The 72,089-nt window shown below is 42.1% G+C and overlaps 1 protein-coding gene across 1 annotated transcript; it reads right to left on the reverse strand.

Annotated features, from left to right (window-relative positions):
- Positions 1–5,338: 5,338 nt before the first annotated feature.
- LOC124796097 (leucine-rich repeat extensin-like protein 2) lies at positions 5,339–46,551 on the reverse strand. The gene is made up of 2 exons (XM_047260183.1): positions 46,473–46,551; positions 5,339–6,576 (listed from the first exon to the last, which is right to left on the reverse strand). The coding sequence occupies exons 1-2, from the start codon at positions 46,549–46,551 to the stop codon at positions 5,339–5,341; spliced, it is 1,317 nt and encodes a 438-aa protein (XP_047116139.1).
- Positions 46,552–72,089: the final 25,538 nt, after the last annotated feature.

Below are 72,089 nucleotides of genomic sequence, written 5' to 3' on the forward strand. Positions count from 1 at the left end.
GGTAATATCCGACTAAATTGTACTTACGTTTAGCGAAACGTCTTTAATAAGCAGTACTAGTACTGATCAGTAAAAAGTGTTTATTTCAAACTCGCTTAAATACTATGAGTGCAACAACATACTGATATGCAAATTCATTCAGGAAGTTAGTAAGCTCGGATCATCACGATGCAGTTAAGAGTTAAGTCGGAAAAAAACTATTGTGGAAAACTTTATCTAAGTTCACGAACTAATGCAGAACTCGCTAGACCTGTCGCACGAAGAACACTGCCTGACAAAAAAAGCGAAGCACATAGAATGGGTGTTAGCAGGGGGAACGAAGAGAACCTCCAGAGATTGAGAAGGTACTTGAAGCTATTTCTTGTCTGTTTCACAGAGACACGTGCAATATGTGCATTGTCCTGTTGAAAAGTGGCATCACGATACTGTCGCATTAGAGGCAAAACTTGAGGACGCAGGTTGTCTGTGTGGTACCGTCAGTGTTCTTTCAGTAACTATCAACCGTGAGCTGAAGTCGCACGCAATGTCTCCACATACGATGACGCCACGAGTAAAACCGCTGCGTCTCTCCAAAACATTAGACCCCCGGGTCGTAGCTGTACTAGCTGACGGTGATCATCCAGATGCTAGTTAAAAGATAATGCACGCTCTACGAGGACGGGGCGTGAGTCGTGCTTGGGTAGCTCAGATGGTAGAGCACTTGCCCGCGAAAGGTAAAGGTCGCGAGTTCGAGTCTCCATCCGGCTCACAGTTTTAATCTGCCAGGAAGTTTCACCCTCTACGAGTTTACAAGAGGACGCTTTCGTAAACAACACGAAAAACATAAATCGCTTATCTGTACCGGATGTTATTAGCGTGTTTATACTAACAAGATTCCAAATGAGAAACAGCGAAAACGTTGGGTGCGATGTGTAATTTATCATATTAGAATGCATCCAGAAGGAAAAGTTACATCCTAATAACACAGCCAGCAATCATAAACGAGCGATGGAACATTTTTCTGATAGTTTAATGCTCTAGGTACTCATGCTGTACAGAGAAGCCCTTCTGTTGATTCTGAACAAGTGCTAGTCAATACCCAATGTCACTTTTATTTTATTTATTTATTTATTTTTTAAGTCATCAGTCTTCTGACTGGTCTGTTGTAGCCCGCCAATAATTTCTTTCCTGTGTCAACCTTTTCATGTCATTGTAGCACAGCCTACGTCCTCAATTATTTGCTAGATGCATTCTAATCCCTGTCTTACTCTACAGATTTTTCTCTCTACACCTCGATCTAGCACCATGGAAGTTATTCCCTGATGTCTTAACAGATGTCCTACCATCCTGTCCCTTCTTCTTGTCAGCGTTTTCCATACATCCCTTTTCTCGCCGCTTCTGTGGAGAAACTCGTCGTTACTCACCCTGTGCTCCAAACATACCTTCTCAGAAATCTCTTCCTCAAAGTACGGTCTATATTTGACGCTAGTAGACGTCTGTTAGCCAGGAATGCATTTTTGCCTGTGCTAGTCTGCCTTTTATGTCCTCCTTGATCCATCCGTCTTGGCTAATTTTTCTGTCTAGGTAGCGGAATTCCTTAGCTTCATCTGCTACGTTATCACCAATCCTGATGTTAAGTTTCTCGCTGTTCTCATTATTGTCACTTCTCATTTGTTTCATCTTTCTTCGATTAACTCTTAATCTGTATTTTGTACTAATTAGACCGTTTGTTCCATGCAATACATCCTGTAATTCTTTTTCACTTTCACTCAAGATAGCAATGTTATCAGCAAATCTTATCATTGACATCCTTCCACATTTAACTTTAATTCCACTCCTCAACCTTTCTTTCATCTGCGCCATTCCTGCATCGATGTATAGATCGAACAGTAGGGGCGAAAGACTACTGTACATCCTTGTCTTACACCTTTGAAACTTCCCCCTAGAAAAATTTATGAATTAATATGCTTGGAGTTCATGACATCCATTCTTACAAATTTACTGTCTCTGATGGACACACGTCCAGATCACCCGCTCTCAAAACTCCGCCATCTCTCTCCCCACATCCACCACTGCTGGCGGCTCACCTCCAACTGCGCAAGGCTACGCGCTGTTCACATCCAACTGCCCAACACTACAATAGCGAATATTCCAACAATGCCAACCAGCCACAGACTGCACACAGCACAGCCAGAGATTTTCATACAGAGCGCTATGTGGCGTTACCAACATAAAAACCTAAACAGCCTACTTACACCTTCTTAATCCGAGCACTTCGTTCTTGGGCTTCCACTCTTAAATTATCCCCTCTTGGATCTCGTACATATTGTACATACCCGTCCTTCGTTATAACTTACCTCCTGCTTTTCATATGCATAACAATATTGAAGCTGATGATGATGATAATGAAGATGGTATTATCCAGCAGTGAATGTCAAGTTCCCTATGATGAAAGTTTTGAAAATTCATTGCTTGTTGCTTGCATGGATAAGTATTAACAACAGTTCCAAGGACCATGGGCGAAATAAATCAACGGTTAAATGAAATAAATCAACGGTTAAACCTATGATCAATATCACCTCTGACAATACATTTCTTTTATTTCTGTCTATGATACAAAACTGTTAAGAAAGACTGCCGGTTTCGGTCAGCGATGATCATCTTCAGTTCTGCAGCAAAATATGATAAAAAACAAATACAACTAGTGGACTGTCTACATCTTAAAACTACAGAACAGGCCGCAATGAAAAATATTACCCACACACGTGGTGAAAATGTGCGCTTAAAGTATAACACGCATACCAATTTTTAAAAAGTCCTAATATAGTAAAGTCGCAGCGGCATTGTCAAAATATACATACAAAATCAGCACAGCATAGGACACCTATTTAAAATATGGTATACACTAGGCCACTTTGTCAGTGAAATCATCTTGTTAACAGTGCTACACTGCTTTCTAACAATCTGAATGTAACTTTAGATGTATTTTTCATAGCTTGTACATCTGATAAGCCCACTATAGACTTTACCTGTTGTATTTTTCTTGTTATTGCATTTTGCACAATTTTATAACTGACGAATATGTGTAGCCTTACAGTAGCGAAATCTAACGAGCTTACGACACAAACATTTTGTAGCCACTGTACTGCGTTTTGTCGTGAACAGTAGCGCTGTTAACAAGATTATTCCGCAGAAACTGTGGTCTAGTACAGGAGTATCCCATATTTTAAATACGCGACGATGCTGTGTTGATTTTGTGTGTATCTTTTGATGATGACGCTATGGTTTCATTATATTACGGCATGTTTTAAAAGAGGTATGCGTCATCATATTTTAAGCGCTTGTTTTACCCCATGTATGTCAGCAATGCTTTTCATTCAGACCTTTCTTATTGTTTTAAGATGTAGACGGTCCACTAGTTGTATTTGTTTTTTCCTGTGTTTTTCTGCAGATCTGAAGATGGTCATCGCTGACCGAAACCGGTAGTCTAATGGTTGAACAATTTTGTAAACACTGACGGAAATAAATTTATTCTACACTTTCTGGATCTCTGCTCTATTTGCGACCATGTCGCAGCTTGTGAAACCTCTTACAATTTTTGGAGTATATGAAAGAATTCCCGTTTTGGTGGGATAAGCAGTTCCGAGGTCGAAGGAAGGCATTGCTATACATTCTTCAGTGTGACCATGCCTAGGCAATGGTATACGTTCTTCAGTGTGACCATGCCTCATGAAGCACTGTACTGAATATGCAGATTCAGTTATTGCGGAAATAACACCTTAACTATTGAAACGACATATAACTTACACCGGAAATACAGTTTCTGAATGGTCTGACGTCTCTATGTCCATAATTAAAAAAAAAGTCTTGTACGACAATCTGTCTTTGATGGATGAGTACCAGAATCGATTTATAGGGATACGCTTTGTATATTCGTGAGAATACTGTGCAATACGAAAGTCCAATACGCTATCACCAATAAAAAGTTCGACGGTTGCAGTTTAAGATTGCCGTTTAATCTGCTACAAACGCGTAAATATCGGTGTACTATGGATCATAGGCGAATGAGTATGACAAGAAATATTTCACAGGTATCACTAGGTTTCACTTTAATTATCAATTGTGTCGCAAAGTATGCGTCTGGTCTGTGACATAACAATACTTATCCTTCAGTAATTTATTTCTGTCACTATTAGTCAAGTGAGGCTCTTATGTAACTCCCTTTTTTCTTCTTCATTCTCTCAAATCTGTTGGTTTGTCATTTTAAGAATATTTTATTTCGATTCCAGTCTCGGTCCCTAGTGTCATTTGTGTAATTATTTCTCCATATGTATACCACTACATACTATTCACCAGTGTGTAATATCGTTAGCTCTTTTCTCCTACCAGAGCTCATTTCATAGTCAGTGTCCTATTTCTAGCAAACTATTTGTCTTTCGTCTCTCACAATGCATGTTCTTCATGGACCTTGAGATCCACACTATTGAAACAATGTATCACTTACACAATAACTCATACTTGTCATGGTCTCAGGTCTGTAAGTCCATTATTAAAAAAAAATCTTGTACGGCAATGTGTCTTCTGCGGACGAGTAGTAGAATCGATTTATGGGGACACGCTTTGTATGTTCGTGAGAATATTGTGCAATACGAAAGTGCAATACGCCGCAATCTTCACGTCACCACAACCTTTTTTTCACCATATTTTGTCAGCTCATGTCACCTCTCTCAAGCACATTAGGCAGTTACTACACAGCCACCACCTCCAAAACCAAGACTGAGAGGTGGCAACATGTTCTACCTCACTTCCTGTCATACCAACAGAAATACATCGCAGGGCTACATGAGTACTCAACACAGTCGTCGACTTGGGAAAGATATCCATTTTTTTTCTATACATTTTTCGAGAGAGAGAGTAAAATAGATACAAAAAAAATGTAGTAGAATCATACAAAAATTATTGTCTGTGTATTTAAATAATACATCTATATACTTCACTACATGAATGATATATAAGTCGTTTTGTTGTGCAGTGCTTCATTACTTCTTAGAAATGGTAAGACCTGGAAAAAATAAAAAAAATTCTTGAGCTAAGCGATAAAGTGACATAATAGCATAGCAGCAGCCTCAGTGACTCTTCTGAACGTCATCCACCGTCAGCGGCGGTAATCTTCCCATACCGTTCTGTTTTAGATTCGATTATATTGCCACGATTTCTTAGGCGAACGGATTGGCCTATTCCCTCTGCAGACGGCAAAGAAGTAGTGTACTAAATTTTTTAAAGGTAGAGACTTACTAAAGGTGAAAATTAAAATGTATTTCGCACTCGGAGACAGTCATTTGCCTGAGAGAAGTACCACTTACGCGTACTGCCGTCCTCCCCACCCATAGAATGGAGCCTGTCTTTTCTGGGACTGCACTACTGATGGCTGCTGTGGTCCCACACTGTACGGATACTGGGACTGCTGAGAACCCGGCCACTGCTGCCACTGATTCCACTGTGGCCACTGATTCTGCTCGTAGTATCCGGGCCAATATGAACTCGGTGGCGCTGGCTGGTAAGGATTGTTTCTCAGAATGTGGTTCTCCTTCCCAACAGTATCAACCATGCCATAAGCATTATTTCCTGGGGCAATGTTAGGTTGCTCTGCCTTTTCCTCCACAATGAAAGGCTTTTCTACCTTCACATTGCTCCCCTCTCTCGTGCTCGTTGGGGTGGCAAGTGAATCCACTTTGGCAGTGTAGCTGGGCAGGAGACTGACGTATGTTGGGGAAGGTTCCTCAACCTTCTGGTCCACTGGCGCGTCCTTTAGTGCAGGTGTCAACTCTTCGCGGTCACGTTTTGGCTCTGAGGTGCATCCACCTTGGATGGCTGGTGCAGCTGAGCCATCTGCACCTACCATCATCCCCTGAACCTGAGGCTGCCACCATGGGTATGGCGAGTAGTCAATTGGATAGCTCTGTAGAGAGGGCATAGGTGCAAAGGGGTATGAGCGATAAGGCCGCAGGTAGGATGGTTCGATCGCTGGCCACTGATAGCTGGGATACCCTCCGAATGCGTAGGGGTCATACGGGGAGGGATATCGCGCCAGCGGCGGTGGCGGTGGAGGAGAATAGTATGGAACTGGAGGTGCGTACGACATTGGAGGTGGATACATGCTGCCGTATGGTTGTTCGTACATGGAGCGGTAAGCACGGCTAGCATCGGCATAGGAGTCAGGCTCGACGATAACTATGGGTGACATTTCGGGTGGAGGGACCGCTGGGAGTTGAGGCTGGACAGAAGCAAAGAGTTGGGGATCCGTTTGGACAACGACTTGTGGGACGGAAGGCGGGGGCGCTTCGGTGGTGGTAGTCGTGTCAATGGTGTAGTCCTTTGTTGTCGGTTGCGGAGTTGTGGATGTGTGGAGGCGATGATGCTTCTTAGAGTTGCTCCTGGGGCGAGACCGAGGACGAGGCGTTGACTCTGGGGTGGGCGGTGTGGAAGTCGTCGTGCTTGGTGCGCCCGTCGTTAAAGTTGAACTTTTGGACGGCGTAGCCTCGGTTGTTGTTGTCTTGTTCTTCAGCAGACCCACTTCCCAAGGCCATGCTCCGGACACTTAAAAAAAAAAAGAAAATATGCATTGTACGTAAGAAGTAGAAAATGATATATATATATATATATATATATATATATATATATATATATATATATCTTAGTTAAAACACCTAAAAACACGCTGGATCCGATAAGCTGAAAATGATTTATGAATACACAACATAAAAGCAGAAGAAACAAAATAGAGACGTCTTTTGAGAAGGAAAGCGGTAAATTTAGAAAAATTCCAAGACAGAAGTAGATATAGACGATCTGTGAAGTGGTCTGAAGGCAGAAAATAGGGACACGTTTACAACATGAAAGAATATTGGAGTAATAGAATGCAGAAGGAAATGAAATTTTCACTGTATCAACAGCTTTCTACAAGGTAGGCAAAAATATCTTGTCAGTACCAACGCTAACTTTTAAGTAATTCATGTCAACACAACCCCTGAAACGTCTTACTGCATCCAATTCTAACAATATAAACCGAACGGCTGATACTGTATGTATTGCATTAACAGGTGTGACACGATTGCTGACCTTCTTCCAAGTGCTGATGTCTTTTATTGAAGTAAATAACTAACCCCAAAACAAGTTACAAAATACCAACTACATACTAATCTATAGCTACCACATTGCGTTAAGTAATAATGGGAGCGATTGGTAACTTGAAAAAGTAACAAATAGCATGCGCTATGGTTCTCCTTTATTATGGTTATCCTTTATTTTTTGAAACGGATATGAAGAACCATCAACCACACCGGCCAGAAAAGAATCAATACATTCGGAAGGAAACTTACACGACGAAAGTCAGTGGCAAGGCAAGCCTAAGTGCATTGTCAGCTGTTCAAAGGGAAACTGCAGGTATTACATTGTTCATTGTTCAGAAATCCACAGAAGGACATCCTGACCAGTGAGTGCCAAGACTCTAGTGTGACTAGTGGCACACGACGACTGCTGTGATTACCCCAGATTATGACTCTACAATGAGCAACATGCTCGGTTCAAGACTGGCACAAGACATTCTCCGTTCGTACATCTCTCGTTACAGTGCTGCAGTTCTGTCTCCTGATCTCTCGTGACTAACTCTTCTCTCCATTTCACCATCTACAGACCCGATCTCTAGAACTAAGCAATGTCCCACTGCCATACCGGATCTAACAGTGATTCAATCCAGATGTTAAACTTCATCACTCCGTCGTTTTCCTTGACAGTGGCTTTGCAGAGGATTCTAGGGATTTTTGTGACGTTCCATTGCTCCTGGTTTGCCATAAAATGCTTATATGAAACCATAACTACGCCCGAACACGCCATGAAGGCTCAACGGTACCTACAGGCCGCTGTGTCATGCTCAATCCACAGGCATCACTGGATGCGGATATGAAGGGTCATGTGGTCAGCACACCGCTCTCCTGGCCGTAAGTCAGTTTACGACACCGGAACCGCTACTACTCAATCAAGTAGCTTCTCAGTTTGACTCACAATGGCTGAGTCCTTCCCGCTTGCCAACAACGCGTGGCAGTCCGGATGGTCACCCATACAAGTGCTACCCAGCAAGTGTTAACCCAGCCCGACAGCGCTTAACTTCTGTGATCTGACGGGAACCGGTGGTACCACTGGGGCAAGGTAGTTGGCCTTTATGAAGAAACAGCTTTATGAAATCGTAAATGAATGGTACAAAAAGTTATGCCTTGTTCTGGCGATCTGGCTATTCTGCATGTGCACGTTGACATGAAAGGTCGTAGCAGCAACAGGCGTTCGCGCGTTGTCCAGGGTTTTTGTAATTAAATTTTCGCTACTTGAAACGGACGGAAAACTACACTCCTGGAAATGGAAAAAAGAACACATTGACACCGGTGTGTCAGACCCACCATACTTGCTCCGGACACTGCGAGAGGGCTGTACAAGCAATGATCACACGCACGGCACAGCGGACACACCAGGAACCGCGGTGTTGGCCGTCGAATGGCGCTAGCTGCGCAGCATTTGTGCACCGCCGCCGTCAGTGTCAGCCAGTTTGCCGTGGCATACGGAGCTCCATCGCAGTCTTTAACACTGGTAGCATGCCGCGACAGCGTGGACGTGAACCGTATGTGCAGTTGACGGACTTTGAGCGAGGGCGTATAGTGGGCATCATGGTGTGGGGAGCGATCTCCTACACTGGCCGTACACCACTGGTGATCGTCGAGGGGACACTGAATAGTGCACGGTACATCCAAACCGTCATCGAACCCATCGTTCTACCCTTCCTAGACCGGCAAGGGAACTTGCTGTTCCAACAGGACAATGCACGTCCGCATGTATCCCGTGCCACCCAACGTGCTCTAGAAGGTGTAAGTCAACTACCCTGGCCATCAAGATCTCCGGATCTGTCCCCCATTGAGCGTGTTTGGGACTGGATGAAGCGTCGTCTCACGCGGTCTGCACGTCCAGCACGAACGCTGGTCCAACTGAGGCGCCAGGTGGAAATGGCATGGCAAGCCGTTCCAAAGGACTACATCCAGCATCTCTACGATCGTCTCCATGGGAGAATAGCAGCCTGCATTGCTGCGAAAGGTGGATATACACTGTACTAGTGCCGACATTGTGCATGCTCTGTTGCCTGTGTCTATGTGCCTGTGGTTCCGTCAGTGTGATCATGTGATGTATCTGACCCCAGGAATGTGTCAATAAAGTTTCCCCTTCCTGGGACAATGAATTCACGGTGTTCTTATTTCAATTTCCAGGAGTGTATTTACTGTACGGATCCTCAACATTGTATGGATGATTCTCAAACTGTGCGCTGCAAGATTTACTCTGGTAGTAGTGTCAGTAGCATGACTTGCCGTTAGGCGCCGGTAGTGGTATGGCGACGTGGGACTTTCACAAACATCAGTGGTCGTTACAGTTCCAGACAGTCAACATGGATCTGGATGAGGTAAGGCTGTTTTATCAAAACAACATCTATAATATTGCTGCTCCTCACGAGCATCGATGCGTTCAGGGAATACGCGGTCGAAGAACACGATTAGGAAATTTGAATTAATTGGCAATTTAGTAACTGCTCGTGAGAGAGGCATACAATCAGTTGCGCCACAAACAACGGAAGAAATTACTGTTGCCGAGACTGAGAATTTTGGACGCAATATGCGATCTTCAAGTAGTGCACGAGCTGGGTAACGATAGCTGAACATTGCATGGTCCATTGTTCGAAAGGTGCTGCGAACAGTTGTGAAGTGGTAGCCGTAGAAACTTCACACTGCTGGCCAACTTTTGCCAACAGACATTCCAATACACTTGGCTCTTGCGTTTCTTGCAAGATTTGAAGTTGATGACATGTGGTCTTGGAAAGTTTTGTGGAGCAATGACGCACACTGTACGCTCAGTGCATCAGTGAACACTCAAAAGGCCGGCCGGAGTGGCCGAGCGGTTCTAGGCGCTGCAGTCTGGAACCACGCGACCGCGACGGTCGCAGGTTCGAATTCTGCTTCGGGCATGGATGTGTGAGATGTCCTTAGGTTAGTTTGGTTTAAGTAGTTCTAAGGTCTAGGGGCCTGATGACCTCCGCTGTTAAGTCCCATAGTGCTCAGAGCCATTTGAACACTCAAAATTGTTGCATCTGGCGATCGTCAACGCCAACGAGCTTTCATGATGATCCCCTCCATAGCGAACGCGTGATGTGTGTTGCGGCTTCACGAGAGAGTCCATTGTTGGTCCAGTTTTCTTTGAGAAACTCGGACGCTCGAGGATAAAGGGCATGCAGCGTGAACGGCCCACGTTCCTGTGATCAGCTTCGCCAAAATCTGATCCACGGCTTTCGGGACAGAGGTCCTTTGGACTCAACTGTTTTAATGCATGATGGAGCTCCACATCGCATTGCTCATGAGGTCGGCTAGTCCGTAACACGTTTCGAGAAAACCGAATTAATTGCCGATGGTTAAAAACTTCGTGGCCACCAAGACACCAGATTTGATCCTGTGTGATTTCTGGCTGTGGGGTTACCTGAAGGAAAGGTTTATTAACGGGACACTAACCCTCGTTGGAGGCTGATGATGAGCATAGGGACTGAGGCAGCCATCATCTCAACTGAGGCGTTTCGGGCAGTAGAAGAGCAATTTCTGGCGAAGTTCCAAGCTATCGTGGATGCATATTGTTGTATCCTAGCCAGTACTGCCACCCGAGCCCGCTGCCAAAAGGTTGGCAGCATCAAAGTCCGGACGCCGTCCGCATAAGCAGCGCCAGCGAGACAGGAAATCGCCGCAAGTCTGCGCGCGCCACCGCTGGCTTCTGGCTTCTTAAGCGCTGGAGTCGCGAGCGCTAGGACAGTTCTGTATTCGCCGCTCAGTTGTATACTCGCCACCGAATTGTGTAGTTGCTAGTCAGTTGTGTGTTCATCGCAGCAGAGTTGTTGTTTGTCGTCAGCCGACGCTGACCTAGCCGCTCCGACTCGAACTAGACAGATTTCTGTAGACACGGAGTTCACTACTGTGTTGCTGTATCTTCGTTAATAAAGATAAGTACCGACTTTTATTTAATCAGAGTGTTTGGGTTTTCATCTTTCTGTTCACTGTTCCAGCGGACCTGTCGGCCCGCTATTAAAAGTGTGGCGGTGACTTCGTAAGCCGTTTCTACAGCGAATTGCTGGTCGCTACGAACGCCGCCACAAAACGTATGGTCATCAAACTAAGCAACGTTTGTAACTGGGAACGTACTGCTGTTTAAAAAAGGAAAGTAAATCCCGCGATCAGTCCCTGAAGACCACGATATAGTCGATCGACCGCCGTGCCATCCTCAATCATAGGATGCGGTATGGAGGAGCACGATGTCAGCACACCACACTCGCGGCCGTTGTTGACGTTTCGACCACGGAGACACCCCTTATCCATCAGGTAGCTCCTGAGTTTGCATCACGAGGTTGAATTCAACCCGGAAAGTCCTCTCACCAAGAATCCCTTGCAGTTTCAGGAAAGGAACCTGTCTCCCCTGCAGGAAGATTTGACGTGTTGAGCACTCGGCTAAGAAGGTGGACGTGCATCATTTCATTGAAACGGAGTCACATACGATGGCGTGCTGAAAAGTAATGTCTCCGAATTTTTTGTTCGGTTCTCAATACCCGTTGAGGCATTACATTTCATTTATATATTACTCGGTCCACTGTCCCGCAAACGAGGGCTCCGAATGGCAGCGACTAATATGGTGGTGTGTTACGTAACTGTGTCGGTGTGTGAGAAATGGCGTGCTGTAATAGACTTTCTAACCGTAGGAAACGTTTTTCCACACATGAGGCACGCTTTCCTTCAGCGCGACGATGCCAGACCACACACGAGCGGTGCGACATTTGCCGCGACCCAACGCCTTGGCTTCTCTCTCATAACTCATCTTCCATATAGTTACCAGAAAATCAAAGAACACCTTCGAAATCTTCACTTTGATAGTGGTGAAGCGATGCAAGCAGAGATGATGTCGTGGCTTCATCAACAAAGCCAAATATTCAACAGTGACGCTATCAACAAACTGGTCTCTCGGTAGGAGAAATATGTTTGTCACCAGATGAATTAATTCAGAAATAAATATGTACACATGAAGAATAATGATGTAGAATATTAATGAATTTCTTTTTATTTCAGAAGCTCTACGAATTTTCGCATAAAAAATTCGGAGGCGTTACTCTTCTGCACGATTTTTTAGCACAGGGCCAAAATCATCCTCTAATCGCTCGGGAAGTGTCCCATTAAGTGTCTACACATTTCAGCGCGGAATAGTATGTGAATCATGTATGGAACAGAGGGAGGGCTGTGGGGCCGGGCTACAAGGATGGAACATAATGATTATCGCGCCATGGAGGTCAAGACTATTAGAAACGGACAAGAAGCCTCGTTGGCAAACACCTGGAAAGAAAATTACCTGTAGAATATTTTTTTTTTTTTTATTTCACAACTGTGATCTCAAATTTGTTGCGTCCTCAGATTAACGGCTTCGGTCAACAACGGTCATCTTCAGAACTGTTTTAAAAACAGACCGAAACTGGTAATCTGAAGACCTAATAAGTATTTGATCATGTTGCTGTTGTGGCATTCAGTCCAAAGACTGGTCTGATGCAGCTCTCCATTGTTGTGGAAGCCTCTTCATCTCCGAATAACTACTCCAACCTACATCCTTCTCAATCTGCTTAGTGTATTCATCTATTAGCCTCCCTCTACGATTTTTACCCACCACACATCCCTTCAATACTAAATGGTGATCCCTTGATGCCTCAGAACGTTTCGTACCAACCGATCCCTTCTTCTAGTCAAGTTGTGCCACAAATTGTTCTTCTCCCCTATTCTACTCAGTACCTCCTCATTAACTATGTGATCTACCCATCTAATCTTCAGCATTCTTCTGTAGCACCACATTTCGAAAGCTTCTATTCTCTTCTTGTCTAAACTACACTCCTGGAAATGGAAAAAAGAACACATTGACACCGGTGTGTCAGACCCACCATACTTGCTCCGGACACTACGAGAGGGCTGTACAAGCAATGATCACACGCACGGCACAGCGGACACACCAGGAACCGCGGTGTTGGCCGTCGAATGGCGTTAGCTGCGCAGCATTTGTGCACCGCCGCCGTCAGTGTCAGCCAGTTTGCCGTGGCATACGGAGCTCCATCGCAGTCTTTAACACTGGTAGCATGCTGCGACAGCGTGGACGTGAACCGTATGTGCAGTTGACGGACTTTGAGCGAGGGCGTATAGTGGGCATGCGGGAGGGCGGGTGGACGTACCGTCGAATTGCTCAACACATGGGGCGTGAGGTCTCCACAGTACATCGATGTTGTCGCCAGTGGTCGGCGGTAGGTGCACGTGCCCGTCGACCTGGGACCGGACCGCAGCGACGAACGGATGCACGCCAAGACCGTAGGATCCTACGCAGTGCCGTAGGGGACCGCACCGCCACTTCCCAGCAAATTAGGGACACTGTTGCTCCTGGGGTATCGGCGAGGACCATTCGCAACCGTCTCCATGAAGCTGGGCTACGGTCCCGCACACCGTTAGGCCGTCTTCCGCTCACGCCCCAACATCGTGCAGCCCGCCTCCAGTGGTGTCGCGACAGGCGTGAATGGAGGGACGAATGGAGACGTGTCGTCTTCAGCGATGAGAGTCGCTTCTGCCTTGGTGCCAATGATGGTCGTATGCGTGTTTGGCGCCGTGCAGGTGAGCGCCACAATCAGGACTGCATACGACCGAGGCACACAGGGCCAACACCCGGCATCATGGTGTGGGGAGCGATCTCCTACACTGGCCGTACACCACTGGTGATCGTCGAGGGGACACTGAATAGTGCACGATACATCCAAACCGTCATCGAACCCATCGTTCTACCATTCCTAGACCGGCAAGGGAACTTGCTGTTCCAACAGGACAATGCACGTCCGCATGTATCCCGTGCCACCCAACGTGCTCTAGAAGGTGTAAGTCAACTACCCTGGCCAGCAAGATCTCCGGATCTGTCCCCCATTGAGCATGTTTGGGACTGGATGAAGCGTCGTCTCACGCGGTCTGCACGTCCAGCACGAACGCTGGTCCAACTGAGGCGCCAGGTGGAAATGGCATGGCAAGCCGTTCCAAAGGACTACATCCAGCATCTCTACGATCGTCTCCATGGGAGAATAGCAGCCTGCATTGCTGCGAAAGGTGGATATACACTGTACTAGTGCCGACATTGTGCATGCTCTGTTGCCTGTGTCTATGTGCCTGTGGTTCTGTCAGTGTGATCATGTGATGTATCTGACCCCAGGAATGTGTCAATAAAGTTTCCCCTTCCTGGGACAATGAATTCACGGTGTTCTTATTTCAATTTGCAGGAGTGTAGTTATCGTCCATGTTTTACTTCAATACAAGGCCACACTCCATACAAATACTTTCAGAAACGACTTCCTGGCACTTAATTGTATACTAGATGTTAACAAATCTCTCTTCTTCAGAAACGCTTTCCTTGCCATAGCCAGTCTACATTTTATATCCTCCCTACTTCGACAACCATCAGTTATTTCGCTTCCCAAATAGTGAAAATCATTTACTACTTTAAGTGTCTCATTTCCTAATCTAATTTCCGCAGCATAATTCCCGCAGCATCAACTGATTTAATTCGACTACATTCCATTATCTTCGTTTGCTTTCGTTGATGTTCATCTTATACCCTCCTTTCAAGAAACTGTCCAATCCGTTCAGCTGCTCTTCCAGGTCCTTTGCTGTCTCTGACAGAATTAAAATGTCGTCGGTAAACATCAAAGTATTTATTTCTTCTTCATAAAATTTTATCCCTACTTCAAATTTTTCTTTTGTTTCCTTTACTGCTTGCTCAATATACAGATCCAACAACATCGGGAATAGGCTACAACCCCCTTCTCCACCACTGCTTCCCTTTCGTGCCCCTCGACTCTAATAACTGCTATCTGGTTTCTGTACATATTGTAAATAGCCTTTCGCTTCCTGTACTTTACACCTGCCACCTTCAGAATTTGAAAGAGATTGATCATAGATGTGAAATAATAAAATCTGGATCACTGTTCCCGTTTGTGAAAATTACCTGTGTCCTTGTGAAAGGATGTTACCAGCATGATGTTCCCAGTTACCTAACCGCGAACACTGTGAGACCCTGAATAAGGTTCCAGCATTGTGGTCCAAACGTCGACTGTGTAGAAGAAACTGTAGATGATCGTGACGCGGCCTAACAGTCTGGAAGATTTGGCTTCAAAATGATGTTTAATCTTAAAATTATTTCTTTCCTTTTTTCACTTTTACAGAAAAAAACAAGAATATAGAAAGCTAATATTGCGCAAGATAGTGTATACTAACGACTTCAGCTTTAGACCACATGAAACGACTTGCGGGAGTTACGTGTTCATTTACAGCTCTGTCGGAACATATATTCCCATATACTTCTAATAATAAATCAATTCATTCGATCTTTCTTGTACTGCATACCGTTCCATTTGACTGCGTGTATGAGTTGATCCGTGCTGCGGAAGTCAGGTGGTCGAATTAAAAATTTATCTTATTCTTCACGAGCGCAGTGTTCTGTTTATCGACAGTTTATCGGTAATGTTTGTGTATGTATTTAACACAGCCTCGCGAATTTGAGGACGGTGTTTCCATTTAAGTTACATGTCATGCTCTTATGTAGTCAATCAGTTGCTTCCCGGACTACACTCCTGGAAATTGAAATAAGAACACCGTGAATTCATTGTCCCAGGAAGGGGAAACTTTATTGACACATTCCTGGGGTCAGATACATCACATGATCACACTGACAGAACCACAGGCACATAGACACAGGCAACAGAGCATGCACAATGTCGGCACTAGTACAGTGTATATCCACCTTTCGCAGCAATGCAGGCTGCTATTCTCCCATGGAGACGATCGTAGAGATGCTGGATGTAGTCCTGTGGAACGGCTTGCCATGCCATTTCCACCTGGCGCCTCAGTTGGACCAGCGTTCGTGCTGGACGTGCAGACCGCGTGAGACGACGCTTCATCCAGTCCCAAACATGCTCAATGGGGGACAGATCCGGAGATCTTGCTGGCCAGGGTAGTTGACTTACACCTTCTAGAGCACGTTGGGTGGCACGGGATACATGCGGACGTGCATTGTCCTGTTGGAACAGCAAGTTCCCTTGCCGGTCTAGGAATGGTAGAACGATGGGTTCGATGACGGTTTGGATGTACCGTGCACTATTCAGTGTCCCCTCGACGATCACCAGTGGTGTACGGCCAGTGTAGGAGATCGCTCCCCACACCATGATGCCGGGTGTTGGCCCTGTGTGCCTCGGTCGTATGCAGTCCTGATTGTGGCGCTCACCTGCACGGCGCCAAACACGCATACGACCATCATTGGCACCAAGGCAGAAGCGACTCTCATCGCTGAAGACGACACGTCTCCATTCGTCCCTCCATTCACGCCCGTCGCGACACCACTGGAGGCGGGCTGCACGATGTTGGGGCGTGAGCGGAAGACGGCCTAACGGTGTGCGGGACCGTAGCCCAGCTTCATGGAGACGGTTGCGAATGGTCCTCGCCGATACCCCAGGAGCAACAGTGTCCCTAATTTGCTGGGAAGTGGCGGTGCGGTCCCCTACGGCACTGCGTAGGATCCTACGGTCTTGGCGTGCATCCGTGCGTCGCTGCGGTCCGGTCCCAGGTCGACGGGCACGTGCACCTTCCGCCGACTACTGGCGACAACATCGATGTACTGTGGAGACCTCACGCCCCACGTGTTGAGCAATGCGGCGGTACGTCCACCCGGCCTCCCTCATGCCCACTATACGCCCTCGCTCAAAGTCCGTCAACTGCACATACGGTTCACGTCCACGCTGTCGCGGCATGCTACCAGTGTTAAAGACTGCGATGGAGCTCCGTATGCCACGGCAAACTGGCTGACACTGACGGCGGCGGTGCACAAATGCTGCGCAACTAGCGCCATTCGACGGCCAACACCGCGGTTCCTGGTGTGTCCGCTGTGCCGTGCGTGTGATCATTGCTTGTACAGCCCTCTCGCAGTGTCCGGAGCAAGTATGGTGGGTCTGACACACCGGTGTCAATGTGTTCTTTTTTCCATTTCCAGGAGTGTATTTTATACATAATCAGCCGATCAGTTAATATTTCTCGATTTACTCTGAAACGGCGTTTTTTCTGGGTCGCTACTGAGCTCATCAATCGTACAGGCTGATGAAAAATGCTGTCCAGTTCACCTGCACCTCCGCTAGACACGCGAGTCACAAGTGCCGCTTTACTCTAGAACTGGGACAAAAAAAAAAAAAGAACAAGAAAATTATTTGAATATCCACAGTAAATTTCACTAATCGTTTCTCAGCAGACGAAGTGTGTTCGAAGTAGTTTAGTATCTCGGCTAATCCTCTAATTTCTTTGACCATTGCAGAAGACAACAAAGAAGGTTTATTTTATCGGTCACAATAGTTTATTAATTAGGTAATCAATTACTGTCAACGATGACCATCCCCAAACCAAAAAAATAAACATAGAGAGGTAGTTCGATGTACAATTTCTCAATTTCTCCAGATAACATAAAATACAGAATCAAAAATCATTATTAGCAAAAATGATGACATATCCGTATCTGAATAAATCCAGTTTACTACATAATTCGTGTCATTGTGCATGTAGGCGGTACAGTCACAGTAATCAGACGTGCAAGGTTTGTCACAAAATAAAAAAATAAAAAATAAAAAATTCACTACCATTGACATCATTGCGCCCTACACGTTGACATTTAGACATGACATTCTCGTTTATAACAATTTTTGAGTCTGTGTCTTATGTAATTTGGAGACATTGTACATCAAGCCACGTTGTCATGTTTAGTACGGTCATCACTGACCGAAATTAATCGATTAAAAAATTTTTGTGGTCCGCGACTGCATTAATTACGAAATAAATATTTCCTGGATCGCTGTGCAACATTATTTCGAGTATATCGCAACTCGTGAGACAAGATCAGAGTAGCTCCATACTGGGTTGATTTTATAGAAAAGTAACGTAAACAGAAAAAGAAATACACACTCATCGATCAAATTACTATTACCATCTACTTAAATAGCTTGCTTTGTAACGTAATACAGCAGCCATTCTGGGTGCAACGGATCCGAAAAATAGTGGTTAGGTTTCTAGGAGCAGGTGGCACCAGATGTCTACGTACTGGTCTCTTAATTCCCAAAAAATTCAGGCCGATAGCTTGTGGGCGCTGATCTGGCTCCCGACATCGATCTAGATGTCTTCCATCGGGTTCATATCAAGCCTATAGGTCAACAGTATTCTGGTCTTGTAACACTGGTAACCTTACTGCTGGAAGATACCATCGCGATCGGGCAACAGATCTAAGATGAATGGGTAAGAAAGGTCCGCAATAAATTTCACATAGTTCATAGCTAACATAAGCCTCATGGAAGCTCAGATGCCCCCACCAGCGTCCCTCCGATGTGCAGTACGTCTCTAGAGCAACCGCACGCATGAATGACAGCTTTTCAGGAGCGACCACCAACAACAAACTAGATTCGTTCAACCAGGCGACACGTTTCCATCGATCCGCAGTCCAATCTCGATCACTTCATGTCCACTGAAATAATAACTGGCGATGTCCTCGGGTCAATGAGGGCAGACATAGGGGTCGTCTACTGTGGAGGCCTATGTTCATCAAAGTGCGCTGAACGGTTTGCTCCGAAACTTCCGTGCCTGCCACCCGCCCCGCTGCCTACGATGCGTTATGGAGCGGGTTATTCCTCCGCTCTCCACATTCTGTGACGTCATTTCACCCTCTTTCAGTCACTTTCCACAAAAGCTCGTGTAAGCGGCACGCGCGCAGCCGATCGTCTACACCGTTTTCGAAATTCTCGTTCACAGTTATCAAGCCATAACAACAGGCCTTTTGTCGGAGTTCCTTCCGACATTCTATCATCGCTAGAAAGAATCTCACTTGCCTCTGCTCCGCTTCTAAGCTTTCCTTGCCGTGTCATGTACTGGCAACACCAGCTGGTTGAATTGTTTCGGCTCGTCAGCGTATTATTACAACACAAAACCAGTATGAGACATATGTCTAATTAGAGCCAACAACAAATCAGTAGCTTACATGACCTGAAGTAGTCACCACATGGCCTGAATACAATGGCATCAATAAAAGCCTTAAGAAATTGAGAATTGTTAGGTCCTAAATAAATTTTAACAATGGCCTACTGCAGCAAGAATTACGAAAATAAATGGCAATACACTCTCGTCCTCGGTGTTCAACATCGTAATGAAATTTCGCAGTTGAATAATTTTTATTTCTCTTTGATGCCTGTATCACGACGCACGGTTTCGAGAGATAGAAGATAAGCATGTGGGTCGCGATTAAACGATTTACAGTTCTGTTATCGGACTGTATCCTTAGACGTCTTGGACGATGTACAGTGAGCAGCGAACATTTAGCACCAAAAAGAACCTGAAAACAGATATGAGAATTACTCGTGTTTCACAAAGAGGAGTAAAAAGTTGGAAATAGAGAGTGAGGTAAATATTTAAGACACATAAAATACGTCTGGAGAACTGCAATAGTGTGCTGCCACTATTTACTTTTTCAGAAATCTTTTCAAATGGAAGTTGTTTCCTATGCTTCAGTGGAAATATGACCCAAGCATTAACGAACTGCTTTTCCTGTTAACTATTGTAGCCTTGTATTTTAACCAAATAGATTTAGGAACGTGCAATATTCATCTGGGACACATTAAACTTTCAGAACTTTAAATGTGTAAACGGAGACTTCGTTTAGTTAGTTTTTTTTTCCTTTCTAACTAACTAAAGTAAGTAATTCAGCATATGTCCTATGTTCTACATACCGATACCACCAACACGTACAGTTATTTGTACGGAACAGTGATGAAGTCACTACAAGTGCATCTGGGAACAGGTCAGTTTAAATTTTCGTAAAAACTTATTGATCCATGTAGAGTATAGTTTTCTGAAATCGTTTGCGGTGAAAGGTGGGATTCTTCCTTCAAAAAACATCGTCCGATTTTCTTACCCATACTCCCCAGTCCAAATCAATGCTCCGTCTCTCACAGCTTTGTCATCTGTGCATTGTGAAAAATTACGAATAATAATACAATCATATCGTAGCACCTAACTAATAAAAATATTACGTTAATTAGTCTTATACTACCCGCCTTCACTTACAAAATATTAATTAAAGTAACTGTTTCTCCATCCCTTTATATATATATGTGTGTGTGTGTGTGTGTGTGTGTGTGTGTGTGCGTGCGTGTGTGTGTGTGTGTGTGTGTGTAAACTTCAAAAACACTCAAAAATACTTGTATTACCTGTTACAAGTATCACACTCAACTTAGCGTATAGGAAACATGTAAAAATCTATCAAAATATACATAACTCCAAAAACAAAGCTTCCTATTCTTATCTTAACCGGAAAAGCGGCATGATCAGCCTGTCCTCTCGTGGAATTATGGATGCCAGGCTACAATAAGGGGCATGCTGCACTGAGGAATGCTAGTCTTCTTAAAAGCAGAGGAGATATTGGCCATGTCACGCTGAATCTAATTACTAGAACAAATGGTCAGAATTATGATTTCCACAGCCGCGTTAGGGCTTTAATTTCCATCAACAATGGAAGATGAAACTTTCTTTTCTATTTGGAACCTTGTAGCCTCTGGGGCACGTGAAATGACGTGAAAAAACAAAATTCGTAAGCGAGTGCTGTTGCTACTCACTGGGAATTTTAAGGGAACCTAATGGTATTACTTAGAAACCAAGAAAATTAACCTACTAATTTCGGAAGCTACACTACTGGACATTAAAATTCCTACACCAAGAAGAAGTGAAGATGATAAACGGGTATTCATTGGACAAATATATTATACTAGAACTGACATGTGATTACATTTTCACGCAATTTGGGTACATGGATCCTAAGAAATCAGTAACCAGAACAACGACCTCTGGCCGTAATAACGGCCTTTATACTCCTGGACATTGAGTCAAACAGAACTTGGATGCCGTGTACAGGTACAGCTGCCCACGCAGCTTAAACACGATACCACAGTTCATCAAGAGTAGTGACTGGCGTATTGTGGCGAGCCAATTGCTCGGCCACCATTGATCAGACGTTTTCAGTTGGTGAGAGATCTGGGGAATGTGCTGGCCAGGGCAGCAGTCGAACATTTTCTGTATCCAGAAAGGCCCGTACAGGACCTGCAACATGCGGTCGTGCATTATCCTGCTGAAATGTAGGGTTTCGCAGGGGTCGAATGACGGGCAGAACCACGGGTCGTAACACATCTGAAATGTAACGTCCACTGTTCAAAGTGCCGTCAGTGCAAACAAGAGGTGACCAAGACGTGTAACCAATGGCACCCCATACCATCACGCCTAGTGATACGCCATTATGGCGATGACGAATACACGGTTCCAATGTGCGTTCAACGCAATGTCGCCAAACACGGATGCGACCATCATGATTCTGTAAACAGAACCTGGGTTCATCCGAAAAAATGACGTTTTACCATTCGTGCACCCAGGTTCGTCGTTGAGTACACCATCGCTGTCGCTCCTGTCTGCGATGCAGCGTCAAGGGTAACCGCAGCCATGGTCTCCGAGCTGATAGTCCATGCTGCTGCAAACGTCGCCGAACTGTTTGTGCAGATGGTTGTTGTCTTGCAAACGTCCCCATCTGTTGACTCAGGGATCGAGATGTGGCTGCACGATCCGTTACAGCCATGCGGATGAGATGCCTATCATCTCGACTGATAGTGATACAAGGTCGTTGGGATCCAGCAGGGCGTCCCGTATTACCCTCCTGAACCCACCGATTCCATATTCTGCTAACAGTCATTGGATCTCGACCAACGCGAGCAGCAATGTCGCGATACGATAAGCCGCAATCGGGATAGGCTACAATCCGACCTTTATCAAAGTCGGAAACGTGTGGTACGCATTTCTCCTCCTTACACGAGGCATCACAACAACGTTTCACCAGGCAACGCCTGTCAAATGCTGTTTGTGTAAGAGAAATCGGTTGGAAACTTTCCTCATGTCAGCACATCGTAGGTGTCGCCACCGGCGCCAACCTTATGTGAATGCTGTGAAAAGCTAATGATTTGCATATCACAGCATCTTCTTCCTGTCGGTTAAATTTCGCATCTGTAGCACGTCATCTTCCTGGTGTAGTAATTTTAATGGCCAGTAGTGTATTTGATTCCCCTCTTTAGACTTAGCGATGATCGAAAAACTGTTTAGCATTTCCCTCACTACCGCGTATGCAAGAACTTGGAGTGGAGAGTCAACTGAAGTATTGTCTTAATTTTAGGATCCAGACGTTCCTTAGCTGCTTTCGCTGTGGGTTTAGTGGATACAAATCTGTTAACGATAACCTGGACTTTACGAATGCAACTCCACAATGGGCATTCCGATGTAGGCACCCCTTAATTAGTATTTTTTTGACCTTAAGAAGACTCATAATACTACTTGAAGAAGTAATACGGCTGGACAGCCTTACTCATCGGGCTTTCTCACTGGCCTTTTTTTTTTTAAGTGTATTCTTTCGCGCTTTGTTACATTGAATATCGAGGCAGTACTATCGTAGATGATCGTTGTATACAGCAGAACTGAACTTCTCAAAGTAAGTGAGAACGGAGGTAAGGTGCCACATGGGAGTCTCAACGTAAACAACAAATTTTAGCTTTTGGGGAGACAGTGATTAGGCTTGCGCTCTAACGAGTCAGGCAGCACAACCTGTCACAGATTGGTCAGGTTTTCATTAAGGCAGTGCGTCAACTATTGCATAAAATGGTCAGGTTTTCATTAAGGCAGTGCGTCAACTATTGCATCAACTATTGCATAAAATGCTGTTTTCTAATTTTCTTTGTTAACTGATAGCCGTTATTAACCTTTAGTGTAAGATTTCCGGTAATATGCTGCTTATTTTTTGTGTCACTCTTTTCAAGTCGAGGCCAGTAGCGATTTAGAATTCTATGTCATGTTGTTCCACATGAACGAAATGAAACGCTTGTATGGCATTATTGCCAGGGAGGCCACTTCTGGGGTTGTTACATCCCCTGGAATAGTCACAGATGTGAGACATATAGCTGTTAATCCCGTTAAGATACTGAAAATCAGCACGATTTTATGACTGAACTGAAATGCCAGCCGTATCTACCAATTTATTTTTGAAATTTTTTTTCCTTTTAATACTATTCATTTACAGTCTGTTGAGTAACATAGCGGTAGAGTTAATCCGTAGAAAAATGTATTAGAAAATAAACTAAAACATATTCATACATCATATATGGGCAAAAGAAAAACGCAGTTACCCAAAGCGCCGATATTTGCTTGCCATCGCAGGGGAATCCTTGGAACCAAGCTTTCCGCGTATTCACGTGGAAGAGACCTCCAAATGAGCCGAATTTACGTTAACAGCTGTTTCAAAGTGAATTTCGCTTGACGCAGTGTTAAGAATGGGTTTCCCGAAAAAGGGTGGTAATAATTCTTTCCACTTTTGTCGTCACTTTACCGATTGATCCATGTTTTCAAAGTCATTCACGTTTTTAACCAATTTATAGCATGTTACCCATTTTTGTACAAATTACTGAATTCCCCATATATTTAGACGCCACGGCATTACTCATTTTCGGATCTTTGGGATGTCTACAGAAGAACACAGCGACGCGTAAGCTGCACTCATGTCTCTTCTTGTGTGTTTCAGTCAAGAATGAAAACAAATTAATGGTTTATGGACATTGCATGGAGGACAAAGACTCTGTCTGTTGGGCTGTGAAAGAACTGAGGCGGTATCTTGTAATTCCGACCATGCTCTTACATAACGGACTATACATCCAAACTGTAAGAAAACTAACAAATTTTCAATTACTGCAGCAAAAATTTTTGAGCTGTTTCAAATTTTACTCCGATCTACTAATGAGGATTTGTGTCCGTTGTACCCATGAAAATTAATTTGACATGACAAAAAGTACTGTTATCGTAATCAACACTTACAAACAATCATGAAAAAAATATGATGAGCAAAATAATACTCGATTTGCAACATATGACCTGCCTCCAAAACCCACGCATTTGTGATAAGAAGAGGTGACTGCAGTAGGAAAACGCTTCCACAGCCCGGACGTGATCGCTTTATGTTCCTTGCTACATACGACTTACTGTGGAAGCGGTGAACGTACTTTTGCGCTATACGCACAGTTGGTGTTACTATGCGGTTAAAATGTGGTTTCCAAAAGAGAACTGTGGCAGTCAAGCACTTCGTAAAACAAATCTCCAAATATTCTGGTGAAAGAAACCATAATGACAACTCGCCACGCCAGACTGAATGCTGCGGATTAGTGCTGCGGGCACTGGACGTGGTAAGGAATGTAAATTATCGGTGCAGGTACGAATAGGGTATTATTCTAGCGACAATAAGGGTCAAAACTAGGGTAATCCATTGATATCAGCGAGTTTGACAAAGTGCAGATTTTTATGGCATCGGTGCGTATGAATGAGGATCATGTAATCCAAAACTGGTCAGCTGTTCGCCAGGTACTCTTGTGAGCATCTATGGAAAGTGTTTGAAAGACGGTGAAATCACGAGTGAGCGACAACGTGTTGGACGCTCACGCCCCATCACAGGCCGTGGACATCGGAGGCTTGCCCGATGTCGAAGGCTGGACGGGCGGCAATCTGTTAGTGCCTGTGCTTGTGAAGCTATTTCGGAGTCTACTGTTCAGAGCACATTACTGAACATGCAGCTCTGCGCTTGAGACTGTAGTTGCCACGGGGTCAAGTGCATTGGACAGTTAATCATGGAAACCTGTCACCTGGTTGGATAAATAATGTTTCTGGTGTATGCTTGGCCCATAGTCCTCTCCGTTTACACCGACGTCTAGGCTAATAGGTGATCGAATCATCCACTGCACCACGGTCGCAGGTCGGTTGGTCCATTATTAACCTGTGGAGAACTGAACTGAATAAAAGATTGGAGGATAAGATTGAAGGAAAGATGCGAGAGAAACAAGTACGTTTTATAGTTGGGCGATCTTGTATGGATAATATTTTCAGCCTTAGACAAATAAGTGAGAAGGTATGTTCTAAGCACCACAAGGTATACCTAATATTTGTGGATTTAGAAAAAGCGTACGATTCTTTTCCCCTCAACGGACTATGAGAAGCGATGGAGTATTAGGGCGTAGAAGCATAGGGGGTATCCTCAATTCAAAGAATCTCCAATTGTACGCAAAGTAGGGGGAAAGTTCAGTGAGATGTTCAAAACATCCAAAGGACTTAGACAGGTCTGCAGGGAGATGACCCTGTTTAAAATATATATGCTTTATATATTGGAACTGGTATGGGATTTCATTTCCAGCGTGGTAATATCTACTCATTATTTGCCGACGGTCGGGTACTGACAGCACAAAGTAGAGAGGGTGTCAAATTTATGATAAAGAAGTTAACGGAAGCATCTGTGCGAGGCGGGCTTAGAATAAATATGAGCAAAACATTTTAAATACTTAGGTCGACTATACATTCCTCGGAAAGCTGTGAAGCAGATCCAGCAGGAAAGAGGAGCAATTAAAACACTAAACGGAGTTTTGTGGAGGCGGGCAATATCAAAAGAAACAAAGAAGAAGATTCTTCAAACAGTATTGGATCGTATAGTAATATATAGCGTAGAACGATGGAACCTGGTGGAGCGGCAGAGAAGCACAATATAGGTGGTAAGATTGGATGGAATGAGGAGGGCAGCCAGGATATACACGACAGAGCGGAGGAAAGGGAATTACGGAGATAATTTATACGGAGGGACCAGTCGGGCAAAGGATTGAGGATAGAGTTCTTCAGTGCCCAGATACGTAGAATGGAGCAACGACGATGGATAAAAGCAACCCTGGAATCGTCGTCAGCAGGGAGCAAGACGCGCCGATGGCCGAGATTAACAAGCAGAGCGAGAGTAAAGGGAATGGCGAAAAGAGAGAGAAAGACTACCACGATTGTGAAAGCTGGCGAATAGGAATACAAGGCAACTGTTTAATAATGGAGAAGCCCATAAAAAGTAAAAGTAGTAAGAGAACATTCACCTGGATTCCTTTGAACCTGTACTAATAATTGAAGATACCGTGACACACGTGAACTACTTGAACGTAACTGCGGGCACCCTGCATCCTTTCATGCCTGATGTATTCTCCCACGCCGACTGCATCTTACAGTAGTATAACTTTTCACAAGGCCAGAACTGTGCTACAGTTATTCGAGATGCACGTTGGGCTCTTGGCGACCAGATTCGCATGAGATGGAGCACACTTGTGACCCTATCGGGCACCACACCCGAGCCCACGGCCAGCATCCCACAATTTACGTAATTGGCGCGACCTTAGCGTGGACATGTTGCCACATTCCTCTGATAACATACCGAGGACTTTTTGAATACATAGCACTCTCAACCGCTACTGTACTGCGTTCTAGTTGTGGAACGGTACGCTATTAACGTGGTGGTAATAAAGTTTTGATCTCTCATTGTAACTCTTAAAAACATCATCTATGAACAACACTATAATACTGAGGCTTAACAAAGATGTGTTTCTTCCGTGAACAATGATATCGATCTGGACTGGACGGCCTCCGTAGATGTTTAACCTTCTCGACTCGCACAGATAGTACTCGTTCCAGGTGAGTTAATGCGTGAGAATCATAGTAGGACTGTGTTGCTGCCATTTATGAAGCTTAATAGTTCAATACGACTTTCTCTCTCTACAGTGACCCTGCTGGTATGTTGGATTTCGCGTCTAAAATTACTGAAGTGCACTTTCTGTGGCAAGTACGTGCATACAGACTGCAATGCCTTTGCCTCTGTAGAAAACTACGTTTATGAGATTTGTGAAACAAGACAGATTTCCCGTTTATGGAATCCGGAAATCTTGTAGCTTATTGTTACAATTTGTAAAATAAGTGTGGAAGGAAACGGAGTAGCATTAGTTGCTCTTCATCATTTCTAACTTTATCTCAGTTTCACTATTTACATTTTGCAAGTGAGTGGCGCTGTAGCCTTGTGTGTGTGGCGCCATTCACTACTCTATGTTATTGCGGTTTTCCATTTTTAACTCTTTACCCGCAGCGTTGAACGCACACCTGAGATGCAGACCACAAAGTACGCTGGAACAGAGGACAATAAAACTTGGTTTTACGGTGTCACAGAAAATTCCACGCGTGTTCCTTTAAGCCGTTCCCAACGTGGTTCAGAGTCTTTGAACGTAGAAACAGAAGCAACATGGAAAGTTTTAAATATTTCGCTATAAAATTATGTGGCTTCCGCGCCTGAGGGATCTGAAAAACTAGTCGCTGATAATGCTTTCTATTTTAAAATTCAGTGTACATTGTACATGGAGGGGAAGGAGAGCCAAACCCCCCTACTTAATTTTATGAGGGCTGTGTACGGTCCAGGCTTCATTATAAATGCAGCCTCTCTGTGTCTACCAGACGATCATACTTGACAGTATTTGACTTTGTCTCCAATAACTATATCTGACGCAGGGACGTTTAGGATCAACCACATTCGAAGCTCCTGGTCGAAGTTGACGGATGTCATTTCTCATCACGTTACGATTCCATATGACGCCAAGCGCCTATGCACCATACTTTTGCTAAACCACCCATTATGAGCATTTGTATGTAGGTGCAAACGTCTTTTTTTGGGGAGTATTATGGTGAAAGTTAGTTTCATATATCAATACTAGGAATACTCTCCATCTCGACTTTTTAAGTTATGGCATTGTTTTCAACTGACTGATTTAACAGGATAAATCGCTGTTAAGTTGATTTTGAATCCTTTTTAGGATAATGTGCCTCAGTCAGTAAAAAGGAATCCATATAGAATCGGTGGAAGCTGAATAAATTAATTACAATTTGTGCCATGGCCAGGAATTAAAACCGGGTTCAAGCCCGAACAGTGGCGTGAATTTTAATTCATTTATTCAGCTTCCATCGTTATCGTAGGTAAATTTGAGACTCATACGTCTCAATGAAAATTTAATTATGTACCATATACAAGTCAATGCAGTGATGTGCGAAGGCCTCGTCCGTCATATATTTTGATATATGCATACAGAGTCATCAAAATCTGTGGGGTACTTTCTGTAGCCCAGTCATGAAATTTGGCAGGGAGTAAGATTTCACAGTACAAGTAAAGGAAAAAATCCGAGAATGTTAATTTGTAATTATATCACACGAAAATAATTTTTGTCCATTTTAAGATTGCTTTTTCTCTGGAATAGGCAGGCGTATCAGGTTCATATTTGCGTCCCATATTAATGTCTATCGCTCCTTAGTGGTGTCAAAAGTTTAAGCTTCTAAGAGAATGCAATTAAGATGAAGCCATTTATGTCACATGTTTTGATACCCGTCAAACTCACCCATCAAATCCTGTAGGGTATACGAGGTGTGGCTAGAAAAAAAACCGGACTAGTACTGGTGAAACAATAAAACGAATGCAATAAGGCTGAAAGTCGCGTGGCCTGTCACGTGACTCTCGCTCCGCCTACTGCTCGAGTTTCATCTGCCTCCTGCACTCAGTCTGCCCGTGGCGTCTGTTTTAAGTAGCTGACGTTTTGTCTGTGCGTCGGAAAATGTTGAGTGTACAGAAAGAACAGCGTGTTAACATCAAATTTTGTTTCAAACTAGGAAAATCTGCAAGTGAAACGTTTGTAATGTTACAACAAGTGTACGGCGATGATTGTTTATCGCGAACACAAGTGTTTGAGTGGTTTAAACGATTTAAAGATGGCCGCGAAGACACCAGTGATGACACTCGCACTGGCAGACCATTGTCAGCAAAAACTGATGCAAACATTGAAAAAATCGGTAAACTTGTTCGTCAAGATCGCCGTTTAACAATCAGAGCAGTGTCTGAGTTAAGAGGAGTTGACAAGGAAAGTGTTAGGCAGATTCTTCATGAAAGTTTCAACATGAACAAAGTGTGTTCAAAAATGGTTCCAAAGTGTCTCACAATTGAACAGAAGGAACGCCGAAGAATGATTTGTTCTGACATCCTGGAAAACATTGAAAGTGATCCCACCTTCTTACAAAATGTTATTACTTGCGATGAATCGTGGTTTTTTACTTACGATCCCGAAACTAAACGCCAATCGATGCATTGGAAAACTCCTGGTTCTCCATGACAAAAAAAGCACGAATGTCAAAATCGAAATTCAAGGCAATGATGATTGTTTTTTTTTACATCAAAGGGATTGAGCACATTGATTGGGTACCAGAAGGACAAACAGTGAATCAGCGTCCTGGCTACCCTAAGTGAGCGAGTACGGAGAAAACGGAACGATTTGTGGAGAAAAAAGTCATGGATCCTTCACCAAGACAATGCCCCAGCTCACAGTGCGTTGTCAGTGAAGACGTTTTTGGCAAAACACAACATTCCCATCTTAGATCATCCACCCTACTCACCTGATTTGGCCCCGTGTGACTTTTTTCTTTTCCCTAAAGTCAAGTCAGCTTTGAAAGGAACTAGATTTGAGACTGTTGAAGCAGTAAAAGAAAAAGCGACGGAAGTAATGTATGGACTTACCGAAAATGATCTGCAGCATTGCTATGAACAGTGGAAAATTCGTATGGAGCGGTGTAGAGACCGAGGAGGAGAGTACATTGAAGGAGATAACATGAAATTGTAAATAATTGTAAATAAATGTTTTTTCCAGCATCAGTCCGGTTTTTTTCTAGCCACACCTCGTATCCCATTAACCTTGAATCACGAGACTGAGAAGAAGCAAGGCTTCACAGCAACAGTAAAGGTGAAAAATTCGAAAATTGTAAAACGATTATTATACTATATTAAAAATATTTTTTGCCATTACAGCATACATTGCAGTATTCGTCCTTAAAAGATAATAGCAAATATTACTGCAGGAAAACATGAACTATAAATAGTAGTCATGTTTTAGTAAGTAAATAAAAATATTTTATTAAATCTTCTGTCTCTCCATACATAAACTGACAACCCCCGCTCGCTTCCTTTTGTATATCCGGGCTACTTGCTGGAACTGCTGTAGAGATTTTGACACGGTCTTTGAATTCCCAGGACCGATATCTTGCCAATATCTATATCGTCGAGGCCTACGAGAAAGACAGGCCGCGATGCGTACGTCACGAAGGCAAAGAAACTACGTTTCTACATCTGTTAACTCGTAACTAGGCGTGTCCGTACAAACGAAAACTGAATCTTCTACTGGAATCCGCTATTATGGGATCTTACTTTTACTAGTCCTATAATGATGGGAAGCCCATGAGCCTACTTATAATTTATTACGGATGTACTGGCATACAATAAAATAAAATCATGCTAAAGTTATTATAAGTTGCATAAGGCACCACTTCCTGCATGTAATGAGTACTTTTAAGCAGAAGAGACTAAATGCTATAAACAAGCAGTTATGCCATTTATGTCGAGTATAGATCTTAAATTAAATTTTGATGTAGTACTGTTAATCAGTAAGACTTCATAACAGCAGATTCCAGTGGAAGATGCAATTCTCGTTAGTACTTACACGCCCAGCTGCGAGTGAACAGGTTTAGGAAAGCGTTTTGTGTGTTGGGCTGAGCGACCGAGCCAGTTCAGGACTACCTCCGTGATGTACGCGCCGCGGCCTGTCTTTCTTGTGGGCGTCGCTATGACGTGTTATGACGCCCGAACGTCGCAGCTAGACTCCGTTCATCATAAGAGTAAACCTGATGTATACAACACAAACGCGATGATTGGTCAGAAGCTGTAGCACACGTACAATGTTGTTGTTACGCTCTTGGAAGTACGTCCTACTTACGTACAAGATATATTATAAGTTATGTTAAATGAAACTTTAAGATATTCAAATGTATTAACAGTCACCAACGTATTCCTTAATCACACTTGAGCTGCGTAGCTTTTGTTCAGAAAACCGTGTATAGTCGCAGTCTCTGCGCTGTCGTGCTCTGATTGTCGCGCTGTTAAAACGCAGTATGAAAGTGGCTGAGGCTGCTTTCTGTTCTGTAGTGAAACACGTGTGTGGAATACGGTTAAAAAGTGCAGAGAAATCGGTTGTTCTCGAGGTTTTTCATAAATTCACAGAGATAATTGGCTTTGAAGTTTTTCTAGGGTCTGTATTACATACAGTTGAGGGAGCAGTTCACGCAGGATATACGGAAGTGTCGGCAGTGTCGTAGAATGGTAATTAACTGTAACTGGCGGGTCGCTGGTTCAAGTCTTACCAGAGTCATGTTTTTCCTTGTTCATTTTGAAGTACCTAGATCTCGTAGTTGAAAACTCATCATCATTTTTATGGAAGGCTATTAATAAAGCTTGCTTAAATTAAGAAAACATAACAGTTTAATTTTTGAAGGCAAAAATGAAAAACCAAATACTCTTTATTTGGACTACGTCCATTATTTTATACCACAGATGTAGATAAGTGTCGTAGAAACATGGAAAACAATCATTTTCTCTGCGTCGAGCGCACCATACTATTGCTGAATTTTTACATTTGCCACTGTAGCATTACAATATGAACCCAACAGAACTGATCTGGAGCGAAGTTAAGGGGTCCGGCCCGAGAAATAACAAAACAGTTAAGATGCCGGACATCCTGGAACTAACAACCGCAACTTTTTCACATGCCACAGCCGAGCACTGGCGGTATAAAGAACGACACGTCATAAAAGAAGAGGAGAAAACACGGCGCTGGATGGCTTCGTGGATTCTGTTGTTGATAGACTCGTTATCAATGTAGCAGATGACAATTCCAGGCCGCGTGCGATTAGCAAAGCGGTCTAAGGCGCTGCAGTCATGGACTGTACGGCTGGTCCCGGTGGAGGTTCGAGTGCTCCCTCGGGCATGGGTGTGTGTGTTTGTCCTTAGGGTAATTTAGCTTAAGTAGTATGTAAGCTTAGGGACTGATGACCTTAGCAGTTAAGTCCCCTAAGATTTCACACACATTTCAACATTTTTGACAATTCCAGAACTGAAACCTATTTCTCGGATTTGGGTAAGGAAGGAGCTAAGAGATTAGCTGACGACTGACTGTAATTAATACCTTCACTGGCTTCAGTATTCAAAAGTACGGTGAAATACCTGCAGTACGCAATTGCATCACACATAGCTCGCTCAGAAATATTACCCTGTATTTAAGGTAGAAATTTTCGTCGCACTTGTTTCTAATTAGAATACTATATAAGAGGAGAACGAGAGCATTTTATGCTTTCCGTCTGGTCACCTAAGAAGCGCGTGGTATTGCTGGAGTTTAGCCTAATATTATTTCATTCTCTTTAAAAATTAAATGACGTTCGAAGCTATACTGTTTCTTTGCTAATCTCTTTGTACATCTGAACTGCAACTGCTCACACCATTGCAGGATAGTTGGACCGCCGGCTGGCCAGTAGTGTCAAAATTGAATACGCCTGTGAAGCTGTTGTCCCACGTTATGTGTACATCAGGTTTATTCTTATGATGAACAGAGTATAGACTCGGCGTACATCCCGAGCACGATATCTGAGCAGTCAGTTACAGCAGGTGAGTAGTGAATAAGAGCGCTCGTTGCGAGTTAAACGACTTTGAACGTGGGGTGATAATCGGTACAAGACGCATAAATCACAGAATATCTTAAAATTACACGAGAATTCGGGTTTTCGAAATCATCGATTTCTGGGGTGGATCTTTAAGTTCGCGAAGAAAATGTTTACACACGCGTAAGCCGCCCCACAGGATGTCTACAAATGTGTGACTTGCTGACACCGTGTCGCCTCTACGGACACATACAGGGCGATCACAAATCTACTGTGTGAGCACTGAAATCTTAACTGTTCTGTCTGTTCCAAACGGGGGGGGGGGGGGAGGGGGGGAACTTCCTTGGCTGCTCAGTAGATTTCCGTTTAACGTGTATTCTATTTCACCTGCCATATACATTGACAATACACAGTGCTGTGTTTAATGCGAACCTGAATGTGCTGGACCAGATGAGACGACATCAGACAAAAAAGTTTCTTGTTTGCTAATGGAGCATGTAGACAGTGACGTGATGGACCTTCAAATGGTGATTGCAAAGTAGATAACGCAAAAGCCCCAGGCAGATACGTGAGCTGTTGCCGAATTACGATGGCCGATCGTATCGCGGGATATTACGCTTGCTGCCGTGTAGACTTGCCTCTTTGTCCACTTTGAAACAACATCAAAAGCGATTTTTTCATTATAAACTATCTAGTAAACTACTTCTGTAAGTTAGTCCTCGCCATAACGCTACAATTATTGAATTACGTTGCAGTTTCGCGAGTCGGTAATTTGATAACAGGTCTCAAGGAACACAACGTTGTTTAGAATTAGGTTAACGGTCGCCGATCGAATGACTTCCGTGCCTTGTGAAGGCAGCGTTTGTCGTTAAAATGGAAACTCAGAATGATACTTCTCCACAACTTTATGTTTCCTCTCATGACTTTTTCAAGCCATCAGTTATTCGAGAAACTGAATAATTTCATCTACCCTGTTTCGAACAAATACTTCTGTCTGCTCATAGATTATCGCTTATGTAGGAAATAATTTACACAGAGATATTCGGATAAAGCGTTTCTCTCTAGCTTGCAAAATAATAAGTGAGAGAAATATGCATTTGCTTGAGCAAACGTAAGAAACGTTCGTGGAGGTATATTTCATTTAAATCAAAGGCAATTCTTTTTCGGCCAAACGTGTTTCGCCTAGTTTATTATGAAGTATCTTCAGCAGCCTGAATGTTACTCTCTCTGCAGAGTTGTGAACACGGCTCATTTATTTTCCAGCGAGTTACAACAACGAATTGTGTTTTATTTAAAAAGAGTATTATTTTTCTATTTTGTAGTTGACGAATTTAAACCAACTGTATACAAACAATTTAATGCACATTTTTATAATTTTATTTTTTGTAGTTATTGTGGTCTTCAGCCTCAATACTGGTCTGGCGTAGCTCACCTCTCTACAGTATGCGTCATTGCAACCTCCATCCATTTGAGCCCGAGGACTGTATTCATTCCTTGATGTCCCTCTACAGATTTTATCCCCCAACCTTCGCTACGAAACTGACTATTCCTTGGTGCTTCAGGATGTGTCCTGTCGACCGATCCCTTCGTTTAGTCAAGAAATTTCTCTTTTCACCAATTCCTTTAATTACTTCCCCGTTAGTTATTCGTACTCTTTTCACCAATTCCTTTAATTACTTCCCCGTTAGTTATTCGATCTATCAGTCAAATCCTCAGAATCTTTCTGTAACACCACATTCCAAAAGATTCTAGCCCCTTCTTGGCAACACAGCGTATAATCTATCACTTCCGTCGAAGTCTACACGCTAGACAAATGCCTTCAGAGAAGACTACTTACACTTAAATTTACGTTAGATATGGCACATTCAACTTTTTCAAAAATGATTTACATGCCATATCCATTGTGCATTTCATATGCACTATACTTCGCCTGTCACCAGTTATTTTGCTGCCCAAATATAGCAACGCGTTTACTAGTTCTAGCATCTCATTTCCTTTTCTAATCCCCTCAGCATCACGTGATTCAATTCGAATACATTTTATTACCGTTGTCTTACTTTACAAGACACTATTGATTCCACTCCACTGTTATTCCAAGTCCTTTGCTGTCTCTCACAGAATTAAAATGACATCGGCAAGCCTCAAAGGTTTTGTTTCTTCTCCTTGAAGTTTAATTCCTTCTCCAAATTTGTCCTTGGTTTTCTTTACTGCTTGCTCACTATACACACTGAATGACACCGGGGAGCGTTCCAACCCTGTTTCAATATTTTTTCAACAGCTGCTTCCGTTTCATATCCGTCGACTCTTGTAACTGCAGTTTGATTTCTATACAAGTTGTATGTAACTTTTAGCTCGCGTTGTTGTATTCCTGCTAAAGGGTACCTTCAATATTTCAAAGACTGTATTACAGTCAGCACTGACAAGTGTTTTCTTTAAATCTACTAGTACAATAAATACAGGCTTGCCTTCCTCTAACCTATGATCTAAGACATGTCACAGAAATAGTATCGTCTCTCGTGTTGCTACATTTCATCGAACCCAAAGTCCTCATCTCCAAAATCGGCTTAGTTATGGAAGTCGAAACGTTCAAAGTTTTAGAAGTAAATGCAGCATGCTATGCATAATTGGTTATATTCAGATCGATGTACTGGTGATGGGATGTTCATTTGAGAGAGGTGTTCAAATGAGTGCCCATTTTCCTGAATACACGACTCAGTGTCCCTTCTAAACGACCTGCGAGTGGAATGTAAGTTGGTGTTGTCCAGGAGTGCCAAGTTTATTCGATGCCCAGTTTGATGTCATGTTCGGTTAGATGATCCATTTGGTACTTTATATGGGACGCTCGGATGGCCGTGCTTTGCACAGATGTGCATCGCTCACGATTCCTGTTTGACAGAGATGCTATATCAACATCTTCTGTAGATGCACTTGAGAATGAGTCACCCTGGGAACTAATAGTGCTTGATGAGGTACAATTTCCAAATATAGCCTGGTACAACGACGTCTTTCCTCAGATTTATTGAGAGTGCGGTGCCGACCCAGAAGAAGCTACCAAAATTGATTCCAGATTTTCTGCAGCTTAATTACTTTACATTTAATGAACTGACTGCTGTCAGGTATGTGACATTAAAGACACTGCGAGAAGGGGACTGCATTGCGTATTTAAAGAGGTCAAGAAGTATAGTCTGTCGGCGGTGTTTGAAGGCAATACCTATGTCGGTATGTGCACAGATTTCTTCCGCCAAGTTTTTGGACTTGTGATTTTTTAGAGTTGCGATCAGCTGAATTTTCATAGTGCACACTCTGAAATATTGTTTAATTTAGGAAAGTTTGAAAAGAGGGGAGATTTTAGCGCGAGCTGACTTTGCATTTGAACATCAGGACACGTAACTGAAGCGTTTGTACTTGAAGGTTAACGGCGGAGTACAGATGCAATGAACTTTGGTGCCGTTTCGTACTTAAATGTGATTTGACAAAACATTATTGCATGTTTAAATGCTTGAATTTATGAGTACTCTAGGCCGTTCATTGCTTACTTGGTCACGTACAACTTCATAATTTTAGCATCCTGAAGGAGTTGAGGAGTAAATCGTTCAATCACATGAGGGTCAATACACGCAAGTACGCGGATGTTTCAGTCATTGAAGATCGTATTTAACTAACTTCCTACGGCGCAGCTGATTGGCCAGTTTAGTTAAGACACATTACTGTGGTGTGTTCCTTTCCCTACAATTACGTCATAGCCAAGAAATTTTATAGGCTACGTATCGTCACATCTCAGTAGAGAAACTTTGTGACTTTGGAGTTAACATTCTGTTTTCTTGCTGAGAACAATTTATTTTTCCGCTTACAAGCGTAATACGTACAAACGTAAGCTTTTCTATCAACAATTCCTCTGACATAAATGGAAAGTTTTACACTATCAGCACCTCACTATCGGGTGTTTCTAATGCTCCTGGAGCTTCTCAGGTGGAGATCACCACACAGCATCCATAGTCGACAGCATGCGAGGATTATCGCCGTCTTTCGCACGCACACACAGTTATCTGTAGTGCCAAGACTGCTGGACAACAATATGGCGCCAAGTGTACTTTCAGAAGGACTAGACCATGAGAAATACGTAGGATTGTTTGAATAGCTCTGACGAATGGAATATAGGTAATGAGTCACTGCATACCGTGGGCAACAGATTACTGGATGCTAGATTGAGGTCTATCGTGTTTACCGCTGATACCATTCCAAAAACAACAGATATTTACTCGAAGTAGAGACTAAGTCAACTGAACATTGAGCGGTCTACGCGAACGTGGACGACCTGCTGAAAATTTGGCCCATACCTCTCGAATTCCTGGGATCACTATGTGAGGAGCAACTGGATATGATAGCAAGATCGATTTGCTGACTGTAGCTGGATACTCACCAGTTAGTGGGAAGGAAGAGTGGTAAAACCTGTTGTACCTTTCATTACCAGACTATCAAATCGCATATTCCAGCAGAATAATGCAAGATACCCCACACCACAACGGCTTCATCAATACGGATACAGCGTGTCTGAGACGCGATACTACCAGGCTCCCTTATGACATTTAGCTATGACGAGAAATTTCTCCGATTTGCATTGAGCTGGAAAAGGGGGCGGGGGGGGGGGGGGGGGGAGTGACAGCTGTTTGGTTCCACTTCACAGTCAAATGCAAGAGTGTATTTGTGCTAGTGGGGATGAACCTCATATAAAAGTTGATGATCGATATCGGTTCTGAATGGGACGAAAGTTTAATCATGTAACACCTGTTATGTCATTAGCATCTTACCAATGATAGTATCAGACTGAGGCATTGTTTTTCATTTATTTGATTTATCTTACGGCAACAACACCAAAAATTGACAAGTTTAATTTCACATTTATATCTAGTTAAGTATTTACATATAGTTTAGTTTTACATTTTGGCACATTTCTAAATTTTGAAAATTACTAACTTAATATTACTGACTACTTTAACCGATATAATTGCAAGTTAAGAAAAATTCAAATACATTTAATCATAATTCAATATATAATGATTGAAGCCAACTAGCAGCAGAGCGAATAGCATTAATAAAGTCACTATATGGTCCAGCAGGCAAAAAGGAATACAAATGTCTCAAAAATGAGATCGACAGGAAGTGCAAAATGGCTAAGCAGGGATGGCTAGAGGACAAATGTAAGGATGTAGAGGCCTATCTCACTAGGGGTAAGATAGATACCGCCTACAGGAAAATTAAAGAGACTTTTGGAGATAAGAGAACGACTTGTATGAATATCAAGAGCTCAGATGGAAACCCAGTTCTAAGCAAAGAAGGGAAAGCAGAAAGGTGGAAGGAGTATATAGAGGGTCTATACAAGGGCGATGTACTTGAGGACAATATTATGGAAATGGAAGAGGATGTAGATGAAGATGAAATGGGAGATATGATACTGCGTGAAGAGTTTGACAGAGCACTGAAAGACCTGAGTCGAAACAAGGCCCCCGGAGTAGACAATATTCCATTGGAACTACTGACGGCCGTGGGAGAGCCAGTCCTGACAAAACTCTACCATCTGGTGAGCAAGATGTATGAAACAGGCGAAATACCCTCAGACTTCAAGAAGAATATAATAATTCCAATCCCAAAGAAAGCAGGTGTTGACAGATGTGAAAATTACCGAACTATCAGCTTAATAAATCACAGCTGCAAAATACTAACACGAATTCTTTACAGACGAATGGAAAATCTAGTAGAAGCCAACCTCGGGGAAGATCAGTTTGGATTCCGTAGAAACACTGGAACACGTGAGGCAATACTGACCTTACGACTTATCTTAGAAGAAAGATTAAGGAAAGGCAAACCTACGTTTCTAGCATACGTAGACTTAGAGAAAGCTTTTGACAACGTTGACTGGAATACTCTCTTTCAAATTCTAAAGGTGGCAGGGGTAAAATACAGGGAGCGAAAGGCTATTTACAATTTGTACAGAAACCAGATGGCAGTTATAAGAGTCGAGGGACATGAAAAGGAAGCAGTGGTTGGGAAGGGAGTAAGACAGGGTTGTAGCCTCTCCCCGATGTTGTGTTCAATCTGTATATTGAACAAGCAGTAAAGGAAACAAAAGAAAAATTCGGAGTAGGTATTAAAATTCATGGAGAAGAAATAAAAACTTTGAGGTTCACCGATGACATTGTAATTCTGTCAGAGACAGCATAGGACTTGGAAGAGCAGTTGAATGGAATGGACAGTGTCTTGAAAGGAGGATATAAGATGAACATCAACAAAAGCAAAACTAGGATAATGGAATGTAGTCTAATTAAGTCGGGTGATGCTGAGGGAATTAGATTAGGAAATGAGGCACTTAAAGTAGTAAAGGAGTTTTGCTCTTTGGGGAGCAAAATACTGATGATGGTCGAAGTAGAGAGGATATAAAATGTAGGCTGGCAATGGCAAGGAAAGCATTTCTGAAGAAGAGAAATTTGTTAACATCCAGTATTGATTTAAGTGTCAGGAAGTCATTTCTGAAAGTATTCGTATGGAGTGTAGCCATGTATGGAAGTGAAACATGGACGATAAATAGTTTGGACAAGAAGAGAATAGAAGCTTTCGAAATGTGGTGCTACAGAAGAATGCTGAAGATTAGATGGGTAGATCACATAACTAATGAGGAAGTACTGAATAGGATTGGGGAGAAGAGAAGTTTGTGGCACAACTTGACCAGAAGAAGGGATCGGTTGGTAGGACATGTTCTGAGGCATCAAGGGATCACCAATTTAGTATTGGAGGGCAGCGTGGAGGGTAAAAATCGTAGAGGGAGACCAAGAGATGAATACACTAAGCAGATTCAGAAGGATGTAGGTTGCGGTAGGTACTGGGAGATGAAAAAGCTTGCACAGGACAGAGTAGCATGGAGAGCTGCATCAAACCAGTCTCAGGACTGAAGACCACAACAACAACATGGTCCAGGATACATCCTCTGAGGACAGTCTCTAACAATATGTTCAACTGCATTACCGGCAGCCATACTTGATCAGTCTCTCATGGCTACCCAAGACAACAGCACAAGAAAACTGGTGCATTGTGGTATAATGTTTCCCATTTCCGTAAGTATATGTGTGGGTCGCTGGGTAACGCAACATGTAAAATGTACATCCAAGCCGTGGTGATACCGTGAGGACATACCTGTCCTTTCACTTCCTCTGGAGTCTCTAAGGTATCGGACTACACAGCAATAGTCTCTCCAGAGACTTTCCGAAATCCTTCATTGGGGAAAGGTCGGACATGATAGGTCAGCGGTTTGTATCGGACAAGAACTTTTTCTAAACTTCAACGCTAGTGAAAGAACCTAAAGCGCCACAGCAGTGTGAATTATAGAGGAAGAAGATCACTTACGCGATTTTGAATCAAAACAACAGTGCGTTTCGGAGCGACAACTTACATGCTTTTTCAAAGTTTCTCCATGCACGAACTCTGGAGTGTTGCGTTTTGTTTACATCTAGGCTATATTACACTTTTATTTTATGTTTAGATACAATTTATATTCTGTATATTGTGAGAAGTGACAAAGTCTAGTGCAAGTAGTAACCATGGGAACTACCACAGCGGTGTGATCTAATTGCATCATAAAAGCAATTCCGAGTTGACTGTACGGAACATATATCACACATCCTTGAATGTTGACATTTTTTCTTGAACAGGTACGTACGTAGAAGTCACTACAAGAATGTGATGAAGGAGATCGTAAAAAAGTCAGGCTTCTAAAAATTACTTTTCAGGGAAGCGAGTAGATGTACTCATTTCCAAGAAGTACATTAGGTGACACTCTTAGATCTATAAGGTAAAAGACGGATGTCGTCACTGAACATCTTTTATAAAATAACAATTTTTTTCCAAGAACACTCAGTGATGCACAGGGAACAATATACTACGAACGAAGAAGTATCCAATGTCAAATTTGTGACCGTTGGGCCCATGAAAATTCTGCCCATACAGAGTTTAAACATTATTTATCGTACGTGTGATAAATGTTTCACTGTAGGTTAAAATAATATACGGAATCAGGCCTATTTTGTTCAAAACGAGCCGGCCGGTGTGGCCATGCGGTTCTAGGCACTTCAGTCTGGAACCGCGTGACCGCTACGGTCGCAGGTTCGAATCCTGCCTCGAGCATGGATGTGTATGATGTCCTTAGGTTAGTTAGGTTTAAGTAGTTCTAAGTTCTAGGGGACTGATGACCTCAGATGTTAAGTCCCATAGCGCTCAGAGTCTGTTGAACCATTTTGAAGTACTGACGCTAGCTGTTAGCACATGCCGTAACTGTCCCACTCGACGCAAGGAAAGGCCTTTTTTAATCTAGGAAACAAATCAACATTTGTTCAAAACGTTAATAACTTTGTTATGAACTACACGTGAATTATGTCTCACTAAGGGTTAAACCAATACCTCGATTTCGGAGTATTGTGTTCATAACTTTAATAACTTTGTTATAATGTTTACGTACCTGAGTGAGCTACCTCCCGTCACGGAAATTTAGTACTAAGATGTATATAAGGTCCAAGTAAAATTTTTTGAAACCGAATAGTTCTATGTCCAATGTAAACCTCCAAAAATTTAAACCTTTAAGGTGCTAGGGATGAAAAAAATATTTAAAAATTTAACAAACTTATTTTATAATTCTATTAGTGAACCTGTCAATGCATCGCAATTGTTAAATATGTACAGGAATTGGATACCCCCCATTTACTTCTTTCTACCCCCTCTTTCTGCCTATCTCTCCGACTCCCTCTCTTCATCCATCTCCTCCTCCTCCTCCCCTCTCTCTGTCCATCATGTCCTCCCCCTCTCTCTGTGGGTACCTGCTTCCCCTCTCTTTCTCCCCACTCTCTCTCCACCACCTCCTCCCCTGACTCGCTGACCATCTCCTCGTTTCCTCTCTGTCCCTTTCCTCTCTCTTTTCCTCCCCTTACTCCCTCTCCCTGACCTTGAGCCTTGCTTCTTGCTATTTCAAATCAAAATTCCGTAGTTCATTTCTAACCATAAGTCGATGAGCCATAAATAAACTTTCCTTTTTTGCGAAAACCAACTGCGAGCAAGAAAACAAAACAGCATACTGTGTGTACAATTTTCCTTTAGAAGTATGTATAGCAAGAAAGGATTTCTATGGAAGAAACAATTTCTCTAATGGTTGAAATGCCCTGCTATCGTCGCTAAAACTGACTGTAAGAAAGAAAACATTAAAAAAGCACATTTTCAATCAGAGAACATCATAGAACTTTCTTTGTCGAGTCGGTTTTAACAGAAAACCTGTACGTTGTTGTAACCTTCGTCCGTTCGAATGTTTGTGTTAGAGTATCGCGTATAAATTAGAAGTAAACTGGTCCAGAACTTTTCAGGGTTTTTGCTAACGACGTTTCACCCTTATACACTGGTGTCTAAAATTAAAGCAACAAACAGAATTTGTGCAAGTTTGCGTTTATTTTGCAACAAAATAATATAAACACGTGATAGTAAAGTAGAAACAATGTAAAGGACACAGAACTTAAAGAACAGCAACACACATAACAGTAGACAATAATGATCTTCGTCTTTTTCACTCAGTATGGGGTGTGCCCACCTGTGGCAGCAAAACAGGGCAGACAACGACGGGGGACGCTGTGAATGATGTCATCAATCTCATGTTGAGACAATAATGGCCATACTTCCTGCAGAGCTGCTCGAAAGTCTTGGAGAGTGGTTGTGGATATTGACGTGATGCAGCCCGTCACCCTAGTGCGTCCCAGACATGTTAGAGCGAGCAGACCACGCCACGCGTGCAATATCCTCCGTTTCCAAGAAAACATCAACCACTTATGCTCTACGAGGTCGAGAATTATCGTCCATTAGTACGAAATCTGGTCCAACAGCATCTAGCAACAAGTGCAGATGAGGTCCCAAGATTTCATCACAATACCTGACAGCAATTAAACCTTGCTGTGTCATCCATATAATTTCTTGGAGAGGTGTTCAAGTGTCCCACACAATGCCTGCCCACACCATTAGTGATCTTCCTCGATATCGGTTTTTCGCTCCAGAGGCGAATCCTTGGAGGATCACTCTTCACACCAATTTGGGTCTCATCTGTGAAAAGAAAATTGTCCCACTGTTCGATCGTCCAGGTGGCATGTCAACGACTCGACTCTAGACATATCCTGCTGTGAGGACGCGTCAGAGTTACACACACAGAAGGTCTCCGACAATAAAGGCCACTCTGCAGAAGCTTTCTGTACGCCGTTTGTCTCGATACAACACGTCCAGTGGATACTGCGAGGTCATATGCCAACTGCCATGCCGTACTAAGATGGTTCTGTTGTGCCCTTACAGGCAAACAACGGTCCTCTCTTTCCGGTGTCACAAGTGGTCAACCCTGCCTTGGTCTTCGGGATACAGTGTCGAAACCTCCTAGAAACAACGGAACTATTCACACTAAGCCATCGGGGCCAAATACTTTGCTACTGTCCTCCTTCCTTTCTGTCTATGTCCCTCCACCACAGAGAGTCTGGTAGGTGTATTCCCAGTACCGTACTGCACTGTCTGTGATTGTAGCAGCGATTCTGGATGTGGGGCTACTCCGGAAACATAACTCTGTTTGATAGGTGTCCTGACGTCATCGTTGCCGTGATTGTCCGTTGACGGGATACCATCTTTGGTGCAGAACAGGATAGTACGGACATCAGTTACATGATCCATTTATTATTTTATATGGGACACTCGAATGGTCGTGCTTTCCTCTGATGTGCATGGCTAGCGATTCCTGTTTGACAGAGGTGCTATATCAACATCTGCTTTAGATGCCCTTGAGAATTCCGGCCGGAGTGACCGAGCGGTTCTAGGCGCTACAGTCTGGAACCGCGCGACCGCTACGGTCGCAGGTTCTAATCCTGCCTTGGGCATGGATGTTTGTGATGTCCTTAGGTTAGTTCGGTTTAAGTAGTTCTAAGTTCTAGGGGACTGATGACCTCAGAAGTTAAGTCCCATAGTGTTCAGAGCCATTTTTTGCCCTTGAGAATGAGTCATCCTGAGAACTAGTAGTGCTTCAAGAGGTACAATTTCCACGTACAGCCTGGTAGAACGACGTCTTTCTTCAGATTAGTCGAGACTGTGGTGCCGACCCAGAAGAAGCTTCCGATTTTGTTTCTATATTATCTGTAGCTTAATTAATTTACATTTCATGAACTGACTGCAGTAAGGTATGTGATATTAAAGACACTGCGAGAAGGGGATTGCCGTGCGTATTTAAGGAGTGGCGGGGATGGTCAATAAGGGCAGTTTGTCGGCTGTGTTTGAAGACAACAACAATATCGGTATGTGCACGTTTCCGTCCGCCACGTTTTTGGACTTGTGATTTTTCAGATTTGCGTACAGCTAAATTTTCATAGAGCACACACTGATATATTGATTAATTTAGGAAACTTTGAAAAGAGCGGAGATTTTAGCGTGAGCTGTCTTTGCATTTGTACGAGGGTCGGTCAAAAAGTAATGCCTCCCATTTTTTTTCTACTTAAAGAAATTAAGTTAAGTGAAAAATTTGAATTTGGCGCCATTCCTCAAACCTTCTTCTGCAATCCACTGCAGTAGTAACTTTCTGTGTCAACAGGTGGCAGCACAGCAGAAGTTTGTAAGATGGCCGACATCGATGTTCGTTTGAGACAGCGTTGTGTGATTGAATTCTTGAATGCAGAAGGTGAAACGCCCATACGCATTCATGAAAGACTGAAGAAGGTGTATGGTGTTGTGACAGTGGATGTCAGCACTGTTAGACGATGGGTTCGTCGTTGTAAGGAAGCTGAAGGGCAAACACCGTTGACTGACGAAAAGCGGAGCGGCAGGCCGGTGAGTGCAGTGACTCCACACAACATTCAGCAAGTTGATGACATCATTCGTGGTGACCGTCGGGTGACTGCAGATCAAGTGTGTCGCATTATTTCTCTTAGTAAAGGCAGTGTGATCACGATTATTAAACAATTGGGGTACTCAAAAGTTTGTGCACGGTGGGTTCCAAGAATGTTAACCGATCAGAATAAAGAGGCAAGGAAAACAATAGCCTCCCAACACTTGCAGCGCTTCCGTTTGGAGGGAGATGAGTTTCTGAAAAAAATTGTGACCGGGGACGAAACATGGGTGCATTTTTTTGAACCCGAATCAAAGAGGCAGTCAATGGAGTGGCGTCACACAAGCTCGCCGAGGAAGAAAAAATTCAAAACTGTGCGATCGGCAGGGAAAGTTATGGCAACAGTTTTCTGGGATACAGAGGGTGTGATTCTGGTTGATTTTTTGGAGCAGGGATGCACAATAAATTCTGTTCAATACGTCACAACCCTCAACAAACGTCTTCAGCGAGTTCGCCCAACAAAATCAATGGCAGATGTTCTTCTTTTGCATGACAATGCAAGACCACACACCAGTCGTCACACCTCTGATGAGATTGTCAAAATTGGATGGGAAGTTTTGCCTCATCCCCCATACAGCCCTGACCTGGCACCATCAGACTTCCATCTGTTCGGGCCACTAAAAGAAGCTCATCGTGGGATTCATTTTGAAGATGAGGAGGCCGTCAAAACATCTGTGCGTCAATGGCTTAGGAAGCAGAGCTGTGATTTTTACCGTGCTGGGATACATGCCCTTGTTCAAAGATGGACCAAAACTGTAGAGATGGGCGGAGATTACATTGAAAAATGACAAAATGATCCTCAATGTTGTGGTTTTCAACCTATGTAATTGCATTTAAATTTCCTGACAATTAAACGTAGAAAAAAAAATAGGAGGCATTACTTTTTGACTGACCCTCGTACATCAGGACACGTAACTGAAGCGTTTGAACTTGAAGGTTAACGGCGAAGTACAGATGCAATGAACTTTGTTATATTGTGAATTAGACACAGGACGGGGAAACAGTGGTTTGTTGCTTTAATTTTGGACACTAGTGTATGTTACACGCATATTTATTTATTATATGCATTCGCAACATTAGCCTAAATGGTTCAAATGGTTCTAAGCACTACGAGACTTAACATCTGAGGTCATCAGTCCTCTAGAACGTAGAACTACTTATACCTAACTAACCTAAGGACATCACACACATCCATGCCCGAGTCAGGATTCGAACCTGCGACCGTAGCAGCAGCGCGGCTCCGGACTGAAGCGCCTAGAACCACTCGGACACAGCGGCCAGCCATTAGCCTAAGTCCACCCAAATGTTCACTAGAGTATCATGTAAAAATTTTATGTAAATTGGGCAAGTACTTTTGGAAAGCCGGCCGAAGTGGCCGAGCGGTTCTAGGCGCTACAGTCTGGATTCGCGTGACCGCTACGGTCGCAGGTTCGAATCCTACCTTGGGCATGGATGTGTGTGATGTCCTTAGGTTAGTTAGTTTTAAGTAGTTCTAAGTTCTATGGGACTGATGACCTCAGAAGTTGAGTACCATAGTGCTCAGAGCCATTTGAACCATTTTGAACTTTTGAAAATATTTGGTAACAATGTTAACCAACAGTTTGTCTTTAAACAGTAGTTTAGTTTAAGAAGTAACGTATCTCTGCATTGTTAGTGGGAAGAATATTCCAACGTAAACTACAGGAAAACATAGCTTCGAAATAGTTTACATGTCCCATACTCCTCGGTCTTCCCTTACAGGTAGAAAAGATAATGAAGTGCGTTAATCTGATACGGAAGAAAATGTCCCGGGATTGAGAAGCTGGTATCATGCTGTACAGAGCAATGCAAAACTATCGTAGCCATCGTAGCTATCGTAGACTATTTCAACAAATGCGTTACGAATGAACGGACGATGAAGCGGCTTGCGACTGGACATAACGGGGCCTCTGGCTCACCTGTGGGCAGAGAGCAGCTGAAGAGGACGGCGCACAGACAACAAGCAAGGACGACGCGCGTCGCGACGGCGGCGGCCATGGCGGCGTCTGGCGGACTGAGAGGCCGACTTGGCGCTGATAAAGCGATCACCGACAGCCGCGCCTCTGGCCGCTGTTTGCTTTGCCTATCTCGACACAGATAGGCTACAGGCCCGCATCTCAATCGACACCATCGAACGATTCTTTTCATTATTTGGTTTTTCTTCCAAAGTACAAGTACAGCGTTAGTAACTGTTCCATCACACTCGCTCTACATTCAGCACTTAACGAGACATCTCCACCTACTTTACTAAACGGTACTCAAATACAGCTGCGGGTTGCCTATCTAACGGACGTCAGGGGCAACAAAACATGGAATTTCAGTATTTCATGTAATTACTGACCGAATTTAACAATGTAACGAGGTGTCATAATCTACTCATTAAGAGATGTAATTTTACCTAAAGGTTTAACTCAATAATTAATATAAAAATTTTTCTTGAGAGGGAATAGCTTCTGTCTACAAATCAGCACTGTTTTAGAAAGAGCCGCTCGTGCAAAACTCAGCTTGCCCTTTTCTCACGTGACATACGGCGAACTGTGGGTGAGGGGCAACAGGCGGAGTCCATATTCCCGGATTTCCGAAAGCATTTGACACAGTGCCACACTGCACACTGGTACCGAAGGTACGCGCACACAGATATCTGAGCGGCTCGAAGATTTATTGAGTGACAGAGCCCAGTATTTTGTCCTCGAAAGCCGGCCGGAGTGGCCGCGCAGTTCTAGGCGCTACGGTCTGGAACCGAGCGACCGCTACGGTCGCAGGTTCGAATCCTGCCTCGGGCATGGATGTGTGTGATGTCCTTAGGTTAGTTAGGTTTAATTAGTTCTAAGTTCTAGGCGACTGATGACCTCAGAAGTTAAGTCGCATAGTGCTCAGAGCCTTTTTTTTTTTTTTTTTTTTTTTTTTTTTTTTTTTTTTTTTTTTTTTTTGTCCTCGAAAGCGAGTGTTCATCAGATGGTTCAAATGGCTCTGACCACTATGGGACTTAACATCTGAGGTCATCAGCCCCTAGAACATAGAACTACTTAGACCTAACTAAACAAAGGACATCACACACATCCACGTCCGAGGTACGATTCGAACCTGCGTCCGTAGCAGTCGCGTAGTTCCAGACTGAAGCGCCTAGAACCGCTCGGCCACAAGGACCGGCGAGTGTTCATCAGATACAAGGATACCGTCAGGAGTGCCCCAGGAAAGAATCATAGTATTGTTACTATTTGCTGTATACATAAATGATCTGTCAGACACGATCGGCAGCAATCTTCTTTCGTTTACTGATGATAATGCTGTCCATGGGAAAGATACAAGATACAAGGATACCAGATGACTTTAGATAAAACTTCTAGTTGATGTGATAAATGGCACCTAGCTCTAAATGTATAAAAATGCAAATTCATGCTGGTGAGTACGAGAAACAAACCCATAATGTTCGGATATGATACTCATAGTGTGTTGCTTAACACAGTCACGTCTTTTAAATATCTAGGCGCACCGCTGCTGCAAGGCAGTATGAAATGGAGTGAGCAGATAAGAACTATAGTACAGAAGGTGAATGGTCGAATTCGGTTTATAGGGAGAATTTTAGAAAAGTGTGTCTCATCTATAAAGGAGATCGCATTTAGGACACTGGTTCCACCCAATGTTGAGTACCGTCCGGGTGTTTGGGATCAGCACCAAGTCGTATTAAAGGAAGACATGGCAGCAATTCAGGGGCGAGCTACTAGATTTATTATTGTAGGTTCGAACAATTTGCAAGTATTACAAAGATGCTTCAGGACCTCAGTTGGGAATCAGTGAAAGGAAGACGACGTTCTTTATGAAGAGCACTATTAAGAAAATTAAAGAACAGACGTCTGAGGCTGACTGTAGAGCGATTCCAATGCCACCAATGTACATCTCGTTTATGGACCACGAAGATATGTTGACAGTGATTATGGCTCGTATGGAGACATACAGACAGCTTTTTTTTTTCATTTCTCAGTTTGCGAGTGGAACAGAAAAGGAAATGTCTAGTAGTGGTACAGGGTACCCTCCGAGACACACCATACGGCATATGCATGTATGTACGCGTAGAAGCCGACTATTGCAGTTGGAGACTATATGTAACGAGTGTAAAGGGTAGTGCAGATATTTCTATTGGTGACTGAGGACGGGTACTGAACTACATTACATCAGCATTTTCTTCATTTGTAAACTAAAAACTGTAGCAATTATGAGTATCTTATTTCTAGGTTTGTTAGTGTCTGCAAGTACATGCGGAGAGGGCAAGCCATAAATGTTTATTTCTCCCTGGGCAGCAGATCAGGCGTTGATATATGGACACGTGCACAAATTATCGACGCTACAATCATTCTGTAGTTTAGAATGGAAGCATGTAGCTACTACCAGCAAATTTTACCCGTAAGTTCAAACCTTTTCGAAACTTCTCCTCGCTGAACCCCCGCCTCCCTCCCCCGCAACGCAAGGGCAAACGTTTATCGTTTATCACATTTCCCCTGTTCATACTGTAAAATTTCAACATCAGACATGACATATAACTTATTACTTCTGTTGCAGATACTATCCACAGTCTTCACAGAACGTACAGTCGTGCTCAAAAGTATCCGAATGACCTGAATTGCATTTCACCTAATTCGAATGCAACCCACATAGCGCAGCTGTCTATCAGGTCCTCTAATCGCTCCTCGGTACAGTCGTTAGACTATTGAATATGGTTCCAACAAGTCACCACTAGAACACACTGCTCTGTACGACAATAACTAATGATGTAAAGTAATACCAAGGTACTACAAATATCAGGGAACATCTTATCACAGATAAGACGGTCCTTAAGGCTTGTAAGCTCACATTTATTACAATAAATAACATACTTGAAATGTTACCACTCTCATTATTACGCCAGATAAGTAATTCACGTAGTAAGTTCGTCGTATTCATGATTTTCTCTTCAAAGTAACATACCGTACATATTATTTAACACAAAATGACATTAAAAATTTAAGTTATTCACGAGCAGCTAGTTGAGAATATGTATGAACTTCAAATTACACGTCGAACTGTCTCGTTCTGCATATGGATTCAAACCCAGGTCAAGCAGACTAAGCAAAGACTTCGTGACTGACGGAAACTAACAGTCATTCCTGACTAGGCATACAGAGAATGATATAACTCGATTTTAGACAGTATCAGTTAGCAAATATCAACTTTAAATTACATAACGTAAACATTTTTAACGGATGCGAATTCCTACCCAGCATCTATTGTCCTTGTTAACGAACTACGAGAGATGTTACATATTGCTTCTTAACAAGAAACTTACTTGAAATGCCGTGAGGTATAGCTTTGTGTTGGACAGGGATTCAAACCCAGAACCTAATTAGATTGTCATCGAAGCACAATCAACTGTGACATATCGGATTTTCTCGGCAGTCGCTAGATGTTTTAACTGAAATGACGAGACGAAACATTATTTTTTTCTTTTCCAGAACTCCAACCTGGCACCTGCCGCTGTTATATTCTAGAGAAAACGAACGTTAAAATGGGTTTGTTACACCAGCAGCGACATGTGAGCATATTTGAACTATAAATAATATGACAAAGAGTTCAGTGCTGACTGGTAATCGAACCCCACACATATCGTTATTGAGTGCACACAAAGAGACGTCAGCTACCGATTTTTTTCTCCACCAGCAGCTCGGAATAACGTGCTTGAACTTACAGTGATCTCGCAAACAGATTTGTATCTCACTAGGACTCAAAACGTCAGATACCGTGAGTGTTGACAACGAATGAAAATACATTAAAAATCAAAATTATTATCCACCAGCAGATAGGTGTTCTCATGCTAGAGCTTGATAATACATAATGAAAGCTTTAGTGCCGGGTCAGGATTCGAACCCTTTCACGCGCAGTATGTGACGATGTTGAGGAATCTGCAGTTTTGAACAAACAAAAAAATGCAGTCGGGCTGTATTGTCATGGAGGGATCAAATTCCGCGTTAAGGGCGGTCTGCGTTGTATTTCCAGTTCAGAATCAATTTTATCGACATATAGAAGCTCAAATAAAATATGTAATAAGTGTCCTGTGGTACTACATAGCGTTTGTTTCGTCACTAGAAATAAATAACTAGTATGAGAAAGGTTACTGTTATTAGAGTTTCTACGTGTTGCGTCCTAACGTCTACTTGGCAGAGAAGGAATATCATGTTTAACTTGAATGTCAGACCACAATGCTATTATACCTTGTAAGAGGTCCATAATTAAGGAATTTCTTGCTAGCACACTCGAGCAGATGTAATTTCGATGGATTGCTCACGCGCTGCCTGCGATATGTAAGTTGTAAGAGAATCTCAGACCAGAGAGCAGTGTTGTATGCAGTAAGTAGTAACGAGCAGTCGTGTGTATGGAGTTGGCTGGGCCGGTCGTGCGGAGCGATGGCGGAGTCTGAACGGTATAATATAAGGTAAAATCAATGTAGTATTGTTATATCAAGTACCATGTAAGTGTTTTAAAAAAATCTCTTAACGATAATCTTTCTCATAAAAAGTAACTTTTGACAATCATTCATTTCAATTTAAAGAATTTACTAATTTCTCCAATCCTTGGTCATCCCGATTACTGAAAAGAAAAATCAGTTGTTTCCTTTTATACATGACAAATCTATCGGCCAGCATTGCACTCGGCTGTGCCAGACTAATTTCTTATAGGAGCAGATGTAGATGCGTTATCCGGCGACCTTATTCAGGTAAGAATTTTCAATTTTTTTCAGAATGATCTTTCAGGGCCATGTCGCAGCACTGCTGGCGTCCAAAATTTACCAGTTTAAACTCACAGTCAATTGTTGAAAGGTTATAAGTGAGCCACAATTTTTTATTGAGAGATTAGTCACTTTTTTTGTTATTGATAGGTTACGCAATTTTCTGCTCGGAGGTTACACTAAATGTCAATGTTATAGTTATGTTTTTTACTGTTGGGAGGTTTCGGAACTTTTTCTGTTGGGAGGTTACACTAAATGTGAATGATATTCATATTATTTATTTTTGGGAGGTTACAACCATCTTCACTTGGCGTTGCCAGAAGAGAACAGAAAATGTCTCTCCTTATCAAAAATCACCAGCAGAAGTTGGAATCGAACCCTGACCATAAGTATATGAACCTCACATCAATCCAAGAGACAACCAAATTCTCTGCACTAGCCCTCATTTTTCTATCATAACAATGTTGCCCCACACTGGATGAGAATTCTGACATGCAGGTTCCCTGTAGTGGTTTCCAGCATGTTCAGTACATTCATTTACTTGGTTGACCATATCGCCATGAACTAGCTGCCTCGGATACCCAGCGCATACATTCGACTCTGTTTTGTAATCACCGAAATAAAATCACGCAACTGACACCTACACAGAAATGCCAACAGGGTAGGATGCAGAAATTTAAATAGGAAGTGTTCCTTTCGACTTGAGCTACTCTATTGCGCTAGCTGTTTGTTGAAAACGTTGTGCAGTGCAAAAGAAAAGCTCTAATTGTCTGTCTCTCATAAGTCTAGTTCCGGGCATATGCATTATCTCACAGCACTGTTCAATGCGGAAGTTCTGGAGGAGTTGTGGTTGACTTCTGGACGGGCTCTAGCTACATGTCAGCTAGAAGCATAACAGTAAGCGTCTCGTGCTGTTGATAAGACATTACGAGTTTCGGTGCATTCATTGCCGCATTTTTTAAAACGCAATACTGCTGTCTACTGAAGTTATCGATCTAATGGAACTTTGAACATAATTCCCTTCACTTCTCAACCCAAAATTGTCGCATGTTGAAGAATGGCTAACTTCTGCGTCATTTTGTTCTTTTCAGGTTTAATAGATGGCCAGGCTGCAGATGCATCTCGTAACTCCTGTATTATGTATGGGGAGAGCGCATCGTGCCAAAATACGTCAGAAAAGTATTTTCTACATTAGTCGTGTGGCAGTGGCATTTCATTCTTCATCAAACCTTGTTTGACAGCTTTAACGCAGAACAAGTTTTCTACATGCATGTAATCAATAAACTACATGTGCATTGTCAGACTGTTACAGATAACATCAGAGAATTGGCTTATATCGTTGATGACTAATTTCTCTCTCATGTTAACTAATGTTTTAACAACACTAAAAGGAACCTCACGAAAATTGTGCACTGTATTGTAAGAAATGAAATAAAACTACCCACGATAACCTTACAGCGAAAGTCTGTTTCAATAAAACTGTTCACAAGCGTACCTCTATCGGCATGAATTAGTAAAATACTAATCACTTAGATTTCGATTGGGTCTGTGTTTGATTAGTGTGCTGTGCCATACTCAAGTGGTATGCAGATGTGGCACTTCATAAATAAAGTTATGTATTCCTAGAAACCGAAAATTTGCTTGCAAGTAGCGGAAAGAGGCGTTACCTGTTGTGCAGCATTGTAAGTTTTTCAGCATTGCAATATGAGCCGTAATTATTTTCTTGCGATTTCCTTATCGATGTGTGATCTGACTGCTTGTAGCTCTTTCACAGAAGGGATAAAATCGTTACAGTCAGCAAGACTGGAACCGCAAACCATAACAGACGCTTTCTTACAGGTTAGTACGTTTCCACCGAGCTGGGGAAGAGGTATGCGTCTAGGTTTCCTCTTACGAGAACAATTGTGGCTAGAACTCGTAAAAACGCTATTTAAAGGACGAGATTAGATGCGATTTCCTTATCGATGTGTGATCTGACTGCTTGTAGCTCTTTCACAGAAGGGATAAAATCGTTACAGTCAGCAAGACTGGAACCGCAAACCATAACAGACGCTTTCTTACAGGTTAGCACGTTTCCACCGAGCTGGGGAAGAGGTATGCGTCTAGGTTTCCTCTTACGAGAACAATTGTGGCTAGAACTCGTAAAAACGCTATTTAAAGGACGAGATTAGATGCGATTTTCACGTGCAGCGACTTTCCTGGACTGAAAACCGTAAATTTACAATCTTTTGTTACAGCTCAAGCGATAATAACTCAGATTATTCTATGGAAATGACAGGAAAAATCAAGTGAACTTTGAGGCTTAATTGCGTGCACACTAGGAAGTAACTCGTCGATCACAGAGTTGCCAAACACACCTTGCCTCGTTGCCAAATTTCAGTTGCATTACCAGCAGGAAGAAGACGAACCGATGTGATCCTACAGTGGGCTGGGAAGTGACCATAGCTGACGTCTCAAAGACGCGGCTGCTTCGGCCTGGAATACGTAATCCGTCTGATTCACATTTCTGTAACTGTGTTTAGGGTGTGGAGCGAAGTTACTAATAATACTCAGAACTGATTGCAATCGAAGCTTCATAAATCAGTAACTCTCATAGTTGATTTTATATTTCTTTCGTAAGTGTACTCCAAACTCAGATATTCGTTGACGAACGTTTTCGTGCCTCGCCAATAGTCGAAACAAATAAAAATTAAAAATGAATGTGTGTGTGTGTGTGTGTGTGTGTGTGTGTGTGTGTGAGAGAGAGAGAGAGAGAGAGAGAGAGAGAGAGAGAAGAGAGAGAGAGTTAGGGAGAGAGATAAAAATAAAAAAGAATGAGAGAAAGAGTAAAAAATTGTTGCAAAAAAACTGAATCATGGTATGTAAAGAAATCTTTCATTAAAATGACACGTTCCACATCATTACGAAATGTCGAATTCATGATCTATGGAACATATCGCTAGTACAACGAGATACTATCTATCACCTATCCTCGCTTTACATCACGAGACGAACATGTCGTCACCGAGCTGATATTTGAAATACATTTCTGTTTTCTCTCTCTGTCTCTCTCTCTATTTTTATTTTTATTTTCTGAGGAAATCATCGAGAAGCACTAGTAATAAGCAAGTAGGCATGTAATCTATTTACAGTTATTTTCATTGGGATACATAATGCAAAAATACACTTTTTAAGTGTATTATTGCGTAATTCCAATTATTGACAGTCTATTCGTGAGATTGCTCGCAATCAGTGGGGTGAAACCTGTCACAGAAGCAAGCAAAACACAAATATTTCCTGCACATTGCGCTACTCTCAAACGAAAGAGATGACAGCAATGGGATGCCGGTGATGCAGGCAATAACACCCAACTATTTCTACCGACTTAACACCATGACGACAGACAAATTGGCGCTACTCTCAAACGAAAGAGATGTCAGCAATGGGATGCCGGTGATGCAGGCAATAACACCCAACTATTTCTACCGACTTAACACCATGACGACAGACAAATTGGCGTCTCAGTGGATTATAATTCGTTAGCCTTCTTGCGACCTCGTTCTAATACCTCGTGGGAGCAGGTATAATATTTTGCTTTTTGAACACCGAGTAGTAACACATATAGATAGTAGATGGAATGATACAAAGAAACAATGGGTATGGATCCAGTCCGTCATTAGAAGACTAAACAAGAGTGAAACATTATGAATGCAATTCATACGCTGGTTTGTAGACATTATTTGTAAAGATCTGAAGATGAAAAAGCGCAGATCTGCACAGTGCCCGCATCTGCACTTTAGTTTCTATCCACACCCATGAGTCTAGTGGTTTCCTTGTATCCTCCCAACTACTAAAATTAGTTTTGAGAGCAACATTAGCTACAGCGTTCGAAGTATTCATAGTATTGAAATCGTGTGTGTAAACGCCTTCCGATGCCCACTCAAAGAAGACAAGGATACACAGTCTAGCTACAGTATTATAATTACGCCTCAGTTTGTGGATGAACTCAGACTTAGGTTGATAATCATTTTGAATATGTGGCACTACTGTACCCATTGGTGTTAAACTCGTTGTCATCCAATGATTCCCGCAGCTACAGGAATACTACTTATGATACCTCTTAGACAAAATGCGTATGTAGTGCTATAAGACGATAAGATCGACTTGACACAAACTGCGGGAAGTTTGTTTCAGAACCTTCATACCTGGATAACGAGCTTTTCCTATTTGAGATATCTGTGAACGTTGCTGCATTAGATGATTTAAGAAGAAACTAAATTCCTTCAGCTACGACAATGTTTAAAGAAATCGTCTTAACGGCACTAAATCGTGGTTTGTGAATCGTTTACTGGCCGTACTCTACTGAATTTGGCTGGTTGGAAGGCAATAAGCTTACTGACAAATTTCACACAGGGGAAAAGGGGGGACGAAATGTCTCCCCTGGAAGGTCATGTTGTTTTATTTAAATGATTACAAAATCAGCTAACACGAACAGTGAGGCTGTCAGTGTAAGTACATTATTGTTGTCAGTATGAAGTTGCACTGCCCAGGGCCTGTAATGATAAAGGGCCCGTTTACGTCAGGCATATTGTATACAGAAGACTAAATTCTACAATCCGTATGCATTGCATACACACAGAAATTACTGTTACAGTGTACTGTTGGAGCCCAATGAGTGAACTGCATATTTTCCGGTGAGAAAGAGCACTGGTAAACAGCCTTCGCTACATTAGGTTACTTAAACTGGTCTCACTCTGAGCTAGAATTTATGGTCAGCGGATAAGTATAAGGTCACTGCGTCGGATGCGGGTTTTGCAACTGTGAAATACTTTCCTAAATTATAGAAGCGAATATTACATTTGAACTAATAATGCGAAAATTTTGAACTTGAATAGCTTAGAATGAAAATCTTTCTGTTTATTGTAAAGGAAAATAATTGATTTTCTAAGACATTCTCTGCCATACACAACTTGAAACAGGTCACGTCGACCAAACCATGTGGAAGAACTGACAGCGACGTCTATCGGAAGGCAGTAAGACCCCTGCGCTTTTCGTCTGACGCTATTCGACAGCCATTTCTAGGTGCAAGTAAATTAAGAAAGGCAGAGCGTTTTTGTTACCAAGTAACGTCTTCATCAATTACTTTAGTTTTAATGTAATCTGCGAGTAATATGATAAGGACTCCGTAGACAAGGAAAGAACCTCTTCTTTGGCATCTACTTCTATAATGACCAAAAGACATTAAATGATCTTCAAGCACATGTGTTCCAGCAACGGTATGAAGAAAATGATAGTAATAATGAAGGTAATAATCGAATTTTCCGGTAACTTCACACTTCACAGTGGATTTTCTCGAACTAAGAAATTTACTGATTTAGTGAAAATTTCAAAATGGCTTCACATCAAGGCTATGATGCCTAGAAGAGTCTTTACCTCCTGCTGACATGAGAATAGCATAGTCTCCAAGTCAGAAGATTGCTTCTACTTTACCATTTAATAGACTCACATTTTTTCCACCGTGACTAATTTTGTAAGCTAAGCACATCATCCGTTTCAGCATACTCCTGGGGCTGGGAAATGTGGCCACAATGGTCTGGTGGAACGAACTATCACAGGTGCAATGCGTGGGTTCAGGCATTTACTTTTAAGAGGCACAAACAGATTTCCTTTACCTCTGGTGACCTCAAGAGAAAGACGTTATAATCCAGAATCCGCATTAAACATCACGTTCCTTCTTTACCAACTTGGCAGAGCCGGTTTACGTTGGGAAATGACATAGGCGGAAGTCATGGTAAACAAAAATACTGTCTCCAGTAAACTTACTTACGTTAGAAAATTTTTATTTTATTTGATGAACCGATAGCCCTTTAAAGGAACAGGGCTCTTACTTTACTTGTACTTGATTGAATTAGAGACGTTGAAAAATTTGATGCTGAACTGTGATTCGAATTCGTATCTCCTCTTTCGAGGATCTGAATCTCTCGGAACAGTATAGTTCAATCATTTCGTTCCTTTTCCCATGACTGTAATTTTCTCTAGGTCTCCTCCAAAGGTAAGTATGTAGGTCCGATTCCTGATCCAGTACAAAAATATTCATAATATCATTTCAAGTCTGCTGGTCAAAATTATCGTGTATTTTTAATGTCTGTTCATGTGTTGCCAACAATCGCAATAGGTGTCGTTATTTCTGGTCTAACATGCACACATCTTACTGTTGGTGAGTAAGCAATTGATACCCAAGCTACGTTCGCGGATGATAAAGAAAGACGGTAGGTGTGCGGTTCGATTATCGCTCAGGCCCAAAAATTTGTATCCTTATTTTAGATTCAAACAGCTAGCAGCTGGTAGGAAACACCGATACGAAACATTTGATTTTGCTTAGTTAACAGCCCGTTTGCGAGGTGGGTTCATATCTCCGTCACAGAACTTCGAATCATATGCTTCATCTTTAAATGCATGAAACTTTGTTCCTTCTGGATGGAGGTATACCACACATCTTTCGTGGTTAGTTAACAGGGACAAAAGGGTCTTTATAGGCGTCCCGGTTTATTACAAAAACTGTCGTCTTTTATATTCAAGTTTAGATTAGGTAACTGATATTGGCGAAAATTTCTGTAATTCGTGCCACTTTATGACTATTCAGCAACACTTGTTCCATAGATCATGAATACGACATTTCGTAATGATGTGGAACGTGTCATTTTAATGAAAGATTTCTTTACATACCATGATTCAGTTTTTTTGCAACAATTTTTTACTCTTTCTCTCATTCTTTTTTATTTTTATCTCTCTCCCTCACTCTCTCTCTCTCTCTCTCTCTCTCTCTCTCTCTCTCTCTCTCTCTCTCTCTCTCTCTCTCTCTCTCTCACACACACACACACACACATTCTTTTTTAATTTTTAATTGTTTGTTGTGCTCGACTACCGGCGAGGCACGAAAACGTTCGTCAATGAGTTTCTGAGTTTGGAGTAAACTTACGAAAGAAATTCAAAATCAACTATGAGAGTTACTGATTTATGAAACTTAGATTGCAGTCAGTTCTGAGTATTATTAGTAACTTCGCTACACTCCCTAAACACAGTTACAAAAATTTGAATCAGACGGACTACGTATGCCAGGCCGAAGCAGCCGCGTCTTTGAGACGTCAGCTATGGTCACTTCCCAGCCCACTGTAGGATCACATCGGATCGTCTTCTTCCTGCTGGTAATGTAACTAAGATTTGGCAACAAGGTAAGGTATGTTTGGCAACTCTGTGATCGACGAGTTACTTCCTGGTGTGCACGCAATTAAGCCTCAAAGTTCACTTGATTTTTCCTGTCATTTCGATAGAATAATCTGAGTTATTATCGCTTGAGCTGTAACAAAAGATTGTAAATTTACGGTTTTCAGTCCAGGAAAGTCGCTGCACGTGAAAATCGCATCTAATCTCGTCCTTTAAATAGCGTTTTTACGAGTTCTAGATACAATTGTTCTCGTAAGAGGAAACCTACACGCATACCTCTTCCCCAGCTCGGTGGAAACGTGCTAACCTGTAAGAAAGCGTCTGTTATGGTTTTGCGGTTCCAGACTTGCTGACTGTAACGATTTTATCCCTTCTGTGAAAGAGCTACAAGCAGTCAGATCACACATCGATAAGGAAATCGCAAGAAAATAATTACGGCGCATATTGCAATTCTGAAAAACTTACAATGCTGCACAACAGGTAAAGCCTCTTTCCGCTACTGGCAAGCAAATTTTCGGTTTCTAGGAACACATAACTTTATTTATGAAATGCCACATCTGCATACCACTTGAGTATGACACAGCACACTAATCAAACACAGACCCAATCGAAATCTAAGTGATTAGCATTTTACTAATTCGTGACGATAGAGGCACGCTTGTGAACAGTTTTATTGAAACAGACTTTCGCTGTAAGGTTATCGTGGGTAGTTTTATTTCATTTCTTATAATACAGTGCACAATTTTCGTGAGGTTCCTTTTAGTGTTGTTAAAACATTAGTTAACATGAGAGAGAAATTAGTCATCAACGATATAAGCCAATTCTCTGATGTTATCTACAACAGTCTGACAATGCACATGTAGTTTATTGATTACATGCATGTAGAAAACTTGTTCTGCGTTAAAGCTGTCAAACAAGGTTTGATGAAGAATGAAATGCCACTGCCACACGACTAATGTAGAAAATACTTTTCTGACGTATTTTGGCACGATGCGTTCTCCCCATACATAATACAGGAGTTTCGAGATGCATCTGCAGCCTGGCCATCTATTAAACCTGGAAAGAACAAAATGACGCAGAAGTTAGCCATTCTTCCACATGCGACAATTTTGGGTTTAGAAGTGAAGGGAATTATGTTCAAAGTTCCATTAGATCGATAACTTCAGCAGACAGCAGTATTGCGTTTTAAAAAATGTAGCAGTGAATGCACCGAAACTCGTGATGTCTTATCAACAGCGCGAGACGCTTACTGTTATGCTACTAGCTGACATGTAGCTAGAGCCCGTCCAGAAGTCAACCACAACTCCTCCAGAACTTCCACATTGAACAGTGCTGTGAGAGAATGCATATGGCCGGATCTAGACTTCTGAGAGACAGACAGTTAGAGCTTCTCTTTTGCACTGCACAACGTTTTCAACAAACAGCTAGCGCAATAGAGTAGCTCAAGTCGAAAGGAACACTTCCTATTTAGATTTCTGCATCCTAACCTGTTGGCATTTCTGTGTAGATATCAGTTGCGTGATTTTATTTCGGTGATTACAAAATAGAGTCGAATGTATGCACTGGGTATTCAAGGCAGATAGTTCATGGCGATTTGGTCAACCAAGTAAATGAATGTACTGAACATACTGCAAACCACAACAGGGAGCCTATGTGTCAGAATTCTCATCGAGCGTGGGGCAATTGTTATGATAGAAAAATGAGGGCTAGTGCAGACCATTTGGTGGTCTCTTGGATTGATGCTAGGTTCATATATTTATGGTCAGGGTTCGATTCCAACTTCTGCTGGTGATTTTTGATAAGGAGAGACATTTTCCGTTCTCTTCCGGCAACGCCAAGTGAAGAAGGTATAATAGCATTGTGGTCTGACATTCAAGTTAAATATGATATTCCTTCTTTACCAAGTAGACGTTAGGACACGACATGTAGACACTCTATCAACAGTAACCTATCTCATACTAGTTATTTATTTCTAGTAACGAAACAAACGCTATGTAGGGTCACAGGCCACTTATTCCATCTTTTATTTGAGCTTCTGTATGTCAATAAAATTGGTTCTGAAATTGGAATGCAATTCAGACCGCCCTTAATGCGAAATTTTATCCCCTCGTGACAATACAGCTCGACTGCAATTTGTTGTATGTTCAAAACTCCTGATTCCTCAATATCTCCACATATTGCACGTGAATGGGTTTGAATCCTGGCCCGGCACTAAAGCTTTCATTAAGTGTAATCGAGCTCTAGAAATAGGACACCTATCCGCTGATAGATAATAATTTTGATTTTTAATGTATTTTCATTCGTTGTCAACACTAAGTGAGACACAGATCAGTTTGCGAGATCACTGTAAGTTCAAACACGTTATTCCGAGCTGCCGGTGGAGAAAAATTCGGTAGCTGACGTCTCTTTGTGTGCACTCAATAACGATATGTGTGGGGTTCGATTACCAGTCAGCACTGAACTCTTCGTCATATTATTTATAGTTCAGATATGCTCACATGTCGCTGCTGGTGTAACAAACCCATTTTAACGTTCGTTTTCTGTAGAATATAACAGCGGTAGGTGCCAGGTTGTTCTGGAAAAGAAAAAATTAATGTTTCGTCTCGTCATTTCAGTTAAAACATCTAGCGACTGCCGAGAAAATCCGATATGTCACAGTTGATTGTGCTTCGATGACAATCTAATTAGGTTCTGGGTTTGAATCCCTGTCCAACACAAAGCTATACCTCACGGCATTTCAAATAAGTTACTTGGTAAGAAGCAATATGTAACATTTCTCGTAGTTCGTTAACAAGGACAATAGATGCTAGGTAGGAATTCGCATCCGTTAAAAATGTTTACGTTATGTAATTTAAAGTTGATATTTGCTAACTGGTACTGTCTAAAATCGAGTTATATCATTCTCTGTATGCCTAGTCAGGAATGACTGTTAGTTTCCGTCAGTCACGAAGTCTTTGCTTAGTCTACTTGACCTGGGTTTGAATCCATATGCAGAACGAGACTGTTCGACGTGTAATTTGAAGTTCATACATATTCCCAACTAGCTGCTCGTGAATAACTTAAATTTTTAATGTCATTTTGTGTTAAATAATATGTACGGTATGTTACTTTGAAGAGAAAATCATGAATACGACGAACTTACTACGTGAATTACTTATCTGGCGTAATAATGAGAGTGGAAACATTTCAAGTATGTTATTTATTGTAATAAATGGGAGCTTACAGGCCTTAAGGATGTTCCCTGATATTTGTGGTACCTTGGTATTACTTTACATCATTAGTTATTGTCATACAGAGCAGTGTTTTCTAGTGGTGACTTGTTGGAACCATTTTCAATAGTCAAACGACTGTACCAAGGGGCGATTAGAGTACGTGCTAGACAGCTGCGCTATGTGGGTTGCATTCGGATCAGGCGAAATGCAATTCAGGTCGTTCGGATACTTTTGAGCAAGACTGTACATGCAAAATTACATCATTGTATCACGGATGGTTCAAGGGATATATGATACGAGAAAATTTAGCTTTTCTTAAAATTTAGAGCAAATTATCATAACTATACTCTACTATACTTTGAATTTTTCTAGGTTCCTTCAAAATATTTTCATTCCATTTGTCTGGCCATTTCTTCATTTTTGCCTCTTCAAGAAATAAAAGTAAGCCGATGAATTTCAAGAGTAGACTCTGCACAGGATATGGTGGACAGTTTTAGTCTGAAGTGCTGTGTGAATTCAATCGTTTGGTCGGAAGAGGAGACTACCACTGTTTACCCACATAGCGTACACATTTGCGATTGCGAGCGCCAGCGATAAAGCCAGAAGGAAATATTCATAACATTCGACGTAACTCATTAACTGTGTGAGATATATAAACGAGATTATGGCAAATGATAGCACACAAAAAGGAGAGTATTTTGCGATATGGTTATTAAGCGAAACTTCATTATCTACCGTGTTGTTCCTCTAACTTAAGTCTTTTCCGACGAAAGAACGTAATTTTTAAGGGCTATAGATAGGTAGAAACGAGAAATGCTATGTGTTTTGGAACAACATAAGTGAAGACATTACACATTCATTTTTGTACCGACGATGTTCTATTTTATAACTTACTGAACTTACTTGTCCGCAGTTACTCGTTTAATAAACTTAATAAACCACTGTTTCAGAATTCTCTCGCAAGTGCATCTGCACAACATGTTAGTAAGTTGACTTTGTGTAAACACCACTGTGTTTTTACAAAAGAAGCAAATTTTAACACGGTAAGAGAAATGTAGGTTTTACTCAAAATTTGCAACTTTTGATACCTCTCTGAAAGTTACAACAGGTCAAGCGAAAATAAATCGCAGATTTTGTTGCATCTGCAACCGCATTCTTTATAGATACTAATCAAAGCAGATATGAGGTAGATCTTTTTGGATGGTCACCATGCCAGTCAGTGTGAGCATGGAGGGACTTCAGCTAATACTTACCAAAAATATGAGCTTAGGCATCATTTTAGAATGGTACTTACCTTCCAGCACTCGGCATTTCACCTACACCACGATAACCTTCTACAAATACCCCCCACCCCTCCCCATGCTGGTACTGCCAACTGCGCATCTCTTGGCCACATTATTCTGAGTGCACACAACCGCCATGGTAGTTCCTGTTGTTGTTGCTTCGGCTAGGTCATGTCACAACCTATAATACAGGGAATAACGAATGTTTTAGTTAAAATTACAATGGAAATGTAATATTACTTACTTGCAAACAAAACGCAAATTTCCGTGCACTGAAAACCACTAGTTTCAGATAACATGACACTCCCAAACGCCCTTGTTTATGTTTTGCCTTGGCGCAACAAATGCTCTTACGAAAACTAGGGCTTAGAAACAATTCTAGTCCGAAACAATGCTCTATCCGATACTACCTAATACTGAAGCTGCACAGACATCGAAACAGAAAAAAAAACACCTCACTTAGAATTTTCTTCTCCTTCACGTCCTTCTTAACCTGTTTCATTTTAACAAATTCTTTCCATATCTTCTCTGCTTTTCTGATGTACGTCCTCGCACATGATTTATAAGGTAAAGCTAAAGTGGAAAAATTTTGTTGCCCACCCTTTTTATTTGTTCATACCAACTGTGGTGGAAATTTTTTTTCCCTTGAACCATTATAGACACATCAAAAGAAGTTTTGCATCACCCCAGTTCCCAGAACTCCTGAAGACAGACATTCACTGTGGATACTGTATCACAGACACAGTCCCTTTGACTGTTCAGAGATGTCACTAAACCCACCCAAATATGTGAAGAACCATGCATGAGCACCCCCTATTAGACGGAGGGGGTCCGACAGCCGATCAGTTCCAGTTATTCCACCAGGAATGTCTGTAGTTCAACCATGCCTAGTCGGTCAATACCCCGGTTCGATCGTGTCCGCATATTCTCAGGCCGCCCAAGGGCTACTACTGCAGTGGATGACCGCTACCTATGGATTATGGTTCGGAGGAACACGACAGCAACGTCACCATGGTGAATAATGCTTTTGATGCACACACAGGACGTCGTGTTATGACTCAAACTGTGCGCAATAGGTTACATGATGCACAACTCACTCCCGACGTCTACAGCCAGGTCCGTCTTTGCAACCACGACACCATACAGCATAGTACAGATGGGCCCAACAACATGCGGAATGGAAAGCTCAGGATTGGCATCACGTTCTCTTCACTGATGTGTGTCACATATGCCTTGAACCACATATTCATCATAGACGTGTTTGGAGGCATCCCGGCAGGCTGAACGCCTTAGACACACTATCCAGCGAGTGCAGCAAGGTGGATGTTTTGGGGTGGCATTATGTGTGGCTGACGTACGCCATTGGTGGTCTTGGAAGGTGCCGTAATGGCTGTACAGTACGTGAATGCCATCCTCCGACCGATAGGACAACCATATTGGCAGCATATTGGTGAGGCATTTGTCTTCATGGACGACAATTCGCGCCCCCATCGTAAATATCTTGTGAAAGAATTCCTTCAGGATACCTACATCGCTCAACTAGTCGCCAGCATGTTCTTCAGACATGAACCCTATCTAACATGCCTGCGATAGATTGAAAAGGGCTGTTTATGGACGACGTGACTCACCAACCACTCTGAGGGATCTACACCGATTCGACCTTGAGTAGTGGGGCAATCTGGACCAACAGTGCCTTGATGAACTTGTGGATAGTATGCCATGACGAATACAGGCACGCATGCGTCAATACAAGACATTCTACTGGGTATTAGAGGTACCGGTGTGTACATCAATCTGGACCACCAGCTCTGAAGGTCTCGCTGTATGGTGGTACAACATGCGTTGTGTGGTTTCCATGAGCAATAAAAAAGGTGGAAATTATGTTTATGTTGATCTCTGTTTCAATTTTCTGTACAGGTTCCGGAACTCTCGGAATTGAGGTGATGCAAACCTTTTTTCGATGTGTGTACATCTTACCATATCGTTTCTTTTCTTATATTTTCTGTTGTAGAGTAACACGCTGTTATTCTTATAAATTTCATCTCGGTTCTCTATAGTACCAAAGGAGCGGAAAGGCCATAGTTTTATGGAACTTAGTTCCCTGTTTTGTCAGGTTCTATTAAGTATCATGTCATCGATAAATGAATGCCACGTACGCTCCAATTTGACTGGTTTGGTTCCAAGACCATTATTAATATCTGTCCAACTTGGGAATACAAATTACAGAATGATGATATTTGCTCTAATATTATGATAAAATGACTTTGCTTCAGGTTGTCTCTTTCATGTAGATACTCCAATGCTTCTGATTTAGCTTTAGAAATTAAGACACCAAAATTCCTTATGAACAATATTTAATGATAGAGTGCAAGCCGTAAAACCTTTGCTGTTGAAACCTTAGGGCATGATCAGCATACAGTAAAAAGACAAGTGTTTTCAAAAAGATTGACAGGACTTTACTCGAGTATAAGTTCTTTAAGGAAGGAGGTAAAAAGGAAAAAACAAAATTTATTGAAAGAACCATCTGACATTGGAAGGGCACCTTCCTTACATACATGCACACAGAATCTTTGCATTCTTTTTAGATCTGTTTTTAAGCTCAAAGCTTTCATTTATATTTCGCAGATGTTCAAATTGCCACCCACTGAACGTGCAACTAAAGGGACCCTCAGACGCTCAACACTTATTGCGCAATACTGAGTAAGCGCAATAATACTGACCGTCTGTGAGTAGTGCTGGCGGTTTGGGCAACTTATTGAAACAGACTGAACAGCTTTAAAAATCTTGACAGTCACTATATATATTGCGCAGTATACGGTACCCTGTTTTTTGAGGATGATGCTCTGCAATACACAGCTATTCCCGCCGAGACTTCATGATTTCGAGGTTTAAACAAATTATGTTGAGACAGTATATGAAGACGAATTCATCAGGAAAGACAGATGAATGGAATCACCGGTACAAGTGCATATTTAACACGTAATCAGTAATAATCTGTGGAAACATTCGACAGAAGTGTTTAAGTGCACGGAAATAACACTGCAAGTGGTTATTTGTTCGGTCCAGAAACTCTGAAATGTCTTAGTGTTTACTTATTTTTATCGTTTCGAACACTGATCTACAGAATTTTCCCTGACAAAGACAACTCAGACTTAACCTATTCATTTATTACCCACAATATACAAGCCCAACGCAATCTGACTGCTGTATAATGACAACATTGCTTCAAATAATTAACACAAAAGAACGGCCCTGAATTGGAAGAACTCCTAACAATAACCCATATACTTTTCACAAGTCACTTACCTCACAGAAAATCTTCATAACACGAACTACAGCAATTACAGCAAGCAGCAGCTACAGCCAGCTAAATAAAGGTATTCTAACTGCAATGGGCTCCAACTACTAGGAGGTGTATGATTAGCAAAAGAAAGATTTTGTTGACGACCGAACAATGTATTTAGCAGATTTCACCTTATTCAGGTGACATCCAGTTACAAAAATTATATCGTTGTCAATAATTCCACTACCCAAACATTACCAACTACATCTATCTTCATTTTACAATGCGTGTCCTGCCAACATAGAGTCTGCATGAAGGGCACATGTCCAAGTCGTCCGCTCACTAACTGCTAACCGCTAGTCCGTTCGACCACAGAGTCTCTTACCGAGGGCGCAGAGTGCTGTCAGAGATGTTAATGAAGTCTATAGTGCTGCCAACATACAAACATATAAAGAAGCTACATGCAGCTATAACTATGTACTGCAGAAATAGATACAAACACAACCTACCGATCCTCTACAATAATGTAGCTTACTCTCTTCGAGTTTACAGATTCTAGTATTGAGAAAAGCGAAATCCGGCGAATATACGAACAATGTCCTTTCTGTGCACATGTGGTGTAACGAAGTTCACCAGTTCGTTGACAGATTCCTCGTTCATCCTTAAAGTATTCCGATAGTCATCTGACTCGGCAGCAAGTTCTCTCAACGTGTTAGCATGGTGGAGTGTAGAACGGCTTCCAATTTTTCGCCCATCGCCACTTCTTCTTGCTTTTCTTTGTGCAGACATTGTGACTGCAATCGTAATACTGTACATACGAATTCCACATGCTCGAGCGCCGACATGTGCCCTACGAAGGCAGAGTTCTGATTGACGTGGCCTGGGCACATAAAAGAAATGGACAAATTTAGAGAGAGGTTCCTTACATCAGAACAAGATAAAAGTCCAGTAAACGAGGGCTCTAGAGCACATACCTTAAGAGATATGAGCACTTGTTCATCTTCAATGCTATCTACATTACGTATGCATACGTACTACACAAGCCATCGTGAGGTGTATGGCGGATGGTACCCTCTACAACTACTAGTAATTTCGTTTCCTGTTCCACTTGCAAATACAGCGAGGGACAAACGACTGTTTGAACCCTAATTTCTCGAAACTTAACTTCGTGGGCCTTACGTGCAATGTATGCTGGCGGTGGTAGAATCGTCCGGCAGTCAGCTTTAAATGCCAGTTCTCTAAATTTTCTCAACAGTGTTTCTCGAAAAAAACGTAACCTTCCCTGCAGGGATTCCCATTTGACTTCCTAAATCATCTCCGTAAAACTTACGTGTTGCTCGAACCTACCACTAACGTATACTGCAGCCCGCCTCTCGATTGCTTCAGTGTATTACTTCATTCTGACCTGGTATGGACCCCAAACACTTGAGCAGTGTGTAGGTCGCGCCAGCTTTGTACATGCAGTCTCCTTTACAGATGAAACACTCTTTCCTAAAATTCTCCCAATAAACTGAAGTCGACCATTCACTTTCCTTGCCACAGTTCTCATATGCTCGTTCCACTTCATATAGCTTTGCAACGCTACGCCCTGATATTTAAACTTGACTGTGTCAAGTGGGAAATAGTAGTACTGTAACCAAACATTACTGGTTTGTTCTTCCTACTCAATCACATTAACTTACATTTTTCCACGTTTAGAGCAAACTACCATTCATCACATCAACTGAAATTTTGTCTAAGCCATCTTGTATCTCCCTATAGTTACTCATTTTCTACACATTACCGCAAACCGCAGTATTATCAGCAAACAACCGCAGATTGCTGCTCACCATGTCTGCCAAATCATTTATGTATGTGTAGAACAACAGCAATCCTACCACACTTCCCTGGGGCGCTCCTGATGATACCCTTGTCTCCGATGAATTTTCACCATCGAGGACACATACTGGGGTCTATTACTTAAGCAGTCTTCGAGTCATTCACATTTCTGTTGCGAAAGAAAAAGTCACCCTCTCACTTATTTTTATATTCAAGCCTATTCTTTAATGTTGTTATCACACCCTAGACATCATTTTTGTTAGACAACAGGAATTTATGAAGGTGCGCAGGCACTGATGGGAGCATGTACATTGTTTTACATGTGAGATCTTTATCGTAGCTCTCCTCCAAATAGTATTTTCTGGAGCTGAGAACAAGCATTTGGTTTGGTGATTTAACAGTCTAAATCTTGCAATGGACATTTGGGGCATGTAAGTCACGTGCAACTGTTAGGGAGAGGAGCATCTGGAATTAATTACCGAGGACAGAACGTTAGTCCCAAGAATATTCGCACTGGTGTGCAGATAATACTTTCGGCTGAAGAGGCGAAAAATTGCCTACCTGGATCTACCTGTTAGAAGATTCTGGGCACAGCAGGGACAGGAGAGAAGTAGGTTGCCTGACCAAGGTGTTTCGACAGTGTCGCAATCCCCCTTTTTGTAAAGAGCTGGCATCCATAAAAATCCATGTTCAACCTGGACCAGGCGCTGTTGATGGGCCATCAGGTTGTATCAGCCCTCTGCCTGCTGAGATTTTTGGGAAGCCTCAGGCCTTCGGAAGAATTTTATGACGGAACGCAACATTTATAGCGGCTATGAAATGGTCTATGTTGGGACACACAAGCACTTCTCTTAGTTTGTCTGAGACCCCTGGCCAGACATGCTGCAGCGTTTGGCCTGTCAACAAAATGATCTTGGTGATAAGTATGTTGATTACTTTATGCCTAAACAAAAACTGAAAACACGCTACCTAAAGTGGCCATGGGAATAATAATTCGGGAAGGTAACATCTCCTCCTCCCTGTGAGGAAATATACGATTGCCTGTACAGCAAGGAAATTAATATTATCAACATTGGTTAGGATTGACCACAAGGTAGAGCAGAAGAGCTAGAGGGGAGACATGGCGCTCGCGGAGTCATGTGATTAGCAAGAGACCCTTGTGGGAATAGTTGCATGGATGCACTTTTCGAGTTTACTGAGGTTTGATTGAAACGGACAAGTGGAGAAATGACCTCTGATTCAGACTCTGCTCTGGAGAGGAGATTCTGGTCTTGACTCTGGTTTTGACTGGGTTGCACTTGGGACATTCGTCCTCAGCATCACTTCACACTGACACCGGTCTTGACTGGGGAAGCCTGTGGTGAAGTCTTAGCTGTACTGACAGTTTAGATTTCACTCATCCCTGAGTATTCGCTGTGCTAAGGACAATATTATTCGAAGTTTAGGACTTTATCATGTAAGTCATATTAATGAAAAACCACTTATAGGCATCAGTAAATAATATCAAAGAAGCTGTCAAGTATGTTTCAGACAGGACATGACCAAGAGATAGAGAAATGAGAAGTATCGTTAATTTCTGTGTGTAGCAACTAACATGATATGTAGAGTTTACAAAGGTGAAAAGCATAAATCATGATCTAATAACATGACATACTAACATGCCACTCCACAACACCACACGTAACGAATATAAAGAGTTCATTAACTTACAGTATCAGGAACAAACTGGAACCTGATAGAGAAACTGGATATGTAACGCATATATAGGATGCCAAATCATCTCAAGAATTTCTTAAGAGGTGTAATTTATGGATTAGGCATAAGGTAGATTATAAGAAAGTATTTTTGTACTCAAACCTCCTGCAAGAAACAATCTTCAACTGCCCACTTCGATGCAATAGACGACTGAAAATATATATGGGACTTGACTGGAGGAGATCGACTATTTTCTATGACGCGGAGGCGCTGCAAGTGCACGAGAAGGATGGCTATTTGTAACCACGGCAACCCTTGTGCTTAATTGCAATAGCAACCTTTCCGTGATGAAGAAAGTATAAGGAGGGTCAATGAGCAGCAGAAGATCGACGTTGGGTACAGGCCTTGCGAAAATTCATTTTAGAAAAAACTCAAGACAAAAAGACTGTAGGGAACGAAGGGCCACAAAAAACCAAACAGCAGCAAGTGAGCGGCCTAAAAACAAAATGCCTCCCGGAACCCCAGCTTGGCTGAGGCACAATTTGGCAAAAAATTACGTGTAGAATCACACTGTCGCCCCCAGACTGCGTTATTATATTGAACTACAGAGCTGAAGAAACATCAGTCAATCAGTGCTGAATAACACATCCTAATCAACGATTCAGACACTAACGAGTGTAAAACTTCAAAGCAACTGGTAGTCAATAATCTTCTATATCCTGCCCAGAGAAGAGATATGGTTCAAGTCTGAAGAAAGCAAGATGCTTGGAAGTATAGAAGATGAAGAGTCCCAATATTGATGTTGAAGAGAGAAGATGGGTAAGAATGTTTCAATATATGCCTTTCCAAATACCCATCCTACTGTAAACCGATTGTCTGCGAAGTGCTATAAAAATAAATACCTTCAGCAGTTGCTTAAGAAGAAATATACACGTTTTAAAGCCAATAATCCACGAGGATCCGCACTAAAAGGTGCAAATTATTATGAGAGCCACATCAAACTATGGCAACACCCTGTTGCAAAATTCTATGAAGAACGACGGTGCCTACCCAAAGGTTCGCCAATAAACATCTCGCACAGGTCCTTCAGCTTCGTGCAAAGACATTCGTCGCCTACCTCAGGCAAGAACATTCGTAGACATTGCATGAAAATATTGGTCAAAAAAAGGTAAAGATCAGTGTCAGACAAAACAATTAACATAGGAACTTCGATGCATTGATGCAATTTACATCTTTCTATACAATATGCGTAAGTGTCTGAATAAGAACAGTATAACAGTCTTTTCATAGTCTCTGTTTCATGAGTAATGCAGGAGATTTCTGTAAAGAAATGTTTCATGTACTTGTAATGTTAATTAGAATAATATGTTAAAAAGAAAACCTGCCCATGTGTATTGTGTCTTAAAGATAACATGTTGGTAAAGTTAATTTACTGTCTATGAGTGTGATATTCTGAAATTATATTCATGCATAATTATCAACACAGCATTTCTTAAAAACCACATTGTCTGATAGAATAATATTTTTATGACTAATATGTGCATATGAACATTGTTTGCGACTAAAATACTTTTCAATTTTGCATAAATCATTAATATAAAGTTTTAAAATTTCGACATGAGAAGGATTTGCTAAATAATTATTTTGATTGTTATCTTATTCTTACAATGCTAATTTCTGTAAAACAAACAAAAACACTGTATTTTTGCATTATGTATAAAGTCATTTAACTTTTTGAACTGATTTAAATTGTACGTGTTGAGAAAACAGCATTAAAAGATCAATGTGGGGGACTCCTCATCTTCGATATAAAATCTAAAATACACACATCATATTTAAATAAATAAGGAAAAGAATTTGATAGTATTAATAAAAGAATTATATAGTCTACACTTAAGGGATAAAATTAAATTATTAACAAAGTTAACCATGTTAAAAATTAAAGTATCCAAACCAAAAGAATTAAATAGAATAAGGACTAGACCACGTGACTGACCAATATTCAATGCTTGAGAAAAAATAAAACTTTTGTCTGACTAAGACAACACCTCAACCTTTGCCTAGCTTCAGTACAAAAATTATCGTGGAAGGATGGTGATCTGTAAGGTGCAATCAAATAACACACCTTGCATTGAATTCCTGAAACAATTCCGGATACATCGATATGTCACACGACATAGTTACGAGAAAATGTATGAATTATTGATAGACAAAGCGAATAAACAAATCAGCATATCATAAATATAAACAATTAACAGTCACCGTAGTAATTACATGCAAGTAAT

The sequence above is a fragment of the Schistocerca piceifrons genome, chromosome 4 (genome assembly GCF_021461385.2).
Source record: "Schistocerca piceifrons isolate TAMUIC-IGC-003096 chromosome 4, iqSchPice1.1, whole genome shotgun sequence".
NCBI lineage: Eukaryota > Metazoa > Arthropoda > Insecta > Orthoptera > Acrididae > Schistocerca > Schistocerca piceifrons.

Bases quoted from the DNA above. Each gene is read 5' to 3' on its own strand.
- LOC124796097 (XM_047260183.1), bottom strand. From the start codon at position 46,551: ATGGCCGCCGCCGTCGCGACGCGCGTCGTCCTTGCTTGTTGTCTGTGC. The intron at 6,577-46,472 runs GTGAGCCAGAGG...TTTTTTTTTAAG, and splicing joins CAGCTGCTCTCTGCCCACAG to TGTCCGGAGCATGGCCTTGG.